Below are 72,089 nucleotides of genomic sequence, written 5' to 3'. Positions count from 1 at the left end.
TGCTGTCATGGGCTAGTGGGGGGGACACTGATTTAATAAAAGAAGCTCACAAACAAGTGTATAAACAGAAGTGAGCCAAATGTTATGGAGGGGAAAAGCCTGATCCTGTGAGAGCACGTGTCAGGGGAGTGCTATGTAGCCTCAGCGCTGGGAAATCTGGGCTGAGGACTGATGGGTGGATAGGAGATAACTGGTAAAGAGAAGTGTAGAAATAAACTTAGGGGCAGCACTGTTGCTGACACAGGGAATCCCATGTGCAGATATCCTTCCATGGGAGGGAATGCAGCGTCCTTGAGCTTATCCCACAGTTCAGGAATAAATCATAAGCTAATTTACCCTTGCCTGGTTTGACTCTGAGCAGATGGCCTGTCCTTTTATTTCCCCCTCCCATTTCCTCAAATACAAACCAGGAAGTGTTTTTTTAACTCACGTTCTTACTGAAAACCTCCCACTGGAATCCCATGACGTGGCTAAACGGCTTGAACGGTGACAGGGAGACCACATAATGGACCTCAGAGGGGCAAAAGGCTGGTGAGCAAAGGGGACAGGAAGGAGGGAGGAAGAACAGCCTCCCTGGCCAGGTCGTGCCCATTATCGGACTAAACGAGCATCTAACCCAACGTTCTTGACCAGTATCTTCCCAGGAGTTTGAGGGAAGGGTCCTGAAGCACATTCTTCCAGAGACTAATGCTAAGATGGGCCCTTGATCCTAGGTCCTGAGAAATATTGAGAACTAAGGAGCCAAGAAGGAATGACTTTACAAGGAGAGCAAACAGGAAATCTGGTTTCTAATTAAAGTAAAGCCAAGTTTTCTTTGTTAGAGACTCAGTGAGGAGAAGGGAGAACAGGATGAAAGGAAAATCAATAGAGCAGCTACAGGCATTGCCTCCCTGTCAGACACCCCAAACTGATCCATCGCAGTCATGCCCTATGGAGCCAGGCTACTGAGTGTGCTGACTCCAGAGAGCATAGCTAATTTCTGTGCCAAGCAGAGAATGGAATTTACCCAGTAGAAATACTGTAATTCAAGGGCAATAGCATTTTACTGCAAAACAAAATAAAAGTCCATAGAAAGCTTTGAAAGCACCATTTACAAAATTGAAATTAAGGCTTGTGGATTCAGCCTTTATAGGATTACTCCCACCGCCGTGGTCACTCTACGTGCTGTGCTTCTAGGCTTTCGTCCCCTGAGTTCTCCTGCCTTTCCCCAATGTTTATCCCCTGGGGAGGGATCGGCTCTCGAGCCAGACAGATCTGCAGGCAAATCTTGGGGACTCCTTGATCACCCTGTGCCTCGGTTTCTTGGTGAAGTGAAATAACCTGATAGCTCACCTCAAAAGGCTGGGGGGAGGATTAACTAGTTAATATCTCTAAAGTACTTAGTGTCTGGCAGTCAAATCTCAAAGTAAGCTCCATGACTACAGGCATTTTTGTGCATTTTTGTTCACTGCTGCCTTTTCAGCACCTAGAACAGTGCCAGGTGCAAAGAAGGTGCTCAGTAAATATGTGCAGATGAACGAATGGCACACGGTTCTCAGTGTTACCTATTGTCATATCCCCTCTTTAGAATTTAAGTCCATTGAGAAGAAACGTGTCTTCTCTTCTACTTGAGACTTTGTAAAATATCTAAGGCAGACCATGGCTTCTTGCATCCACTCTTGCCCTCCTCCAAGCATAAATCTCATCTTCCCCTAAACTCTTTAGGTGTTTCCCCTGTTCTTAACACAAAGTCCAATCTTCTTCAGGTGGTTAACATACACATCATAATTTGGCCCTCGTCTGCCTCTCACTCTTCATCTGTGGACCCCGGATGAGCAATCCTCCTCTTCCTTAAAACTGCCTGTAATAGAACAGTTCTGTGCTCGTGTCTTGTTGGGCCACATGTTTCCTCCAGTGAGCCACATCATCTTGCTTCCAGGCTTTCATACGTGCTATTACTTCTGCCCTCAATACTCCTTTATTCTCTTTTATCTAGCTGTCTCCTACTCTTCCTTCAAGCTTCAAATTAAATGTTGCTTTCACAGTACAGTTTTCATCGACTCTCTAAACTAGGTTAGATAGCCCTGTTATAAGTTTCCATAACATCCTGTATCCCCATCTTGTATCATATAGAAGTATTTGTCATACTGGTATTCCTACCTCATTGAAGAACCCACAAGGGCCAGGATTCTACTGTTCTTGTTCAGTATGGTGTCCCCGATGCCTGGCCAAATGTGCAGCACTCAATAGGCGCTCACAAATATATCTGTAAATAAATGTCTAATGAGGAACACGCAAAGAGCAAAGACTGTAGGCAGGCATACTGGGCTCAGATTCTACCTCCACTATCTGCCAGTCCTGTAATCTCGGCCAAGATATTTACCTTTATAGAGTCTTAATTTTTATCTATGTAGAATAGAGGTAGTACCACTAATCTCATAGGATTTTTTTAAAAAGGTTAAATGCATACAGCATGTAAAATATCTCATAATATATGCTTAATGAAAAGAATTTTGTTATAATTATTATCATTAATAATCTGACTAAACCTGGCCTAGAAGATAAGATACTTAATCTACCCATTCAAAACAAGAAACAGCCAACAAACAACTAAGAATACCTGTTTCCTTTATTGTATTCCTTAATTAATCTGTGGCATAAAGGTGGTATAAATATATTTTTGGCTTAAGGATGGAAAAATCAACAGATGAGCAGTTATTCCCTTTACCAACCCAAGTGACCACCTTATTTTCAATCCTGTTACAGCATTTGGGGGTTGATGTTTCTCTTCTTACACCTGGCTCACACATATTATAGTTATTATATGATTCAGGTGAACAGAAGGTGGAAATATTTACAGGCCATGCATTGCACTAGGTCCTTCGTGTACATTATCCCATGTACTAATTACTAGCAAGTAAATGGATAAAGCATGTGGTGGGTAAGAGCATGGTCTTCAGAGTCAAAGAAATCTAGGTTCAAATCCCAGCTCCACCATTAACTAACTGGGCCACCATGGACAAGCTTGGAGGACTGGATGTGGCATATAGTTCAATAAATGGTTGAACACTTTATTGATTGTATTGATTATAATGATTATATTGTAAAATTGTAACGGGTAGACATGTGCAAGGCTAATGAATAACATTTTTTTTGAGAAGAATTATCTGAGTCTTCATAGAAAGACCTAGGATTGAGCAGAGATGGTAAATTATTCCAGGAAAATTCTTGTCACTTTGTTGCTGGAACATCAACACCATTTGTTATTGATCATCACTGTCACTAACATTGTCAAATAGACATGTTTCTTGGAGCAGAGACAAAACCTGAACAGGAGAGCCTGAGCAGGCAACTGGAGTTTGAAACTATGGCAACTTTCATTTTAAGATAATTTGAATGGCGCTTGTAAAGGAGAAGTTGTTCAGGTAGATCAAGGGAAGCAAAATGGATCCTGGTGGTCACATGAGCAACAGGCAGGAAATGGAGAATAATTCAGTAGAGTTTTTGAAATGTGGCTCTAGTTGTTATATTGCTGGCATATGGCAAGTCAGTAACAACTTTACTGCTTTTTAAGGAGTCTGTACTCCAGAAACTTGATTGTATTGATTGCAATTTGATCGTATCCTTTAGTGATTCAGCCAAGAAATGCTCAACTGGCTCATTGTGCTAAGGCAAAGTAGGCGAGAGGAGAATCAAATGCCATGAGTCTTACAAAAAGCAAAACATGGGGGCGTGGTCCAAGAAGAAGATATAATCTCCAGAGGTAAATAAAGGGGTTTTCTAGCCTTTTGGGTAGAGAACTCTGCTCAATTCATTCCTTGGGCTGTATTTTGTTGACAAAGGAATTGATTGATTTTTCTTCCACATTTCAGAGAAAATGGGGAAAAGAAGAAAAAATATGGGGGAAAATTATGTAGAGAAACCATGCTGTTGTAGGTGAAATGGTGGTTGGAGGCAGGAAAATGTTCCATGGTTGTTTGTAGACATTCCTAATTGGGCTTGCAGAAAGAAAGCCTTAGAAAGACCTAAAGCTCCATCTTCCTTGCTAACCTTCTTCTTCCTTGAGTATAGGTGGTTCTAAAATATCCTTGCTATTTCCTTTTGTAAGGAGGACTTAGTCTTTGCCTACTGCTATTTTCATGCTGGGTGTCTGGTATAATGCAGAGCAATAAATGACGGAGTACGTCTGTACACCTGTGATCAGAGTACGTCTTCACATCGGCTGCGATCACACATCAAAACCCAAAGTCTATTTTTATTGATCAGCTTTTAGAAAGCACAAAACATGAGCAAACACCCTAAACTGGATTATAAGCACTCAATATTTAATCAGCTTTTGGTTATTACTAGCAACTTGACATTTAACTGAAGAATTTTTTTTAGAGATGTGATTCAGATAAATTTTTCTTTCATGAATGAGGGTGAGTGAATGAGTCTGTTGTTAAAAGTTCTCAATATTGGCCTCTGCTGCCACCATATATGCTGGTGATGACTGTGGTTTTAAGTTACTGGGATTTTAAAATTCTGTTTTATATGCGTACAATTAATGTGCTACTGTCACATGCTGAGATGATTAACACCTTACACTGATGGGGGCATTTCTGGTTTTGGACTTTTTAAAAATTGAATCCTTTAAGATTGGTAAATTCTGGCCATTTTGCAGATGAAGCAAACTGAGTCTCAGCAATATTAAGTCACTTTCCTTTGCACTATGAGATCTGTGAAATTTGATAGGGAAAGTAAGAAATAGATTGGCATAGCTTCAGTGAATGGCAAGCTTGCTGAAGGCCTGTATGTTTCTACACGATTTATTGTTAATCAATATGACATATATACATAGCACAGGTAGACTCTGGCTAATTTCACACAACACCACTATAACTGACTGAACGGCAGAAAAGTCAACAGAGCTTAGTTCATGGAATGGCAAGAACATCGTATGGCCCAGCAACGCTACTCCAAGACGTACATCCCAGAGAGAATTCTGCATTTATCCCCTAGGAGATGTGCAAAATAATTTTCATAGTAGCATTGTTGTAAAAACAAAGACTTGGGAACAATGAAAATATCCCTTATTAGAGAGTGGCTAAATAATTTGTGGTGTAGGTCTGTGCTGGAGTGATATTTATCAGTAAAATGTGAATGATCTGCAGTGACTGACAGAACGTATGAATCGTACACACGTAACGCTGGATGAAATAAGCAAATTGCAAAATAGAAATAGGAATACAGAGCACTTACTCTGTGTAGGGCACTATTCTAATTACTTCAGATATGCTAATTCATTAACCTCCACCGAGACCCTAAGAGGCAGATATTATTAGAATCACCCTATTTGATAGAAGTGGGAACCAAGTCCTATAGAGGTTAAGTAAATTGCCTCAGGCCACACAGACATTAAGTGGGAGAGCTAGAATCTGTGCACAGGCACAAATGCCAAATACACTGTGCGTGAATGTGTATACACACACACACACACAAGCACACACATACATGCACACGTATTTATACACACTACATAGTGTATATATAAAATGTGTATATATGTATCTATGCACAGAACTGATGAAGTCCCAGCTCAGTGTGTTACCTCTCACGGGGGAGACAATGGTATGGGTCAGGGAAGGACAGTACAGATAGGTACCATGGTGTTGATAATTTCTGGCTCTTAAGATGGTAGTGGATTTGTGGTCGTCTATTATTCGGCGTCACAACCTCATATAATACATAAATGCGGCATGTAGTTATACCTCAACTATTACATTAAAAAAGAGCCATCTGGGGAACCTTCTGAAATTCTGAATTCCTGGGTCCATTGCTAGAATTTTCAGGGTTTAGAGAAACTTGAGAGAGAGAGAGATCTGGCCAAATCCTTAGCACTTGAATCAGTTGTCTATTGCTACTTGACAAACAACCCCAAACTCAGTGGCTTAAATAGCCACCATTTTCTTGTTACGATTCTGTGGGTCTTCAGTGGGAGGGTAGAACCTGGCTGCCTGACTGGCCTGGATGGTCGAAGGTGGCCTTGTGCACATCTGGGTTCTGCTGTCAGGTGATCTTTTTTTTTTTTTTTTTAAAGGTTTATTCGTTTATTTTAATGGAGGTACTGGGGATTGAACCCAGGATCTTGTGCGTGCCAAGCACACACTCTACCACTGAGCTATGCCCTCCCCCTGCTGTCAGGTGATCTTCAGGAGGTCCTTCACCTTCACCTGGCTTCTCTGCACGGTGTCAGGCCACCTTTTAAGAGGGTAAGAGGACAAGCTGCAAGGCTTCAGCAGTGTGACTGCCTGACATTAAGTGTTTTGATTGTAATGTAATTGCCTGGCATTAAGCTTTTCGATTGCTGAGATCCATTTCAAAGACATCCATCTCAAAACAAACCGCCAGCCTATGACACAGCTGCAAGCAAAACAATTAGATAAGGAGGTGGGTTGCCCCCAAAACCCACGAACTGTCAAGTGTGCCTTTCAGAAAGCCCTGAGTAACCTAGACAACTGAAGGTTTCTCCCTTCCCACCATGTCCTAATTCCCATTCTCGTGTTTTAAATTCACCAGTAAAGAGGGAACCCGTGAAACTCCACCCCACCTTGGATGCTAATAAAGGCAGAGCCCCAGCTCCACATTCTTCCCTCTCTCTCTCTCCCAAGACCTTGCTGCATGGTTTCCACATGTTATATATTGTTTTTGCCTTTCTCAGAGTTTTTAATTTGCTTAGCAGTGGTTTTCAAACCAAGTTCCTACAGGGAATATCCCATGTTCCATGACTGAGATGTTCAGTGCTGAAATGTTCTGTCACTAAAATAGAATGATGGCAGTTACATCCCAATTCACAGAGAGAACAAAATTACAGAACAGATACCCGATTTTAGCTGTTTTGAGACCTTTCAACCCCTGAATGAACAGGTAGCTCATGAAACTCAAAAAGGAAAAGACATATTTTTTAAGATGACTGAAAACATGTCTCTAGGAATCCTCATGCTGCCACTAATGTAGGCAAGTTCATCCACTGCTCTAAAGCTTCAGATTTATCATCAGTAAAATGGGGATGTGAAACTGAGCTCACTGCGCCGTTAGTTAATTGGATAATACATGTTAGATAGTATCTGTGAAGACCTCAGTATAGTTATCTTGCACCTGTTACAGACTCAAAAATGTTCATTTCTTAAAAGATGTGGATATTTGAGGATGTGAAATGTAATCCTGTAGTAAAATATTTTTTTCTTAATTTGTGTGATAGAATTACAATCTGAGTATTTCGTTGTGTTTGGTTCCACTGAATTTCCTACTCAGCCTTGCACTGCACTTCACTGAATATGTTTTCTTATACATTTGCCAACATTTCCGCCTTTTTCTAGGGAGATAGGAATCCTGTGCTAAGATCTAAATTTTGGATTCCATCTTTCTGTCTCTCTTGAATTACTTTGTCATTCCTTTATGGTGAGAAAAACAAGACAACAAGCCAAAAGTGGAGTTGTTTACGCCAAATCCCATATCACCAAACGGAGACTTAATTACAGTTTCAGCTCTCCCAGAAATGAAATCTTAAACCAGTTGATCAGAAATCACGTGATCAGCACTAGTTAGGTAAACTGTCAGACAGACCCCTGTCATTCCCTAAGGGAGAGTGAGTTTGCAATAACTAACTTGTTTTTTCCCCTAGTATAAATTCTTTGTTTCCTTCTGTCTAATCTTTTATTTTGAACAGCTCCTCAGAGCGTCTTTCTATCTGCTAGGTTGAATACTGCCCAGTTCGAATCAATTTTTGCTCCATGAACCCTTGAACATTATTAATATGCCTCAGTTTATCTTTGAACACTGGTCTCAGCTCAGGAGTGGCTTGATTAAGGGAAGAGCTTCCCCTTAGCTTAATCTCTCCAGATGCTCACATCTTCACCCAACTCATGTCCCTCTTTCACAAAGCTTGGCACTGCCTACCCTTTACGTCTGTTATGCATGAATCCATCCATTAGGTCTCATTTAATTGACCTTAAATCTACACCCTGATTTTCTCAGTATTTGGGTTTTTTTTTTTTTTTTGGTATCCATATTTTCTCCATGACTAGAGTATGAAGTCCCTAATGTTAGGATTGCCATATATTTGTTTCTTTATTTGTTGTTAATCCTTGTAGCTCCTAGCAGAGCATGGGACTCACACTTGGTACTCAATGAATACTTGCTTACAAACTCGTTCCTACTCGAAGCTGAAAGCATTTAGGGTCTTTTAAAAAGAAGGATTTACTCGGGCAACGTAGAATGGCAGAGTGTAAAATCAGTACTGAAATGAAATCAGTGTATGGTGCTTAGAGTGTGTTTATCATGTCCAAGTTGATCTTCAGAACAAGTCAGTGAGGCAGGGAGGAAGTATTATAGTCATCCTCACCCTTCAGAGAAAGACTCGTGGGGACTGAGTTACTTGCCCAAAGTTGTGCAGACTGAACACTGTAGAGACTGAATGAGAACCAGGTAACTTGACTCCATACCCCACACTCTTCCAAGAGTGCTACGCTGCTGCCTTCACAACTCAGTTGACACAGTGGCCCTTGAAGACGGAGATAAATTTGCTAACCAACCAACACGTGCAATGCTGTGAATGCTGTGTATTGTTAATTTTGAAACTGCATATTAAATTCTTTTTGCTTTATAAAATTCATTGCATTTTATAAGAATTATTGGCACTTTTATTTTCTACTTATCTTTTAGATATGATCACATTTCAATTTGTACCACAGATTATAGTCTGCAGTTGAAAACCTTTGGTGAGAAATACAAGTAACCTAGCATCCTGGGATGTATTAAATTTTAAACTCTCCTGGAAGGCCTGACCTTTATCCAAAAGTTTGCTTTCCTTTGCAGTACTTTTCCTGCCAACTAACTACTGTGTCTATTGTCAGATACTATTAATTTAATATTCATTGAGGAACACCTGCTATAGGTCAGAAACGGTTGTAGCCACCAGGGATTCAGAGACAAATATGACACAATCCCTGTCCTCAAGAAATTTATTGTCTGGAAATGAAAACATCATTTAAAATGGTTCGCATAAAGCACTGTGGCAAAGGCGGTCATGGTGTTCTGCACATAGTATTGTGGGATCCCCCACGAAGGCCACCTGGGATCAAGGAAGGCAAGGAATGGGGAGACAAGAAGCAGAGGACAGTCCCATGGAAAACAGTGATGCTTTATCAAGAAGTGGAACTCAAACCCATGCACTATAGACAGCATGGAAAGTAAGAGCACGTGTAAGTGGGATTTGAAGGCGACAAGTCTGGGTGGAGGTAAGGAAACGAGATAGAGAAATCTTTCAGTGGTTTGGCAAAGAGATGATGGGTTCTACTTGCAGCTATTTTTCATGGAACTGTAGACTATCAGGTGTTGGAAGGTACTTCTTATTGTTTAAATATTTATATAGTTAATAGTTAATAAACGCCTACTGTATGTGGGGCAGTGGATACAGAGGGACAAAGAGAACATTTGGTCTTTGTCAAAACAGGAAAATGCTGCAGTGTGACAAGTGCTATACAGTAGGTATAATTAGGTATTATGTGAGCACCAGTGAGGAACTTCTAACTCAGCCTGGGGAGCCAGGGAGTCAGCACTGCAAGTCAGCCAGGGAACAAGGTGCAGGTACAGAGACACCCAAGGGTAGGGAACAGTCTTTAAAGTCACATGGCATGGTCTCTCCAGGGAAATGTGAACAATTCTGCATGACTGGAGCAGATTACACCGGCAGGGGTGCAGACTGTGAAGGAATATATGTCATTGGAAGGAATGTGTTTAGGAATCATGTGACGATTTTGAGCAAGGACTCAACATGTTAGATTTATGTTTGGAAAAAAGTCTTCCAGCAGATGGATGGATTTCCTGAAGGAAAGACTGTCGCTAAGGAGACTGAGAAGCAATAACAAGGGTTTGGATAAAAGTGGTAATAGGAGATTAAATTCAGTGGGTCAAATCCAAGAATTGCTTAGGAGGTGAAAATTATAAATGATGAATCCATAGTACTGGGAGCATTGTGAATGCATGCCACCCCCCCACCCCCCAAGAGGAGTGCAGGGAAAGCCAGGATTCACTTAAAACAAGGAGGTGAGGCATGAGTTTATGAAAAGATAAAAGATGCATGATTATTTTTTTTTCTTCTTTTTTGAGCCATGGGATACAATTTCCAAGAGCCTAAGTATTGTAAATGTTTGGGGACGTGAGAATGAAAGCAATAGTGAAAGAACATGATTGGTAGAATATGAATAAAGGGAATGGGAGAGAAGGGACAAATAAAGGGGCTGCCACTCAGAGCATTCACCAAGAATAATCAACCAGGTAAGTCATTCATTCAGCCAACAAACATGTTTTGATCTCCAACAATGTACTAGGTACTCCACTACATGTTGGGAATGCAGTAATGAACCATGTGTACCAGGGGAGGACTGACTGGCTTCATGGCTTCCGATGTTGACTTGATTTGGTGCTCATGCTGGCTGAGGCCTCAGGCAGGGAGAGGAAGATCAGATTGGCAGTCCATGGCATTGCCTACAGAAGGCAGCACAGCACAGTCTGTATCAGAATATTCATGCATGGGATTCAGCCAGGTCTGAGTCAGCTCTAATGTGTAGGGTGTGTGACCTTGAAAAAGGAACTCAATTTCTCTGAGTCATTTTTCCACACTTGTAAAATGAAGATAATGATAACTACCTTGCAAGTCTATTATGAGTATTCAAATGAGGTGCATTTAAGGGCCAAGTCCCTGGCTCAGAGCATATATAAAAATAATTGTTATCATCATCATGATTTGGTACCTATATTTAGAGTCATAGGTAAATCAAAGATCTGGTTACCTGAGGAGGTGGAGTCCAGCTCTGAATTCACTGAGGCCGGTGTGGGCTGAAGCTACACATAAGGTCAAAGGCAGCTTCCTTAATGACGGCTGACTTCATGTGGAAGACCCTCAAAATTGCCACTCCTATAAATTTGCATATTTTTCTTCTTTTCGTTTGGCAAATAAGATCTTCACAATGTCTGTTAGAGCTGGGATGCATTATTCTGCTTAGGTTAGGTGTCCATATTCCTTTCCAGGGAATAAAATCTAATAAAAATTTATATGTCTATTGAATCAGGTAACTACCAAATTCCAGTGGTAAGTTTGGTTTATAATGCAGGTAACCTTCATCCTTTAAGATAACGTTGGAAAAGAGACTTGTGAGATGAGGTAGGCTGGAGCTTTGATATCAGCCCAACACACATTTCTGCTAACAGACTGGGTATCCTGGGGTTTAATCAACTGGAAAGAACAGTGGTGCTTATTAAGCGTGCTGATTCTCTAGGCAGAAATCTTCCCAGGGCACACGCAGCAAAGAGAAATGAGGCTGTGACTCTGTGTGGAGCTGAAACAGTTGTGGAGGCTGGGAGACCAAGCGAAGATAATTATTGTCTCGGTTGTCGGGGTAATTTTGCTTACTTGGGTTAGACTGGGTTTATCAAATTGAGGGTTTGTTATGCAGGGATCATTTTAGAAGGCAGACAACACAGAGTTATTGTTAACTACAGGATATATTGAATCTGTTCCTGATTTTACTGTGACAGGCAAGGTCTACAATAATATGAAAAAGTAGAGTGGTAATGTTATGATTTTCAGACCACTCATTTGGTTTTTTCCAGACCTCCAACAACGTTCTTACAGTGTATCTCTCTCTCCATGGTAATATGTAAAATATTGGAATAAATTGGTAAATCTTTTCTTTATAGTTAGCCATGGAACAATAACAAGCAGAGTCTAAAAACTTTGTCTTTCCTTACTCTCAATGGAAACTCTTGACTCCAGCTTGACATCGCAACGAGAAACTGGGCTTTGTGAATAGCCAGACTTGGGTTCAAAGTCCACTTCCACTAACTGCGCAACTTTGGTCCAGTTACCTTCTATTTCAGAAACCTCTGAACCCGTCCATAAAATGGCAGTAAGCAATCCTACCCAGAATGGCCACAAGTACGAAATGTGTTAGAACACAGAGTTCAAAGGCCTGAATTTCCCGCTCCGTTGTCTCACTAAACCACTGGACAGGCACCTGGGAGAGTCCATTGCCAAACTAAGATCCCAGAGCCTTAAGTTCTAGATCCAGCTCTGCCACTTACCCATGGGGTGTCCTTGGGCAAGTGGTTTACCTCAGTGGGCTCCAGCCTTCCACTGGCAAGATCTAAGAGTTGGACTCATGGGCCCCAAGGTTTTAGCTCCTTGAGGAGCACTCACTTCCATAGGTTTGCTCAGGCAACTTCTCGAATGTCTTCTATTTCATCAGCCCATTGTGATCCTCCTACCTCTGCAATAACATAAGATTTCCTGTGTGTTTGACTTGTTGTGTCCTTGATTGTCACTCACTGGGCACTTGATTGTAAACAGCCTTCTTTTAATCAACTTTTCTAGATTTTAATTCTTGTTTCTCTATCTAGAACAGAAATCTCTCTGAGGAAAGAAGTATGTTTTATGCTTCTTGGCTTCCTTCAGTTTGCTCCAGAAACAAAGTGGGTGATTAATGATAACTTGTTAAGTAACAGTCAACCTTACGTGCACAAAAGCACAGATGTGTGAGGTTACAGATTTAGAACAAGCATTGGTGCCATTCTGGGGAGGGCTGAGTCTGACCACTCTGCCCCAGTAATCCACTCATCCACATCTATTTTTTTCCTCTCTCTCTGTAAAGACAGGCGAATTTGATCAAAGCTTACCTATACATGGAGAGAACTAAGCCTGCCTTCTCTCTGAATTTCTGTGAAGTCCTTCTCCAACCTGAGCTATTTTACACTGAGAGAGATTCTCAGTTCCTTTCTCCTGGAAGCCTATGGGCAGAACCAATCTGCATGACATTGTACCGTCTCGGTAGGGGACAGGCAGGAGTGACTCAGAGCATGTCTGATTTCCAAGAACGCCTTTCCAAGGAGTAATGGCTAATGAGCCTCACCTTTGGGTCTGCCAACAAAAGCAGCCCAGGGAGATACCTGAATCAGCTGAAATGTACCAGTCACAGAGAGGGAAGATGTGGCACACCAGCGAGGTCGCTAAACTCCTGCCAGGCAACCATGTAAAAAGGAAACCCTGACTCTGAGAAACTGGTTTCACTACTTCAGTCCCGCTTATCACCAGCTAATCCCACAAATTAACTCTTAGTGGGAGTAATAAGCAAAAGCAAAGGTCATAGGTCTATAGTCGTGAAATTATAATCTGTGTTAGAGTTTGTTTTAGGGCTCTGCTTTTATTTTTTCATCAAATATTTGTTGTCAGGGGATATATCAAACAAAAATCACTGTCCTTTCACCCCCCTGGAACTCATATGTTGCTATAAGACTTAAAAATGCATGCAAATTCATACAGTTACACCAGTTTTCCAACTTCAGCCTCTTTGCCCCTGAGTCCCCAGTCTCTTCAGGGGTTAGTTAACAAGGTTCTATGTCATACTCATCAAGTGCCTAGCCCTGTACTTGCCACTCAGATTTTGATTTCAATACAGTTTAAAGGTCATAAAAACACCAAAATTCACATTCAGTTGCCTAGTATGGTGGGTGACATTTTCTGAGAGACACTTGTGACTCACTGGTGTGTTTTCCAACACACTCATCATTAATGGGTAACACTTAAAAGGATGGAATTAATGATTACCTAATGATGCTGGAGAAAGAGAGCAGAAGATGGCATTCATCGCCCCCCCCCCCAAAACACAGCATCATCATAATTCCATGCCTTTTAATAGAACTTCATAATTTTCAAAGTGCCTTTACACATATTTTCAATTCTTGATTGCTTAGAGCTTTGACAGGTCTTCCCCCAAAAAACTGAAAACCAACTAGAAATCCAGATTAATTTTAAAACATATGTCTTGGATGCCCATTATGTGTAAAACACCTTGCCAGGCACTAGAAACCTACCAACGAACAAGAGAGACAGGACCCCTCTCCTCAGGGGAGTGAAAACAAAGACACAGAGAACTGAGGGAGTCAGGGAGGGACCCTGAACCAGTGTTGGAAGTTTTCCAGGGGAGCTGAATCTATGCTTGCCCTGAAGGACAAGTAGGACCCTGGTTAGTGGAGGATTTTTAAATGTTAGTTTCTCATTGACCATGTGACAGAATGAACATCTGTTCCATTGTCTCTGGGGACGGTGAGAGATGTTGGAAAGAGCAGGTAATTCTGAATGTTAAACTATAACCCGCTAGGCAGTCGGTTAGATGAAAGAGTCTGGTTTTATAATCTTTCGCTTTCCGTGAAGTCGCCATACGCTCGCATTTCAGCTGGGACACGGACCTAGGGCTGAACTGCCTGGCAGCTGGTGACTGCTTTTGTTCCATTAGATTAAAATTACTTCTCTTTTTTGATTATATACACACAGTCAATGGAAACTGTTTTTTTAAAGTTGGGGAAGGCAGAAAAGTATAAAAAAGAACAAAGAAATAAACAGTAAAGCTACAATTCAGAGAGCATCATAATTTGCATTTTTAGAAGTGATTTCTAGTCAACACTTTTTCACTGACACAGATATTTATTCATTCATATTGATAACTGGGCTCCTTCTGGGTATTTCGGAAGGAGAAGAAGGAGCTCATGAATGGAAGGCACAGCAGAATCAAATGAATAAGTTTTAAAATACTCAGGTAGTCTGGTTTTTAGTTTTTAGGAGATAATGGTTACTCCATCCTATGAAAAGTTGTAAGTCCCATGAAAATCCGAGCTTTGCATGATTATATTATTATCATTATTATTATTTAAAATGACTTTTGAGGTAGCTATGTTTTCTTATCCTTGCTTTACAAAGGAGTAAGTTGATAAATTCAACAAGTGAATGGTAATGGATAACACACCATTTTGCAAAGAGTTTCACTTACCTCAATGACTCTGGATCCCAGAATGGAATGAGGCTCAGGTATTACTTCTGAAGAGAGTGGTTTAATTTAAGAGGGCTAAACAGAAGTGGTTTGATTAACACTGAAGCTTTGTAAGGAGAGCAGATACTGTTGACTACATGGCCTTCGTTTGTGTTGGCCACGTTGCTGCACACCTATTTGGGCGTGGGCTGCACTGAGAAACATTTTCCCTCATGAATGGGGAGAAGAACTGGAAAGAGTAAGAAGAGAACCAAGTAGTCTGGAAGCTAGATAAGGGACCAACTACAGACAGGGAAAATCTCTGACTACATGGTGAACAATAAAAAACACGGAAGAAGGAAATGTCTAAATTTTTAAGTTTTTTTTTTTCCTTTAGTTTGAGTTTATGCATTCACTAATGCTTTTGTGAGAATACACTGCTCTGAAGGAACTTAAAAAAAAAAATGGAGTTTCATGTCTGGGTCAGAGCAGCTGACTGTAAAGATAATTTATGTGGATGAAGACCGAGGATGGAGAAAGAACTTGGTATTTGCATATGGGGGTGCCGGGGGAGTGGAGACAGGAGTTGATAAGTTCCCTCTCCCTAGATTTGTAGGAAGCCCCAGCTGAGATCTGAGTTCCAGATAGATACAAAAATTGCAAGCAATATGCACAAATAGTGGAATGTCTTATGGTGCTAATGTGAGCTACTGATCCATCCTTAGGGCATTATGACTAGACACCTTAATGACATCAGTGTTCCCTGGGGAAACTTTTTAAGGCTATACATCCTTTTGTGCCTTCCATCACATTGTTTCCATTGTCTGAAAGGCCACTCTCCCTTTTCTCACCTCAACCCTTCACCACTCTCTATGGAAATGCTACCTATTCTTGACTTAGCAACCTGGACTCAGTTTCTTTGCTTGTCTGACTCCCTCAGTTTATAATCCTCTGGAATGCAGGAACTGTGCGTAGTACAGGGGTGGACATATGCTAAGCACTTAATGATTTATTGATCCAGTGACCAAATCATGAATAAATGAGTAAATGAATGACAGCAAAACTTGAGTTCCACCTCTGTTATGAATTTTCCTGTTATGTACCTATACTAAAATCCAGCTTACATGAGGAATACTATTTTAATATATACTAACAATATTCCATTCCCCTCACCACATTTATTGGGTACTTACTATGTGCAGGACACTACAAGATCTCATTTAATCCTTACAACCACCTCACGATTCTTTGCTGCTAAGGAAATGAGAGTCTCAGGGAAGGTAGGTGACTGAGCCAAGGTCATGCAGCTGATAAGTGACAGACCAGGATTTATACCCAGAGCACTGGGATCCAGAGCCCACTCTCTTTTCTACTTACCTTACAAGTTCTGCTCATCCTTCAGGGCCAACCACAGACTCAGCTTCCTCAGGAAACCCTCCTGTACTTGCGTCTTCATTTTCTCATCTCTCCCTACTCGACTGTACGTCCTGTGAAGCAGGAATCTTGTCTCTTTTCTTCCCATTTTATGTGACCACCATCTTGTGAAGTTATTGGAAAAAGAAATTTCTGTTGGTTAGGGTTAGCCTGGCGATGATGAAGAAACGATAGCTCGGGGATTTGTCTAATATTACACAGCCACCCACTGTCAAGGTCAGGGGGAGGACCCAGGTTGGGGCTATATGGTGAACAATTAAAAAAAAAAAACATGGAAGAAGGAAATGTCTAAATTTTTTAGTTTTTTTTTTTTTTCTAGTTTAAGTTTGTGTATTCACAGATGCTTTTGTGAGAATTGAGAGTTGAACTCTCACCCCAGGCTTCTTCTCTGGAAAAAAAGAAATGCCTTAGCAAAGCCTTCTGCAAACAATCTGGAGCAGCTGTTAGTGCTCAGTACCTAGATAAGTGTCCTGCTAGAGTGAGGAGGTGGCTCACCCAAGGCTGTGAGCAAGTCAGTGGAAAGATGGAGTAATGAGAGCGGGGAGAGAGCGCCCGCGGTCAGAAGAGCTGGGGTCTGGCCCCGGTCTGGCCCTTAGTTCTTCCTGACGGACAGATGGCAGAAGGTGTAAATTATCCAGATCTGAACCAAGTTGATAATGTCTTTACTGTCACTGTCCTTGGCCTACATGCAGAAATAGCTTTTCTCTTAGTTTTTCTCCCCATTTATTCTACTTGGCACAGACACTGATTGGATTGCTTTATCATTTTTTTTTTCTCGACTTGTGCTCTCTTGAGGTCTCCTGGCTGCTCCTCCAAGCTGCATCTCTCCACCCCCAGCCATCCGCTGCCCAGTGCCCCCCATGCCGTCCCCAGCCTTTTGTTTTCATCGTGGCTGCCAACCTGTGTTGCTTGCCTCCCTCTCAGTTGGGCTTCTCACACACCCAAAGAAGGTCATTCCCTGGCTGCCATCCTGACCCAGTGCTGCAGTTGCTAAAATATTAATGGTGCCCTTTGTGAAAAGTACCACTGCATAGCTTGTTTTCAGTTAAAATTGCCAGGGAGATGGAAACAATGAAATGGAGGAAATAAAGCAAAACCATAGTTGGAAAAAAAGCTTCAGCATTAAGGCAAAGGAGGGCATCCTAAGCTCTGCCTTCCTCTTCCCCTCTGCCTTGCTAGGGTCTCACTGTGGGAAACGCAGCACCGCTGGCCACTGCCTTAGCCACCTAGATGGGGTGCATAACAAGGTGTATGACCCCTGTGGTTTTGCCTGGCTGCCTGGTCTCCTGGGTCCCCTGGGAGGGAAGAGAAGAGAAGGACAGCATAGATCTGAAAAGAAAAGGTAAACTGTGTGGATAAAGGAAAGAAGGGCTTCCTGTGGTTAAAAACCATGGGACGTATTGGTGGGAGGAAGTCTGTAGGATGCTCAGGACGAATCAGGCTAGATGCAAAGGCAAAGAAATGTGGTTGCACCCTTTGTCCAACTCTTAATGAATGCACTTAGCACTTCGTTTTATTTATTGGAGCCCTCAACTGTACTGTCTTTGTCACTATTGTACCCTGGTGCCATGCATGGTGCTTGGCCCAAATCACAACGCTAAGCTATATTTTCTGAATGGATGGATGAATAATTGGAAAGGGGTGAGGGGGAGAGCAAAAACTGACCCTTAACATTTGCAGCATAATAAGTGTTCATATCTTTATTCCTTTTATGATGAAGAGAGTACAGAGGGCTGGGGACAGAGTCATTACAGGAGGATGAAAGATAGCGCTGTCTGTGCAAAAGACCCCCCTAAACTACACAGAGAAGAGAAGCAGACCCCCAGGGCAGCCTTTCCATCCAGGAAACTGAGACTAATCCGAGTGAGTTGGCCAGCAGCTCTACTGGCTACAGGGCATAAGCCAGCCTTCCCAGGTACCAGGGAGTCAGACCCCTTGTCCGATTTCCCGAAGCAACCTGGCCACTCTCCTTCCCCCACCAAGTTCCTAATTTGAGTCCCATTCTCTGACTCTCTCTCTCCCTCCTTGTTTTTGTCTTATTTGAGACCAGCTTTCACAGGTTCCTCTGGTTCCTGTGCTCACCTTCATCACTGGGTATGCTAACAGTCTTCTTCTCATTTAGGAAATTCTTCCCATCCTCAGCCTTTCAGCACCCCCAACCTTTCTATAGCCACATTTTGCCTCTGAGTCTCTTTCCTCCTGCACTTGACCTTCCAGGCAAGCATGCTTATGTGGAGGAGGGGAGTGGAAACATGTGCCCTTAAGGCAGAAGGTCTGCCTGCGGTGAGGACCCTGGGTTCTGTTCAACCAGACATAACTGCAGAGAACCTTCATTGCCAGCTTCCTAATTTTCACCCCTTCACTCCACTCCACTGGACCTCTTCTCGGATACTGCTCAGCACCAGGCAGCTCATTTGGTAGTAAAAGAAGCATCAAGGCTGTGACAGGTGCTCCAGGAATAAGGCTTTTTTTTTTTTTTTTTTTCAGGCTGTGAGCATGCACACTGTATGCACGTGTGCAAGAGAGCCATTGTCACTTACATAGAGTGGCTGCTACGGAACACGTTGCAAATGAGAAATTGTGGATTTCATTAGAAGTGTGATACTAGTCAGAAAGGCCCAGAGAGCTGGCATTGCAGCCAACAACCAGCTTGAAGAGAAGAAGAGAGAGCAGCAGAAACCGCTTAGGAGTCCCAGCTGATGTGAGCATAGGTGGACATCCTCCGGTCTCCCGGCCCTCCTTCCCCTCACCCAGACTGGTAGGTGGCCGATCTAAACACTGGCAAATTCACAGTCGTAGTCCGTCATCCGGCACATTATGAACTTCCACTGGCGATCCCTGTGGGGAGAGAGTTAGAAAGCTAATGTCTGTGAGAAAAGACACCTTAGGAAGACTCACCACTGAGGGAAAAAAAATGAGCGATCTTTGGAGAATTTAGGGACACCCACCCTAACCTCACTTTCCTCCCGGAAGACATCTCTGTGAAGTCTCTAGAGAACCTCCAGGTAATCGTCTGGGAGGTCAGGCGTCCTGGACACCTCCTCACACAGTTCCGGTTGCACGTAGGAGGGGACTAGCTAAGTTACTGGCGTGTGGAGGCCCTGTTCATCACTGGTGCTCAGCTCCCCACTGCTCTGGCCCGAAGGTACCTCTTGGACGTACAGGTTAACCATCTGCTCATCTATTCTTTCTTTTCCTGAACACTTCCCATGTGGTAGGCTTCATGCTATAGCCTATGTATTTCCCGTCAGAAAACACTATTACAGGGAAATGAAGAGGGGGGAGACAACTCTAAAACACCTGTCATTCTTGCATAACAGAAATTGAATTGTGTATTTGTTTAAATGGCCTGGCATGGGTATGAAAGGACATAGAATTGCTCTATTTTAGATGGGGGAGGGTATAGCTCAGTGGTAGAGCACATGCTTAGCATGCATGAGGTTCTGGGTTCAATTCCCAGTACCTCCATTTTTTTTTTTTTTTTTTTAAGAATTGCTCAACTTTGAAAAACATGCTGTGGATATATTTCAAGGATTGTTCTTTGCTAAGGGCTAGCCTAAGTTGTTTGTTCACCCATTTAACAAAAATTTATTGAGAGCCTACTCTGCAGGGCACTCTTCTGGTCTAACATCGTTTAACAATGATAATGGCGATGGTAATGACCACTGTAACTGCTATTTGCTGAGTCCTCCAGTATATCCAGCATCGCACTAGATGCTTTACATATTTTCTCATTTAATCTTCATGAGAAGTCATTGTTTAGGTGAAGAAACAGACTCAGAGAAATGTGTCTTTCATTGAGATAATTAGGTGACAACTTCAGGTTCCAAGTTTGTTGAACTCATATCATGCACTTTCCCTTGTCCCACAGTGCCTCCGTAACTAGGTGCCATAACCCCATCGAGGACATGGCTGTCACATCCTTTGCAAAGTCTTGACAGAGGGCAAAAAAGAAAGAGCCATTCCGTATATGATGATGCAAATCCTTCCCAAACCGAGTGGGGTCATTTAACCTTCGAGAATCCTTCCTTTTCAATCTGTAGGGGCTCTTCCCAGATCAGTTTCTCTTAAACACCAACACTGATAAGACCTCCATTCAGCCCTGAATCTGGAAGGTGGGACTGACTACTCTCAGTTCTGGGAGATAACTCTTGCCAGCAGCCTCGTACATGCTGCTCAGACAGCCTAAGGCAGGTTTTAGAATTTGAGTCTGTTGCTCCAGGTTGTTTACTTAGAAGAAGTGGGCACAGGGTCCCCAGTACAAATCTCCTACTATTTATTAGTATTTATTCCTGCAATTGTCAATAGAGGGCATGGCTTGTTTTAGATGGAGGTAAGAAAATTGGTGGCATGCGTGTTTATCAAACACATTTCATTATTGTAGACAAGTCTTACTTATCTGTGTGCCAACAGACACAGGTAAATAAGAGCTTAAGCCAGGCATTCACACTATTCCTTCAAGAGGCTGTCAGTTGATGCTAAGAAAAATTTAGACTTGACCCTACAAGGACCAAGGGACTCAGTCAGGCTCAGTTTCTGATCTCCCTCCTAGACAGTGGTTCTCAAGCAGAGGCAATTTTGCTCTCTAGAGTTTTTCAGTTCTCACAACTGTGGAAGAGGGGAGTTGCTACTGCCATCTCATGTGTGGGGGCCAGGATGCTGCTAACATCTAGAATTATCTGGCCCCAGATGTCAACAGTGCCCAAGCTGAGCAACTCCATTGCAGGAGGAAGCCACTATGATTTGCATATGGAGGAAAAGCTCCTGCCTGGTGTGTCCTGCACTAACAATATTTCTCCAAGGCAACGGCCTCCGCGTCTTTCAGTAGAGTGAAGGGAATCCAAGTTGTGGATCTTTAAGCCACTGATTGCTAGTGACAGCAGCAAAACTGCACGGGTATATTCATTCTAAACAAATGCATGACATAATATTTCAGTTTTCCAAGATTCTGGATTAAGCCACATAACTGAAAATTTCCAAGCCGATAGCAACTGGACATTTTAACTGCCAATATATATTTTGTAATAACTGTGGGTGACATTCTTTCTTTACTGTACTCCTTCCTGTCTCCTTAAGCAGAAAAGGCAGCACTAATTTTCCTGTTGACTTAGAGACATCATTAGGAATACTGAGCACCCTGCTGTACTGTAATCCTGTGATGCCTTTTAGGGCTACACACCCCTGCGAGATGTCACCGGGCTTCCATAGACTTTGAGTTCTTAAGTCTTTCCTTTCCTTTCTTTCTTTTTCTTAAATACGTTATTGTGTGTGTCACGTCATTCAGCTATTTCTTCTCACTGCTGAAGCGAGGCTCATGTTAAGCAGTATCGCTCCCGTTCATTTTAAAATTTGCCACCTCTAGAAAATGGTAAGTAAGCTAGTTAAAAACGTATCTAAAATACAAGGAATGAATGTGTGAGAACTGAGGGGTCCTTCTTTGTGTAAACATAAGGGTTTTCATTCATGGAGCCTGTCCCATATACTGTGCCTTCTCAGAGCTACTTCATGTTTGTTTTTTTGTTTTGTTTTTTAAATTATGGGTCTTATTAAATAAGTTAACTTTAGTTAGGTGAGAGGTCATTTCCCTTAAAAGCATAAATATACACAAAAGATAAGTCATGCTCAAATTGGTCAGTCCATTCTTTAATGAGTTAATTTTACGAGTTAAGTTTTGTTCTGTTTGCAGAACGTTTATCAGTAACTTTTCAGGAGTTCATTTGCCGTGTGGTGTGATGATCACCTGATTAAACAGGTCAAATCAACCTCTTAATACCTGAATTTATTCAAATCTCTGTATTAGCAGGGAGAATTTTTGTTTCTTTCTTATTGTTTTATTTTGATGTATTTGTGATAAGATTGTGACTGTGAGGGAAAGAGGATAAAAAATTAGTGCCTTTTTTATTTTATGTTTTTTAAATTCTCCTTTTTTAATGTCTAAAAATGGTTGATAGGTTTGGCATGTTTCTCCTCTCCAGCCCCCTCTCCTTGTCTTCTCTCTTCCTCCCCACAGCCCAAAGTGGGGGCCACCGTGGAGAAACGGCTTTGGATAGGGGCTTCTTTGAGAGTGGGTACTCATGTTTGTTCTCTCTTCCTAAGGTTTGGTAAGAAAACACGCTCTTTGAAATTGAGTAGAGAGAAGAGCTTAGAACATCATGGAACACCAAGTTGAGGATTTCCTGCTCTGAGCAGGCGGGAACCCATCCACCTCTCCGAGGGTGGGCTGTTCCATGGGCTGGTCCAGGTCCCACTGCATTCCACTGTCCCGCCAATCTCTCAGTTAGTCCTAGACCAAGTAGGAAACTAAAATAGGGAAAACCCCAGATCAAAATTCCTGCAGACATGATCCTGGCATGGAGAGAGTCCCTGACCTCTCTGACCCGAGCCCAGGGGGAAGACTCACCTTTCCACTGCAGAGAAAGTAGTTGTTGCTCCTCGCATATAGTGATCATAGTTGTAGGAGATCATGTCCATTTCCTCACCATAGTGGCCTGGATATTCTGTTGTCAGCCTTTGTGGGAAGAACAAAAGGTTCGAAGACAGGGATAAAACTATTACTGTTGGGGAGAAGACAGGAGACATGCTACAAGGAGAGACGGAGTTTGAACATCGTGGGAGACCCAAACCAGAGTTGGATGGCCTCCATCAAACCATTCCAGGCTGCAGAAAGATGGACAGCTTCCTCCCACTTCTGATCTTCCTTCTTGCCATTGAACTACACACTAAAAAAGGTGCAGAAAACTCCTCAGGCCTTGAGGAAATATTAGTATCAATATTAGCCCATTCCATTCAAGTCAACCAGAACCATGTTTTCAAACTATGGGTTGTGACTCTTTAGTAGATCACGAAATCAATTTAATTGGTTATTACCAAATAAGCTTTAAAAAAGAAAATGAAATAGAATAGAAAACCTCAGAGACTTCATTGTACATATTAATGATAAATTCTTGTGTATGTGTGTAAAAACTTTGCTTCAAATACATATGTATGTATGTATTTATATGATGTTTGTATTGTGTGATAGCTTGATACGTATTTTTTTTTTTTACTGTGAGTCATGATCAAAAAAGTATTTGAAAAATATTAAAGTAAAATGTAAGCTATACAAGGATAGTGTTTACCTTGCCTGCCACTGTTTCTCTGGCACTTAAAACAACTCCTGGTACATAGTAAGTATTCGCTGAATAAATAAATGGCCTTGGGAGAGTCACGTAATCTCAGTTCCCTGGTCTATAGAAGAATGAGTTACTGTATGGGTTTATCATTGGGACGAATACACCCATGTGTGACATACTAGTACAAGATAGGAGTTGAATCAGGAGAAATTCTGTTTCTCCTCTTTCTCCTTTCCTTCTTTCTCCTCCAAGATTAAGTCAATCCTGGTCCTTTCTGAGTAGGTTCGCTGTGGTCTACCCTGGAATAAATCTAGAATTTCCTGTTTCTCATAAGTCTTCACCATTGGGGATCTTCAGAACCAAAACAGTCCTTTCAGTATGATGTGAGTTCCCCAAAGCCTTTATCTGCACCCCCAAGGCTGCCTGGCAAACAAACTGAGTGTCAGTAATTTAATACGATCTGGGGTCACCAGGTCATTTTATGATGATGATAGAATGATCTTCCCCTACTGTAGATTTACTATTGCAAGGATTGTCATGAAACCTTGGAAAGACTGATTTATCAGATGGAAGGTCTCCTAGGAGGATCTCAGTGCTTAGGTGCAACAAGATCAAAGGTTAGCTCAAGACAACCCGGGTTAGCTCAAGACAACCCGGGTTAGCCAGACTCCACTAAGACAACACTCCCTTGTTCATAACCATTCCTCTCCCCACATTATGCGGTTGTCCTTGTTTGCTGATTTTTCTCTTCTCAAGACATAATTATGCTCTATCAGGATGCCAAGCCCAACCTGGAGTGGGTTACGTGTATTTCTGCTTAACGTTTATGACAGGAAATGAAGCTCTGCTAATGTAGAAGTCTCTTTTGTGCTTCTAAAGAGACCTAGAACAAAGACTTCCTCATCTTAGTGAAAATGTTAAATGACTCATAAATGAACCTTATAGGGCCTCACTTGTAATCCACTGGTTAGTGATCCCTGAGGAGTCTAGCAAGGGCTAGATTCAAGTTTACTCAAAGAAAGTGGAGTTTGTAGAGAATGTGGATAATGAAAATTAGGGTTAAAAGAGATGAAGTAGGATGTGTTTTTCTTATATCAGAGAACACAAAATCCAGAACTTTAAAGACACTCTCCAGATACAATGTATAAAGCTTCACTGCTGGGGGAAAGGGTACAGCTCAAGTGGTAGAGTACATGATTACCATGCATGAGGTCCCTGGTTCAATCCCCAGTACCTTCTCTAAAATAAATAAATGAACAAATAAACATAACTACCTCCTTCCCCCACCAAAAAAAATAAATTTTTGAAAAAAGTTTAACTGTGAAACATTTTAATATGTGCTGAGGCAGAATCCACATAAGGCAATACTACATTAGGCTAAATCCAATTGCGAAAACTACTTGGAAATTATTAGACTAGATTATTAGTTTTTAAGTTTTTGCTGATCTACCTCCAGATTATTTGGATAGTTAAATACATTGGGAATAAGGTGAGAAAGAGAGGCTTGCATTTTTTTTTAAATCATAAAGTTTTAAGTTTCAAAGGGGGACAAAAGTCAACCAACACTTTCTTTAATTAGCATTCTCTACTGCTTCATTTTTGGTCGTAACCAGACCAAAGGCCTCCTGTTCAAGTGAACAGCTTGTCTGCAAAGCATCTCTTTTGAGAAGACTGCTGTTCAATCAATTTCTGGAATGCCCTGGGGTAGTAGTTAGTAATAGATATATATTATCACACTCATTTTAAAAAAGGGAGTAGATAATGGATAATGAAGATGTGGTACACACGTACGTACACACACACACACACACACACTCTATAGAAAATTACTCAGCCATAAAAAAGAATGAAATAATGCTATTTGCAGCAACATGGATGGACCTAGAGATTATCATATTAAATGAAGTAACTCATACAGAGAAAGACAAATATCATATGGTATCACTTACATGTGGAATCTGAAAAAAGATAAAAATTTTATTTACGAAGGAGAAATAGACTCACAGACATAGAAAACAAACCATGGTTACAAAAGGGAAAGAGGGGAGGAGGGATAAATTAGGAGTTTGGGGTTAACAGACACACATTACTATATATAAAACAGATAAATAACAAAGGACCTACTTCTATAGCACAGGGAACTGTATTCAATTTCTTGTAATAAGCTACAAGAGAAAAGAATCTAAAAAAACCATATATATATAATTGAAATGCTTTGCTGTACACCTGAAACTAACATTGCAAATCAACTATACTTCAACAAAAAATAAAATTCTAAAAAAGGGAGTAGATAAAAAAATTAACAAATAATAAATAAATAAAAAGAATATATATATGTGTGTAACTGAATCACTATGCTGTACACCAGAAACTAACACAACATTGTTAATCAATTGTACTTCCATTAAAAATAATAATAATAAAAAGAAAAGGGGGTTCAGATTGAATTTAGTTAAAGAGGCCAATTTTACTCATCGTCAGGGGGTTGCTTAAGAACTTTATCAATTTTTAATAGTTAAAGGAAAGGCCTTTGAATCTCTTCCTCAACAGAAAGTGACTCAGTATAAGATTTTATCAAACCCCACCTTTATTACTGATTACTGAGACTTGAATACAAAGTCAGACTTCATAGGTCTAACATTTATTTTTTGTGTGTCTGACCTGCCAGCACGTGGGACAACTGGATTACCTGGGGTCATCCTAGAGGCTCCACTTGCAGGCTGTGTGCCCCACTGCTGTGCACATGAACTAACGGGGCCGTGTCAGCTAGTGTCGCATCCTTGACCTTATTCCACTCTGCGTGATACCAGCGAAGCGCACACCACAGACTTCCTACCATAAAAACTGGAAGAAAAACTCAGCATTGACAAGTTACCAGAAGGCATAACTGAGGAAGCCATACTTCAGATTTCTTCAAAACAAGAATAACCAATGTTTTCCAACCCATTCTTTTAGAGCTCAGCTCATGCTCAACATTTTAGAGAAACTTCTGGTTAATCCAATCCCTGATTCTGTTTTGCTCCTATTTCCTACACTTCCCAATTAGCACCTTATTTTAAATATCCTATTCTAATGTCCTATTATTTGTCAGCACCACATATTTAGCAATTAATTAAAAAACAGGATACTGTCTAGCATCTTGCTTCATGATAATGACCAATACAGTGACTCCTTAAGGGGTCACTGGTACGTGGCAGGTGTATACACCTTTATGACCTAGTTCAGCAGTGGGCATGGAGGAGAAATTCAACATTGGTAGCCTTGATGTGTTAAGGTTGGCCTACGTTGTACATCCAGCTAAAAGAGGATTCCCCTTTCTGACAGGCAAATCATTGAGAAGTGTCTTAATAAACAGAATCTGTTCATGATCAATCCTCTTGCAGAATAAATACTTTTCCAGGTAAGATACAAAGAATGAGAATATTTTAGGTTAGACTAATTTGCCAATAGGCTGGCAACCCCCCTAGGTGCTGCATCAGAACCTGTCTGAATTATCTTTGCAAGGATGAGAAAAAGAAAACACAGTTATACATAAAGGAAAGCAACCTTGAAGGAACAGCTGCCCACAAAGAGCTTCTCTTGCAAAAAGCTGGGGAAATTGATCAAGTGGGACTAAATGGCTCTGTAGTCATCAGAGTGCCCTTCTCTGCAGAGAGACCCTGAACCCTGGGGGTATGAAAAAGGATGTAGTATGTTCATGTCTATCCTCTTGGGGCATTTTGAAGATTTATATTTCAAATGGTTCAAATACGTGTCACAACATGAGAAACAGCTCCAGCAACATCTGCGGCTTAAATTAGAAGAGGAAAGTCCCTAAGTATTTTCCAAATTGCTCTCTTGGAAATGAGTTTCCAGCTCCCTGTCCAAGCCCAGAGCTGGTCAGCAAGCACATTTGTTCTGACTCATGTTGGCTTTCACTGGCCACGTTACATCAGGGTTGCCCTAGTCCTGTAATTGACGGGGACAGCTCCACCGGCAACGTCTCCCCTCCAGCTAAAATAACCACTTGCTTCTGTTTTCAGTACTGGATGCCTACTGTATTGTTCCTAATGCTTCACCTGTCCAGGTTTTATTTCCTCATTGAGACGGGGAGAGCTCAGAAATGAGCGAACAGCATGGGATGTGGAGGCACACAGATCTGCTGGGATTGAGTTTGGAACGTTGAACAAGTCACAACTTTACACCTCAATTCCCTCATGTACGTATCACAATTTCTGTGCATAAGAAGTAAGTGAGCTAACGTGATAGGTGCTCAATAAATAAAAGTTATCATCATCATCATCATCAGGAACTGAATCAAAGTCTTTGAATTGCACTTATTTTACGTCCATTTATATTCAGTCCAATTAAATGAATTAATGAATGGAGGAATGAATGATTATTGCAAGAATACAGCAAAGGGGAGCAGACTAGAGAGAACGAAGCAACAAACTTGGTCTTGAATTGCGAGGTTTACTTTGTTCTAAGTAGCAAGTAGGTCCTGGCCCTGGGTTAGCCAATACTTACTAGACAACCAGACACAGCTCTAAAATTTCTGCTCTTGAAGTTTGAGCACAGGGAGGGAGGCATCGCTGATATGCAGGCACCAAATACATTTCTAAATTATAATTATGGCACAGTAATTGCAAAAGCCACCTCACTGATGAAAGGCATGATTCATTTCACTCAAGCTCAGAGGGGCTCTTGTCCCACAAAATGAGTGCTTTGTGCATCATGCAGTGCCAGGCAATGGTTGTTCCAGGGCACCTCAACTCAATGCAAGCGGCTTTAAAATGTAACATCCAGTCCCATTTTCTCAAAGTACGGATGTCTCCACCTCTGTAACAAAGCTTCCAACCCACTCAGAGGAACCAGTGTAGAAGCTGCCCTTCCCACCAGGCCTCTCAGACCAGTGATGCAGCAGGTGTCTGGGCAGGGATGGGGGTGACAGATGCCACAGTTGAGGGCCTTATGAGGTCATTTTTGTTCTACCACGATTTCATGGGGATCGGCTGTGCAAACACTATCCGTCTTGTATTAAAATCTGAAGAGTGAGAGTGAGAGTGGGAGTTAAAGATCAGCTTTGCTGGAGTGCTTTGGGGGTGAAGAGAGAAGAATTTTCGGGATTAACTGATTTTGTGGGTTCTGTTGTTAGCTAGAGCTATCTAGGAATTAAGAAAAAAACCTTCTCTAAAGGGAACCTTGCTACACTGCTGGTGGGAATGTAGTCTGGTGCAGCCATTATGGAAAATAGTATGAAGATTCCTCCAAAAACTACATAAAGACTTACCAAATGATCCAGCAATCCCACTCCTGGGCATGTACCTGGAGGGAACTCTAATTCGAAAAGATACATGCCCCCCAATGTTCACAACAGCACTATTTACAATAGCCAAGATATGGAAACAGCCTAAATGTCCATCGACAGATGACTGGATAAAGAAGTTGTGGTATATTTATACAGTGGAATACTACTCAGGGATAAAAAAGAATAAAATAATGCCATTTTGCAGCAACATGGATGGACATGGAGATTGTTATTCTAAGTGAAGTAAGACAGAAAGAGAAAGAAAATACTATATGATAGCACTCATATATGGAATCTGAAAGAAAGAAAGAAAGAAAAGAAAGAAAGAAAGAAAGAAAGAAAGAAAGAAAGAAAGAAAGAAAGAAAGAAAGAGAAAGAAAGAGAAAGAAAGAAAAAGAAAGAAGGAAAGAAAGAAAGAGGACACTAATGAACTCATCTACAAAACAGAAACAGACTCACAGACATAGTAAATAATCTTATGGTTACTGGGGGAAAGGGGGTGGGAAGGGATAAATGTGAGAGTTTGAGATTTGCAAAAATTAACCACTATATATAAAAATAGATTAAAAAAACAAATTTCTTTTGTGTAGCACAGGGAACTATATTCTACATCTTGAAATAACTTTTCATGAAAAAGAATATGAAAATGAATATATATATATGCAGGACAGGGACACTGTGCTGTGCACCAGAAATGGACACACTGTAACTGGCTATGATTCAATTAAAAAAAAAAAAGAAAATGTCATTTACACAGAAAAGAAAAACTAAAAAATAAAAAGCACCTTAATTCCAAATCTCTTTAAAACAAAACAAAACAAAACAAAACCCTTCTCTGGCATATAACCTGAGCATCGGAGGGGGGGGGGGCCAGGCAGTGGAGAATGCAACATCTGAGACTCATAGTGTCTCAAGGCTGGAGGAAAGCTAAAAGGTCATCTATGTTGATTTTTTTCGGTCAAAACACATTATTCAATGAGCCTGATGAAAGGCCATGAATCTGGAGAAGAACCACTTAGGAAAGGAAATTCATACTCAGTTCAAACCCATGAGTGGCTGGGACACGGTCTATGCCCAGACAGCCTCAGCACACTGATGGGGGACAGACTGGTGCACGGCCGTGCAGCCACTGGAGAGAAGGGAGTTATTTCAAACAGTATCTGAAAGGTTGTGGCTTCCTCAGTGACATGTGCTTGTGGTTTGCAGATGGATGGACTAAGAATTCAAGCTTTCATATATAAATAAATATGTGTAAAATTTACATATGTATCCAATCCCAGGGGGGACTGGTTAGTGACGGCATGTCTGCATCTATCAGGAATTCGTTTTCTTGCCAGAGTTCAGTGATGCTGTAATATCTCACGAGAAAATACAGAGACTGAAATGGGAGCAGCACCTTGGTTCCCACCAAACAAATAAATCCTGCACTCATGTGGGAGCCAGTTGGATGACTTTTTTTTTTTTTCCTGCACAGAGTGGTGCTAGTCCTGAATCCCTGAACGCCTGCAAGCCCAGAGGACAGCTGCTCACTTCGCTTGTTCAGAATGGGGTTGGCTCCGTGCTGCAGAATGGCCTTTGGAGCGAGAAGAGAAAAATGCCCCCACCCACACGTGTCCAGTGCCCTGGGAGGTGATTCAAGAGAATTAAAGTGATGTGAGTGAAGGTTTCAGATAACAGGGTTATCAGGAGTTCTCTCCGTGGGAAAACAGTTCCCACTCTGAAGGGCTATTAAAAGAATCAAATTAAATAATGCCTGTGAACGAAGCTTTTGTCCCACTATAAAACATCAGTATATCAAAGTCAAGTTTCACCACTCTTAACTGTTCATAGGGAGCCTGCAAATTTCGATTATTCATTCGATACATTTATTAAGGGCCTACTTTGTGCCAGGCAATATGCTGAGATGCTGAAGAAATAAGAACTCATTCATGCCCTAGAGGCTTCATTCAGTTTGGAAAAACATACAACGTCATGACTCAGGAAATTTAAAGATGCCACTAAAACGTCTAGACACACCAGTGGGACAGTGAGTCATGCACTGCATGCCACGGTGCGCATAGCAGTCTCTCTCTGCTGTGGCTCCAAGTGTCCCTTGGAAAAAGTACTGTTTCCTTTGACAACTGCGGTAGCTCTCAGCTGTGACACTACACAACCAGAAAGAGGTGCAGCCAGGCGAAGACTTCCTTAGAGGGACCACTTCCAAGTTGACTTGCTGTGTCTTTCCAAATTGTTATCCTCTCTCCCCCTACCCCTTTGGGTCTACCAGCCATCAGTGACGTGGGGGGTGGGGTGGGGTGGGGGGTGGGGAAGGGCGAGGATGCGGTGGTGAGGGAAGGTGGACAGACCATTGTAGACTAAGGCCAAGGTTAAATTTTGCTACCAGAAAAAATTGCTCATCTCTATTTATCAGTATTTAACTTGAAGACTTTGGCTCTACATACACAGCTCATACATATTCACTAAAGTCGTAGCATCTTAGCAGGGTGGGCTGCATCTAAGGGAACTTGAAAAGCCCGCTGTAAAGTGCACGAAAGGAAGGACATCTCACACTCGTGAGGAGCAGGAGCAGCCTGGAACCAGCCCTCAGGTGACCACGGCAAGCCTGGGGCATCATCAGAAAACTAGCGGAATTTTGAGACAGAAGACCTGGGGTGGGGGATTGGGGGGCTTTCAGGTCTCAGTATCCAAATAAACAGGATACGCTTTAAGCCGCAATGACTAGGGTGGTGACACAGATCACTGAACTCCACAGAATCACAGGACTCTGGGAAGACTTAGAAGCTCTCACCTTCATTCCATCTTCACTTCTGTTCACCTCCTACCTCTGCTCTTTGACAACTTTTTTTAAAACCAAGTGAGCCTCAGTTTCTTGCCTGCCTTGTCACCGAAAGCCTTGCACCCTGAGTCCACTCTGTATTGTTGTTCTGTATGGTGAGAAAGCCAACTGGCCAGCGAGTGACTGTGTGACCGCCAGGCGAGGCAGGGGTGTCTCGCTCATCTTGGCAGAGACCTTGGGCCTCGCTGTGATGAGACGTGCAGCTGCCCCAGCTCCCTCCTCATCTGCCTGGGGAGGAGTGAGTCAGTACACCCCCAGCAGACTGGCCAAGTGGGCAGTTCCTTGTTCCTCCGCATAACCACCTCCTGTCACAGGTTCTGCTTTCTGCGTGGCGATCTGACCCCTGACCGCGATGACCTCGGGCAGAGTCTGCTTTTGAAAGGTCTGTTAGTTGACGAGGGGGCTGGGTCTCTGTTGCAGCTGAGGGGGTGAAGGGGGCTCTGTGTGGGAATAGCCAGTGGCAATACCAGGCATATATCATCTCATCTAATCCTCACCAAATTAGGAAGTAGGCTGAAGTCATTCATTCATTCATTCATTCATTCATTCAACAGACGTTACTGAGTGCCTACTATGTGCCGGGCATTGTTACAGGGCTCGGGATGTACCAACACAAAGATTTCTGTCTGTGCAGAGCTTACATTCTAGGGCGAAGGTGCAAGAGTGGACACAGATTAAACAAACAAAAAAAAGTCCTTTTAGAGTAAGTAAGTGAATTCTGCTTTCTGGCCTTCTCACCTTATTTGCATGGCCTCCAGGATCATTTATTTGAACGTTTATGCAATAATTATTAAGCAGACACTACAAGCCCTACAGGGATACAAGGACAAAGTTGTTCCTTACATCTTCCAGCTGCTCCCCGCCTAGGTGGAGAGAGGGAACTGTACATACATAGTTAAAATGCAGCGTATTAAGCGCTGTAACAGAGGCATCCATGCAGGGCAGGAAAACAGGGCCCCTGCTCCTAGCCCTCCTGCTGCCCCTGGGCTGTCCATCCTCCCCCTTGCAGCCCTGCTCTGGGCTGACTTCTCTTCCACCCCTTCCTCTTGCACCTGCTCTCTGGGCCATCTGGTGTCCCTCATCCCTGACACATTCCTCTGGAGCCTGACCAAGGGGAAGTCTTGCTGAAATGGTAATGGATTTCTTGACCGAGGACTAGTTTGTTATTTATTTCCTCAGATAATTGATTTGTATTTTAACTTGCTTTTAATGCCTAGCAACAAAGGGAGGCTGGTGTCATTGTGGGAGGGCCATTCGCAGACTGGGGAAGGGAAGACTGGGGAAGGCCCAGTTTCTCAGGTCACAGCTGGCAGGCTCCTACCGACTCCTGACTACCGCCACGGCTCAGTCATCTTTAGAAACTTCCTCCTCTCTTTGCAAACAGTCTGGGCATCTGGATCATCCTTTACAAAAGCACCTTTGGAGTCAAAGGTGTTTAGGGCTCTACATAACCCCAAAGATTTTTCAGTCCCGTGGGTTTCAGCTTAGGATCCAGGATATCCACTAGTGGCCTTCAGGGAGCTTGAGGGCTCCTGAAATTCTCTGTAAACTTCTGTGTAAGTATGCTTAAATGCATTTTCTTTTTCTTGAATATGAGACCTCTAGCTTTCATCAGGTTTTTAAACATCTCACAGATCCAGAAAAGGTGGTCCTCATTGTAAGTGATGGACTTGAGACTCTACAGAGAAATAAAGAGACTTTCTAGAGATGGCACAGTTACAGTGGGAAGAAGAGGAAGGAAGAGGGGAAAGAGAGAGGGAGAGAGGGCAGGGGTACAGTACAGAGCTCTGAACTCAGGTTTCTGTTGCCCACATCAGGGCTCCTTCCACTCTACCCCAGAAGGTGAGAGCTTCAGGTATTTGATTCAGGACCTGTCAGAGTTGGATCCTACACCTCAGCCATGCCTGTTCACCTGCCAGTGGTGGAGTGGGAACAGCCTTATGGAGGCTGTTTGGAGAGCTGGACGATGTCCCTGCCTCATCTACTTATATCCACTGACTCTTGAGCTCTGATTTTACGATTTATCACTGCTTCAAACAGAAGCAAAGCCGCCAGTCCCCAAGAGACACGGTGCCTCCCTTGGGCATCTGTGGAGTAATGGTGTCTGGTTGCAGAGAGTAAGTATAACCCACAAGGTTGCCCTTCCAAGCGTCACACTGCAGAGAATAAGCTACGTCACTTGAGTGAGCCAACCTTCAAATGTTGGCACTTTCAGGATCCCTTTGTCCAAAGTAGAAATGCTTGGCTTGTGTGCAGACTGAAGAGTTTGGGACCAGTTGTACTGCCAACATCCAGTGTCAGTTATCAGGGTAAATAACCATATATACATTCTCCCATTCAACTCAAAGGCCAGTTCAGGGGATATCTGGCATCAGCCCAGTGGGCAGGAAAGGAACAAAATTCCACAGCATGGAATTACAAAGTGATCTAGAAAACACAGATATCTTTCCAGTCTATAACTATGTGCTATGTTTGCCACTGTGACCTGGAACAGAGTTGGCTTCTGCCAAAGAAGGCCTGCAGGAAAACATAGGTTCCCAAATAGGTCCAGTAGCCTTGGATGTAACGAGAAGTTAGTGTGAGAGATGGGAAAGAGCACTGGAACGGGAGTCAGCAGACCTCAGCTTAGAGGAGAAGCCCCATGAAACTGCTGGGTGGTTCTGGACAAGCCACTTCCTTGCTCTGTTGTTGTTTGTTTCCTCTTCTGTCAAAAGAGGGGTGTAGGAGCACTGGGTTGATGATCTATAAGGTTCCTCCCAGAGTGACTATTATTCTAGCCTTTCATTCATTCATTCCCTTTTATATGCTAGCTGCTGCATTTCAAAATTGTGACAGCCCAGACTTATCTGTAGCCAGAGACATGCACCAGAGCACCCCCCAAGCTCTCCTCCAGCCCCAGGAGCTCTGAGGGGTTGCGTGTGACTGCCAAGCTCACCAGCAGGAATACGGGCATCTCTTGCTGTAGCGACAGCAGTAAAATTGCCACTCCCGATCCAGCACTGACTCGAAGTAGCGGCTCTGGAACCCTGCCACCAGCCCGTTGTTGGAGCACGTCTGGTACCTGAAGAGAAGAGAGCAATGCCAAGTAAACTAGGGACAGTGTTTACTGGTACCCCAGACGCCCTTCCCAAGATCACAGCTCTCACGTTTACTGAGTCAGGTTCCTCTTTCACTGACCTAGATTCCTAACAATTTATTCCATTTTTATGCAAATGATAAAGGACTTTGTTTTATTTGTAGAAATGGCATGCACTCGCCATTAAAATTCAAATGATCCAGGATCTTTCAAGGGAAGGAAATGTGGGTAACTCTGCTCTTGAATATCTTGTTAGACGGAAGAATGCATAAATGGATGGATATAGAGGCACTGAGAATTTTACAAATGCCAAGACTGTATTATTCATGCTGTTTAAAATAAAAGATAATATAATTCACTTTACTTGAATTCAAAATAAAAAGAAGACAAACACAATGGATCGGTGAATTTCAAATAAACATTTCTTCGGCTGAAAAGAAGAGCTCTGGCAACTGAACACAAGGATGCTCATTCATCCTACCCCTAAAAAGGATGTAAAGCCCAGCTGGGCACAGTGGTTTGCACAGGGTGACCCAGAGGGGTAGCTGGGACCACAACCGCAGATCCAGCAATCTTTCTACTGCCCACCAGACTGTAAGTTCCGCAGGGTCAGGGAGTGTGTTGGTCAAAATTCTATCCCCAGTGCCCACTGCGGCTCCTGGCATATAAAGACACTCCTTGCAGAGTGGTGACTCGCTCCCTGAACTCCCTAAACACCACTAAGGGCCCCTTTCCTGCCCTAGCTACTCAGTTCTAATTCTTCCAGTCCACAGACCCTCCCTGCAGTCGCATGAATTTTCACTCTTTCATTCTGTCTGGGCTGCTGTTGGTCTAGGAATCAGCTCCAAAGCACCTCCCTCAGTATTGCCTTAGAACAGTATTTTCATCTTCTCCTTTGTTTCACCCTCTGTACTATGGTCTCCCAATGCTGCCCTACATCCCACCAGTGCCTTAAGGCTTAACTACCTTGTGCTGTGATGAAGAGGAGGCTGTTCTCCACCTGGCAGCAGTGGGCTCACACCTTACGTGGAGGAGTGATAGCTTTCACAAGCCCTTCCAAAATAGGTCTTTTGCGACCTCCATTTCTTGGTGTCTTTTACCCACCTGGCCACTGATCATGTTCACTCTTATGAGCGAGCAGAGCAGACAGTTGTCTCTGTGTCATGGCCTGACAGCTGCTGGAATACAGCCCTGCTTTCCACGTAAAGATAAGTTGCCACAAAATATAACAGACAAAATTAGAATAAGTATGCTGGGCTGATGTAGGTGAGAGAGACCTTGCAGACACACAACTATAAAACTATCAGTGACTGGATTTCATTTTATTCTTTTTAATTACTGGAAATGATCTTCTGGATCTGCCAAAACTAGATACTAAATATATTTCATGTTTGTACTTTTCATTCATTTATTATTCACTTATTCATTCCTGCAAATATATATATATATTCAAATATGTGTTTATTTATTCATTCATCCACTCGGCATTGTACTCCACTACCATTCTGTATCAATCACTGTGCTTCTGTGTTGAGAAAGAATTCAGAGATGGGCTTGGTACCTGGTCATCATGCAAATTAGCCTGAATTCCCTGCTCCCAGGACCTGTAGGAAGCTCTGACAGACCTTAGAGAGCTCAGCTATAGGAGACTGATAATGCAAATTAAGATGTAAATTGAGATCCAGACGCTTTGATGACCTAGCCTTTGCTCTACCATTCTCCATCTCATCAGGAGTTTTACCACTTTGGAAAACACCTGGTGCATTTCAGGAAGCCACCTGGTTGGAATGGATGACTAGGGTCGGAAGGGTAACACCGGGGGCTGATCTTCCAGCGTGGTTTATCCTGTCCTGATTCTGGCAATGTTAGTGAGAGCCAGCTTCAACAGAAAGCTCTAAGTGTTGTAAACGAAGCTCACATGTGTGCAAAGAGAGATGGTGCAGCAGATGGTGCTCTTTGTCATCTTCCTCCTTATCATCACTAACATTCTGCCTTCCTCCAAAACAGCCCTTTCAGAACTGAGCCAGCCTGTGGTTTCCCTGGAGCTGTTGTTCCATTGTTTTGGTTTATCCTGTGCACTTAGAACAGGGGCAGCATTCCCGTGGTGGTAAGTTCCCATAAGCAAAAATAAATGCAGCAAGATAAGGCGACCTGTTTCATGGGGTACCGGTTCTGAAGGCCATCCAAGTTCCATGAATTCTCTGCCGGCTATCAGCCAGGCAGCTGGCCCCACAGTCTTGTATGGGAAGTGTGTGTGTCACTCTCTCACACACCACCTCAGATAACATTGCCCGGTGAAGATTATTTGGACACTGCAGGTCCAGGGCCTGAAAACATATGATGAAAATTAGATAACCATGCAGAACTCACTTCCCTGAGCTTTCTGTCCCATTGCCTTCACATTTTGGTAGAATGAGCATGCACTGGAGTTTGGTAGTGTATGTGGCTAACACAATGAGATTATTCCTTTTAGAACTGGATTTTTTTAAAGGCATGTTTTCACACTCACATGGGTGCAGTATAGCAGGGTGGCTAAGAGCATAGGCTATGCTGCTGGATTGGTGCTCCAACCACTCCTGACTGAGTCACCTTTGACAAGCTTCACACCCTCAAATGGTCTCTTTCCTCATCTGTAAAATGGGCATAACAACAGTATGAACTTATTTAAGTTATTGTGAAGATCGAATACGGCAATGTACATACAACTCTGGGAATAGTGTCTTTTAATGCTTAATAAATTACTTATTCTTGTCATCATACTTTCATTTAGTCCACATGGTGCTTGTGAGTATACTCTGCCCTTGGCTTCCTAGTCTCCATCAGCGGAAAGCTGGTGGACTCATATGCATTCCTTGAGGGGTTGGTTTCCTAAAACAAAGCTCATGGAGGTTGGCTGTCTTACTTGCTGATGCACCCACTTTGCAGCATAGATACCTGAGTATGACTTACTGCCCCCAATAGATGGCAAAGTCCTTGAGGGAAAAGATCACTATATCTTGAATTTAAATTATCCACAATGCCTGTTACTGGGGTCCAGCAAATGTTTAATGGAAGAATGAATAAATGAATGAATGATCACAGCATTTTCCATCATCAGAGGCAGAACTGACTTTTAAGAGCCCATCAGTCAAATCCAGGAAGGGCTTGGAAACTCTCTCCAAGTATTTCCCAAGTGGGAACTAAGGTGAGAGACCCATCTTCCCACTTCCACCTTCTCCTTCAGGAAAAAGCCTCCTCTAGGACGAGGGTGCAAAAGGTATATAGCTTTGGGCATTTCTCTCCTTCACTCCTTTCCCTGTCAATCACCTTTTTCTAAAAGCAACTTATTAATAAAACTCATCTAAACATTTGGCCACAAGCTGCGGGATTGCAAACACAGGTCCCAGGCAGGTGAGAAGGGCCGTGAGGCAGGGGGAGGGGACTGGGGGCACTGGAGAGGGCTTGCCTTACTAAAGTGATTCAAGTCCAATTTAAAAAAAATTACATCCCTGAGGTTCCGCTTCACTTCCCACCACCTGGATGTTGCCCCTGAAGGCGGTCCGTAGAAAGAGTTACTGGCACAAGACTGCAGCTTTCCTGGTGAATGGAGGTGGGACCTGGGCCAAGACCTCAACACAGTCGTGGGAACACTCTCTCAGAGGCTGAGGGCATGGGGGAGGCTCTGTTTCAAGGCTCTCTCCTCTCCACCTAAAGAGACATATTTTCTTCCTCACTATTCCTTTGAAGGCTGAAGGCTCAGTTTCACAGACTGGAGCACTGTGAGCCCTGCTCCACCTGACATTAGAACTTTCTAGAAGCAAAATCGCCAGGCAGTTAGTTACTCCTCTTCTGACAACAACGCTCCTGGACCTTTTCGGATTAAGTGGCCTTTCTGCATGCAAGTGGTTTCTCTCAGGGCCATGACTCTGAAAACAAAGACAGAAAACCTTCTCCTGTATCCACGATAGTAAAACATGGAAGAGACAGGATGCAGGGGACAGAGCCCTTGTTGAGGGATGAGCAGAGGGATGAGCTCTGGTCCTAGCCCTGGCCTTCACATGCTGTGCAGAGCCTCACTTAGGTCTCTGTGAGGATGAAATGAAGTAGCGCCTGCAAAAATCTTGGCCAAGACAGAAACCGGAAGAGCCAGGATCTGAACTCAGATTTTTCTGAGGCCAAAGCTCCCGTTCATGAACTGTCACGGAGCACAAAAAGTTGCTCCAGGATTGTCCTTCTGTTTCGGATCCCTTCTCCAGCCAGGCTTTCTCCCTGTTCTCTGTGTTCTTCATTGGATCCAGGGCTGTCAGTTGGGTTGAATCATGGAGACCAGGACTGGAAAGTGTGCACATGTCTGGTTTTGCTGGTGAACTCCTCTGTGAAGCTTTCATCTCCCCTCCTGGTCTCTGCTAGTCTCAGCCCAAACTTACAGAAAGTCCAAACTCCTAGCAAGTTGGAGGAGGCACTGGGTTGCGTGGAGAACAGGGTAAAGGAAAGCAGCACTGCCTTGGTTAAGAGCTTTCACAGTCCCGGCAAACGGATGGACTGGTTGTGCTGGTCTCGTCTCTTTCAGCTCCACAAACATACAGACGTGTTTCCAGGGCTGCCAGCCAGTCTCCAACTCCACGGCAAAGACGGAATAAGAGCAGCTTTGCCTGTCCTCCAGGCCAGTGGCGAACTCCCTGCGCCTGGGAGACCACGTGGCACAGGCTCTCACTCACCACTTCTCTCCCAACCCAGCCTGATGAGGGTTTAAATTCCACCAAGAAAGATTCATTCCTCTAGAGTAAAGCTTTGACTCCTGTTAACTCTATTTTCCCCAGAATAATCCTTTGAGTTGCTACCAGGCATTTATAACGTAGTCCACAGAATTTCAGAATGTTAGTTAAGTTTTTCAACAAATATTCACAGAACCTGCTCTATGTCCGGTACTGTATTTGGTCCAGAATTCTTTCCAGAATTCTGGGAAGAGGCATCACAACGATGCAGATAGTTGGAGAGAAGAAGCAGATTCGTACTAAAGACAGAGAAGAGAAACAAGAGACTGGGTGGGGATGGTGGGGCAGAGACAAATCAGCTTGGGGACAAGTTTACCTGGACAGAGGATCTTTATAAGTTCTAGATTTCTCTCTTCAGTTCTGCAGAATGACTCAATGCCCCATCTTTTCTGTTCTGCTGATACTAATGCCTGCGTTTGCAAAATGGGAACGACAATTTCTAGCCTGACAGAATTCAATGAAAATTAAAGAGATGCTATATGTCAAGGATCCACCCCAGAGCCTGGCACAAGGTGTGTTACTGAAAGGCAGGAAAGGTGTAGCTGTTATTATTACTATTATCATTGAAATTCGCAATTAACTAGAAAGAGAAGCTACATTCTAGTCTCTACAAACCACCTTCTGTTGGGACCTAAATTAGGAACTGTCACTGTCAAACTCTTCCAGTGGGGCAGTGAGATGATCCTCAGAAAAAAAAAAAAAAAGAGAGAGAATAAAACGTACTTTCAAGCCTCACTTGCTCCAAGAGGTCTTCCTTTCTTGACAATTCCAATTTATACTGACTTTTCTTCCTCATGACATGTTGATGTCGCCATCACATAGTTCCTCTAACACGGGCTATCTCTGAACCATCCTATGGTGTGCTGGTGCGGGGGTTCTGAACCACTGGCCACCGGTCCCCAGGCAACAGTGGTGGGGATATGAATGATCTTTTTAAATACTGCTGAGTCGCATCCAGTCTGCTCTCTTCCTGCCCTCATCTAGATAAGAGTTCTGCTATCTTCTCCATGTCAAGTTGTAAGTTTGCGAGGGTCTACCAGGCTTCAAGATGGTGAAGCAGAAATGACCTGCTGTACAGCTTCTCTGGATAGAAAGACACAGAACAGGATAGAGGAAGAAACAGAAATTCCCTAAAATACAAACACCTGCCCCGTTTTGGAAAAATACAAGCAGTAGAGGCTACTCCAAAGCCTCTGAGAAGATCCAGGTTATCTTATGAGATGTATTTAGGTCTTGAGATCAGTTATGGCTTGAGATCTAGCCTAGGTCGTGCAGAGATTTCAGGCGTAACCACAGGAGCTCACGAACGCCAATTATTGCAATATTTGATAACCAAGAGATCTAACGCTATGTCAATGTCTATCTGAAAACGTGACAAATATTTAAGACTCTCATAATGTACAGTTAATATTTATAAACGGTACCTGAATTATATGTTCCCAAAACAAAATGGTACAGGGGTCTTTGTAATCCTGTGATTCGTATTTCAACTCCAGCTTTATAGTTTATCAATTTATCTCTTTGAGTTTCAGTTTCCAGAGAGTAGCCATAATAGTAAGGATAAGGAACCTTTATTAAGGACTTAACCGTGTGCCAGGCATTGCATTAAGCATTATACCTGCATTAATTATTTTAATCATCAAAACAATCCTATGAAATGGGCTTGGATAATTAGTTTCCTCCCCCCACCCCCCATCACCATTAGATGGATAAGGAAACTCAGGTTTAGAGAGGTTGAGTAATTTCCCAAAGGACACACAGCCAGTGAAACGTATATATTATCTCATTTAATTTTCACAACAATTTTAGGGAGTTGTCTTTGTGGAAGTAGAAACTGAGACTTAGAAAGTTGACATGACTTGCCTAAAGGTACTAGGGGGGCTGCATTTTAAGAATTGTTCTGTTTGACTCAGAAGTTCATAATATTCCCATTTCTTCAAGATACCTCAAAGTAACACACTTGCACACGTACACACACACACACACACACACACACACACACAGGAAGGTATCCTAACTGTGGAAATCTCTTATTCATCAGGAATATTATCTCTGACAAGCACCTAGACAGAAGCAAATCCGCTACTAGAAGGAGTGAACCTTGGCCATCTTTATGAGCACAGCCAAGAGCCATTTTTACAAAGCTCAAGTTCCCCTAGACAACTGATTCTTGATTCTTAGGAGCATGACCTAGATGGAAGGTTGGCAAGAATCCTAGATCTGCCATAACTCTGTTCGCCCACACTCAGCTTTCTTGCCCTCAGAAGTCCCTCCTACATGGATGTGGTATCTTCTTCAGCCCAGCACTCACTACAGCTTTATTCGAGAACAAATATACATCAACTTTTAATATCCACCTGCAGCTCTGTGACATCAGCATTGTGGCTTGGGTTGCACCTCTGCTGCTCACTGACTGAGAGTGCAAGTCTCCCAGTGCTTCTGAGACACTATCCCTTGTGTATAAAATGGAGAAAACAGTAATGCCTGCTTCTCAGTATTGTTGTGCAGATCAGATAAGATTAAACCATGAGCAACTCAACGGCATAGACCATAGGTTATTCATCTTCATATTCCTGGAGTTTGGCAAAGTTAGTGCTAATAAGCATTTGGTAGTGAATGAATAAGCAAATGAATGTATGAATAAAGCACCATGTCAATTAGGATTAGGGTAACAGCACTTGTAATGTACCTGCTTCATGGCTTTTCCAATTGCTTCACTCTCTTGGCTTTAATTCCTAATCTATGATGAAGGGAGGTTGTTGTAAATTATACATGAAATTCCCCTCAGTGCTGAGAGTCTTTGATTCTGTTACGTTCTGCTTGCCTTTTAAACTCCCCAAATGCACCAGCCTGCATCTTTTTTTTTTAATTTTTAAATTTTGAAATAATTTTTGAGATGTCGAAGAGTTGTAAAGATAATACACAGGATCCATGTTATGCCCTCCACCTAGCTGCCCCTAAAGTTGTCTTTCATAACAATGGTGCCTTTATGAACACAAAGAAATTCACATTGGTATAACACTAAACTCCAGACGTTATTTAGATTTTACTAGTTTTTTCCATTAATGCCCCTTTTCTGTTATAGAGTTCAAACCAGGATAGTATGTAGCATTTAGCCCTTATAGCTTTTGCAATGAAGAGTTTTACTATTGTATTTTTTTAAAAAGCATATTGGGACACTAAAATTTGGGGATAATGGAAACCTAATAAAGAATTTATCCTGAGGTAACAAATGTGTCAGCCATCCTCTGTGCATGGCTTAGAGAACTTAAGGAAATTGAAAAAGACCATCTTGTATGGTGGTAAATGCTACAGGCCAAAATGAAATGTGAACAATAAACTTGAGCCTCATATTATAGATCTGGCATATTGAAAATCAAAAGTGTAAACCAAAAAAAAAAAAAAAAGTAAGCAAAATGGTTTCCCTTGCAGGAAGGTACACAGGCTTCTTTGTTGAGGGTGCTGGGGACACTGGCTGGGATTTGGGCTGCTGGAAGCATAAACTAGTTTTCTTTGTTCTTTCATTACATATTTAGTGGACCTCCTATGTGCCAGCACTGTTTGAGTGCTGGGCAATATTCTATACAGTGGTGAATCAGACAAAGTCCCTACATTCACGAAGCTTGTATTTTGAAGGAGGCAAACAATATACAAATATGAATCAGGTAATGACAAGTGCACCACCGGAAACATAGAGCAATTTTGGGAGTAGGGAGTGAGAGACGCTGGTTTAGAGGAGGTGGTTTGGGAAGACTTCTCTGAGGAGATGGGCACTGTGTGTACTGAATGGTCAGAATGACGAGTCAGGACTGATTGCTCTGTACTATACAGAACCTTCGTCTCAATTAGAATCAGATTATGGAAAACTGAGTTGCTTCTATATAAAATTAATAAACAGAAACCTCAATTAAGCAGAGTCAGGAGAACAGAAGGGGGAGCTCTCACACCCTGGGATGATAGCGGAGCCCAACAGGAAGAAGAAAGATTTCCTCTTCTCGCCTGCAAGAGCTCAGCCAATGAGAGGTTGTCAAACTCGGCCAATGAAAAGCCATGGACTCTTCGTTTGCGATAGCCCTTCTAACTTCCTTTTCCCTCTATAGAAGAGTTCTTTCCATTTTGTGAAGGACTTGAATGTGGCTTGCCATGGTTGTAGATCCTAAATTGTAATTCTTTGCTCATCCCAAATAAACTCATTTTTTTTTCTAGGAATATAACTGGCAGTATATTTGCTCTAGGTCAACATTTTGGTATTCTATATGGGGATCCAGTAAAGACCCCAATGACCGTGAGCCTGGTGAGCAAATAGGTGCAAACACTGAACCACTGTTGCTCAGTGGTTTTCTAACTGACCCTGGGGTTTAAGGGTAAGTCTTTCTCCTAGATCTGAGCTTTGCCCTCTTTGAGTTTTGAAGCTCTCCAAGTTTCATTCAGGATCTATTTTGAAGTTTCACATTTTTGGTTAAGACCTTGCTCTGTACACGAGGACATTTGGCCCTTCAGTTTGATTTTGAAATCAGACTGTTCTAACTGGACCTGGCTAGCCATCAGCCCATTCCTTCAGGAGCAGGGGCTGTTTCATTGGAACTGTGCTGAGCAGCTTTCTGCCTGGCTCTTCCAGGACTAGACTGTTTCCTTAGAACTGGCTGGTGGTATGCCTGCATACTGTTGGAGCTGTTTGAGCTGTTTAAGTTATTTGAAAATTACTCTTGTACTCTAGTGAAAAAGCTCTAAGCAATGAGATCCCAGTTGTGTAAATATTTTGAGGGCACCCCCTACCTATGGGGATCCTGGCCTATTTTATGTTTGAAAACCAAGGTCCTTTTTCATGTGCACTTCTAACTAAATGGACTGACCTAACCAAAGGCAATTTAGAATATCAATGGCCATTATGGGGAATTTTTGAAATCCCCAAACTTACTTTTCTTAAAATTGAATTGGACAACCATAGCTTTTAAATTTCTACAACTAACTGCCTCCTTCAATTGCTATTTTGAGGCCCCCAAACATTATCAGGAGGCTAAAACTGCATCTCTGAAATTTTCTGCAAGTTTCTAAGATGAACTGAGGTAAACAATTAAAGAAAGAGAAGATGACTCCTGAAGCCTCAGGCTCTTCTTCCTTGGATTTCTCGTCTCAGGCTCCACCCTCGCTACCCCACCTTGTCTCTCTTCCTCAGCTCCTCCTGCTCAGACCCTGCCTCCACTGCCATCTTTCTCCTTCCCTTCTTTGCCACCTACACCTTCTCTATCCCCCTTACCAATTCTCTTGCCAAACTCCCCTTTTTCTCTGAAACTCTCCCCACTCTCTTTCCCTCTGAACTTACCCAAAACTGTCCCTTTAAAATTAAGCCCTTTGGGGATCCAGAGGCTACACCCTCAATGTCTTATATTTCCTGGACTGAAGCTGAACTGTGAGCCACAGTCGAAGATCTCCCCAAAGTAACTGGAGATCGTCACAGATCTGCTGAACAACGAATAGTCATTGAAACTTGCCAGCTTGGTCTCCTCAACTAAGTTCAGCTAGTTCAGACACTTGTTGACGAAGGCCAGGCCCAGCATTGGGTGAAAACCACTAATAGGGAAAATCCTGAGCGGTCTCTAGAATTACAACCATGAGGCCAGCCTGCTAACAGATCACATGATCAGGCGCAGGCAATCACCAGGCGGCTTCGTTGAGAAATTCCTAAGGCTCTTCCAAATCCTGCTGATTGGAGCAAAATGCAGGCTTGTACACAAGAATCTGATGAACCTGTTTATGACTATTACAATCAACTTCAGTTTATTTTTGAAGCAAATTCTGGTCTTTCTTCAGATGTTGATTCCACCAGAGTGGCTTTTAATTCTATGTTTATTAATGGGCTGAACCGGGACCTTTCCCTTCTAGTAAAAAGGACCAGGATGGGAAACTATGTCCACTCCAGATTTAGTTAATCAGATAAACCAACTCTCTCATACTCTAGATAGTCACTTAAAAGAAAGACTGCCATAATTCTTAACCTTCAACTCCAGCAAATGAAGTCCCAAATGAAACTCCCCTCCCCAAGTTTCTGCTATTATTGCAAAAATCCAGGACATTGGAAAAGAAACTTTCAAATTTAAGTGCCTTCAGCCCTCTAATTGGCATTTCCAACATCCTCTCAGTTCTCAATGACTAGGCTCCAAGGAACTACAGGATCTCTTCCCAATCCTCCCTCTTAATTGACTTGAAGAAACGTTTTCTCCTGACTGCGACGAATCTCTTCCAGTCCTAACTGACAAAGGAGCTACACTCTCTGTGCTCAGCTTCACTACAACAAAGCAGCCCCTGCCTCAGAGTACTGAAACAATTCCAGTGGTGGGGTCTCCTACGGACCTCAAGAGATTTCTGCCTCTGAACCTAGTCCCTTTTGTTTAGGCCCTTTGAGAAACACATACCCCTTTCTTCTTGATTTCTCTGACCATCTACTTATCAGGTCAAGACTTCTTAGAGAAGTATCATACAGGAATTTGTTTCTCCCCAAAGGGGAAAGTGATTCTAGAATTTGACAGTAGTCATCAAAGCAGCCAACCGAGTGAATGAATTAAATGACTCTTGGCATCTTTTATTTGCTTTATTTTTGATGGTACTAGAGCTGATTCTGAAAACACTGATCATCGGCCCCTATTCAATCAACTACCACCCTCCTCATGGGCAAAATTTCCAGCTGATATTGACAAAATTCACAGCCTACCTTCCGTCAAGATTTAAATAGATCTCTTAAAACCCCTTCCCAGAATTAATCAATATCGTATAAGTAAAAAAGCCCTTCAAGGCATAAAGACCGTATTACACAATTACAAGGCTCATGGCCTCATTGTCCTTTATACTAGTCCCTGTAATGCTCCTATTTTAGGGTGAGAAAACCTAAGGGCTGAGAGTGGAGGTCTGTCTAGGACCTCTGAGCAATAAACAACATTGTTATCCTTTAACACCATTGTTCCTGACCCTCATCCGTTACTAACATCCATTTCCACTGGAAACAATTTTTTTTTTTACTATAATTGATTTATGCAGTGAATTCTTTAGTGTTCTAGGTGATGAAGCTAGCTAACACCTTTTTGCTTTGCTTAGGAAGAAAAAAAGCTGGACAGTAATGACTCAGAGTTTTAATGATGGATGATTTGCTTCTTCGTTGTCCTCCTCAAGCCTTTTCACAGGAAGACAGCACGCACTTGCTAACGCTTCTAACTTTAAAGAGACATACGGTTGCCAAGGAAATCTTACCATTTGCTTAAACCCAGGTTTAATGCTTAGGGCATCTGACATCAAAACAAGGGCTACATCCAGATCCAGATGGGCTTCATAGTTTCCTAAGTTTCCCCAAACCCAAAACTAAATGCCAACAGCAAGGTTTTCTCAGGGTAGTTAGTTATTGCCAAAATCAGATCCCAAATTTTTCTCTATGACCGAAACTCTATATACTTTACTAAAGAACAACCTCTATGCAGTTTTATGGGAGAAACTGGATGACACAGCCTTCAAGGCCTTAAAAGAGAGTTTGATGAACCCACCTGCCCTTAGGCACCCCCATGATCAGATTCCTTTTTCCCTTTTCATATGTGAAAGAGAAAGGAATGCCCTTGGGGCACTCACCCCAAAACGCGGGGACCACGCTACCACCATAGGGTCTTACAGCCCGCAACTGGACTCTATGGCTCAGGGATACACCCCCCTCCCCTTACCTTAGAACCATTACAATCACTGCCCTTTTGGTTGAGGCCACGGTGAAAATCACTGTGGGCTCCCCTTTGGCCATTTTTGTACCGTATGCAGTAGAAGCTCTCCTGAACTCATCACAGTCAGCATCTCTCAGCCAGCTGCCTCACCTCCTTAGAAGTCCTTGTGTTAACTGTTCCTCACATCACGCTTTTACATTGTTGTAATCTTAATCCCGCTACTCTTCTCGCCTGCATCACTGATAAAGTTCCTCACGACTGCTTAACACAGATAGGTGTTGATCTGTGGGAAATTCTTTGGGTAACACTGACTACTCATGATTCACTGATGGTGCTTATTTAAAAGGTGACAAAGGCAAAAACTGTGGTGGATATGCTATTGTAACTTCTTCTGATATGGATGAAGCTGGTATCTTTATCTATGGCTACTTGGCCCTAACAAGCTGAATTCTATGCTTTAATGCAGGCTTGTACTTTAGCCAAGTACAAAACTGCCCCAATTTATACTAACAGTAGATATGCTTTCAGAGTATCTCATGATTTTGGAATGTTGTAGAAGCAACATGGTTTCTTTTTCTCTATTACGTGGCTTATCTTTGGTGAATTCATAAATTCAAACAGTCAGCTCGAATACAAGCTGTCATTTTAAGACGTCTTCTTGAGAATTCTTTGAAACCCAGGGGAAGAAGCAGGTAATAGACTCAATGTCCTTCCTCTGAATTCAGACTCCACATAATGCTGGCTTGCCCCAGATCAGCCTCAGCAAGTTCCAGATGCCACAAAATCTTCATTGACTGCCCGTGACGTGCCAGGGATTTGTCTTAGATTTAGATTTGTTTTAGAGTTCTCCCACAGTTTCTCCTATAAGCATCACAGTAACACCTCCTAACAACTTGTGAGGTGGGTGTCACACTTTTTTTTTTTTTTTTTTTTTGCCAGAATGAGCAACTGAAATGCCCAAGACCACAGAGTTCAGAGATGATAGAAACAGGAGCTGTGAATCAATGTTTCCTGATTCTAAGACCCGAGCTCCTGCCACCACACTCCAGCTCAGCCTGCCTAGAAAGTCCCACCTTCATCTTGTTCCACCCAAGACCCACATGTCCTCCAGCCTGTACCGACCCAAGTCAGAGAAGATCCTCTCGGAACAACTGAGGTCCACTCTGAGATGGCAAAATGCCACTCATGGGACCCAGGTGAAGCCTCCAGGTAGTTGTCAGTGGAGGGGAGGAGGGTGGGGTGGAGGGAGGAGGGTGGGGTGGAGGGGAGGAGGGTGGGGTGGGTGGGCAGCATGCACACCTAAGAATCTGGCACCTGAAGGAGTGATTTTTCAACAGAGAAACCCTAGCGAATAGCAGTGTTACAAGCCACTCAGCCACGATGGAAGCCCTTTTTAAGGACTGTGTTCTAATTAGCAAGTGTCTTTAGCAGATCCTCTGCGCTGTGGTCAACTCTGTGTTCGAGATTCCTCTCCCCACTTAAAATAAACCTGCAAGCTAATGTAGTTATACAAGGCAGCCAAATTGCACAAAACCATCAACTCTTCCCCCAGAACAGACTAAGAGCCTGAAGCCAATGGGAAGATACAATTGCTCCCCAGTTTATGAGCAACTTCTTTCCTTCCAGATTTTTCACTGTATCTGGAGTCTAAACTCAAAGCAATAATCATCTAAGAAAATGTCTCTAGGGCAATTGGTATCGGTCCTGGGGCATCCGAGTTCTCCTGTAAAAGAAGCTGCTTTTCATGCTTGTACATTTTTTACTCTGTGATTAATGGAGGTGGAGAAGGAGGCAACAGAGGGTGGAAAGAGAAAAGAAGAAAGTTCTTTGACTCTGCATACTCAAAAATGTGGAGATAGAGGAGACGGAAGAGAGATTTTGCCTCTCAGCTTCTCATGTGGCTCCCACTTGCTTTAAATAGTTTGGGAGTTAATGACAAACCAGTCACACGCTGGCAAGTTTAAAACTAAACATAATTTGCCTTCTCCCCTAGCAGGAATAAACACAAAGATCAACAGAATGCAAGAAAAATCCAGCTGTATTTTCAGGGCCAAGTAGAGCACAGCGTATTGGAGCTGTGGAGACTTCCCAGATCATGCCGTCTGACCGCTCATTATCCAAATGAGGTGGGAGCCTAGAGAGCCGAACCCGTGGTTCAAGGTCATTGGCAAGTTGTCTTTAAAAACCAGGATCTAAATTCAGGCCTCCTGACTCAGAGCCCATGGCTCTTCCTTTGGGACTTAAGAAATCTTCTGAGTGCTGTTTTGTTCCAGCTCTGAAAGGGGGCATTAGAAAGGGGCCCCACCCATATAATGGTCCCCTAAATGGGAGGACTAGATGGATAGTTGTAATTAGGTCCTTCCCATGCTCTGTGTCAGGCAATGGGCCTGGCTACGGGGAGCCACTGGAGATGGTCAGTCATTGAGGTGAGGCTAGACTGTGGGTCAGCCATCTGTCAGAAGGGGTTTTGGATAATTAAATCTGCTCACGAGAAGCAGTGGAGGTGAATGAGAAAGGCCCAGTAAAGGGGCCTCTCCCTGCTGCTGCCTGTGTGAGCCTCTCCCATCCCTTCCACAGGTTGGCTAAGCCCCTCCTCAGTCACGGAAGTAATCAAGCTGGTCCCATCCCTCCAGGACCGACTTCCTCTGTGACCTTTTAGATACTCACCCTCCCCAGGATGAAGAACGGCCCTGACTCCAGTCCTGTGGCCCTGGCTGTGCTGACCGAGCCCACACTGAGCAGGGGCAGCCGACTCTCAGCTAGCCCATCACCATGGCTAAGCACATAAGCTTTGGAGTTAAGACTCGCTGGCTCCAAATTCTGGCTCTCCCACTTTCCAGGAACCTCCGATCTCTGTGCTGCAGTCTGTCTACTTATGAAATGACTTATAGATTTGTTTCGAGCTTTAAATGAGATAATCCATATAAATCACTCAGCATGGTGCTTGCTCAGGGTAAGGACTCGATCAATGGCAGCTATTTTTATTACTCAGGGGTCCTCTCTGTTGCCTGGCTCCTCTCCACATCAGTCTTTTTCTCCTGATCTCCCCGTCATTGTCCTATGTGCTTCCTGAGTGACCCTCAGAGTTTTATGCTTGGCCACTCCCTCCCCCACTTGGCCACATGCTGGCTGGAGCTGCTCACAGAGCCTTCTCTCTGCAGTAACCACAGCAGCAGCCTGGGCTTCCATCTCCCCAGGCTGGCTCCCTCAGGGTTTGTCTTCACCCCTTCTCCTCCCTCAGTCACCCAGCGGTCCTGCCTCCATTCAGGCAGCCATGAGCTCAGAGTCCATAGCTTCTGGGATGGGCTCTGACCAAGTCCTAGGGAGATACAGTCACATCCCACAGTGAAGAAACAGACTCAGGCCATTTCCATGTCATCAGCCAAGGCAGAGCCCAGTCAGGTAAGAACAGCACTGCTCCCCAGAAGACTTTAGTAAACTCTTTCCCAGCAACGAACCCCATTTTAAATTCAAAGAAAAGACCCTTGGCACTTATATCTAATTGGGGCAGTTGAGAGCAATGTAATGCCACTTCTCTTTGTCTAAATTTCTCTGAGCCCTCTTCCCCATTCATGTGCTCTAAATCAATACTTCTCAAACTGTCCGTGGTGAGGGTCCTGTCGTTTACTTCCCCCAGACTGTCGGGTACCAATCCTTTTGTAAAACAGCAAAAGTAAATGACTACTTAACTAAAATAGGACTTGGACGTCACAACGCTGTTAAATTGCTACAACGTTGCTTAAACACTTTCCAATTCTGAACTAATTTTTTGGCAGGCTGGTAAACATTTCACAGCGCCACACTCGTTCCTGGACCAAACTGAGAAGGGCTGCTTCTGGAAGGAACAGAACCTCAGAGGAGTCCGTCTGCCACGGACACCCCTCATCCTGGGTTTGTGTCCCATAGCATCTGCCCTGCCCCACCCAGAGCGTGCAGTGGTAAGGTTCCTGGTAGGACTCTGCAGTCTTCAGTGAGTGCTGTTCCCCAAAGGTCAAGCATCCCCCAGGGGGAGGGTTCTGCTGGGATATTCCCAGCCGAGTGCAGCCGGCCGGCTCTTACCATTCCATTCCAGCCCTGTTGATCTCCTCCCACCAGCACTCCGTAGGCTCCCCGAGGCTCTGGGGCGTGGGCATGCAGGCGTAGTTCCACTGTCTGTCAGAACCTTCCTTCTTGTTGAAGGTGCTCCTCACAGCCACCACCACCTGCCCGTGGGGACACTGGTAGCTGAAGCCCTGCCGGTGCAGATTCACCCACCCATCATCGCTGTAGTCATGGTACTGCTGGTACGAGTACCCATAGTCGCCGTACTGGCCCCAGGCCACAGTGACCAGGGGCAGAAGCACCCACAGAAGAGTGAGGTCCATGCTGCCTGGGCTTCTGGCAAAAAATGTCACCCTAGGTCTGCTGGGCTGCCCGTTTTATGCAGCTGCTGCTGACATGTGGCTTCCAGATGTGGGTGAGCAGGCTCCAACTGCAGTGTGTCATCGTTTAAGCAAAACTTTTCGGCGCGGAGCTATTGGCCATAAGTACATTCAGCTTGTTTTAAGGTGGAATTCTAGGAAAATGTAAGGAACATGCAAATGGAAGAAACTCCCCAGAGAAGGAACAAGCTAGCAGACAGATTACAAAGGCAAACAGCTTCACTCTTCTTAGAAACATTCCCTTGAAAAAAGGAGCGTATTTTCCCCTCATCTCTGAGCACCTCACCTCTCTCTGCCCTGCCCCACCCACTGCTAGCAAACCCCTGTATCTGTTCTCCAAACTAGACTTCCAGGACCACACAGATATGCAGAGAGTGATTTCAAAACACCAAAATAAGAGGATGAAGGGACAGCATCATTTAGATTTCTGCAAGGCTGGGACGCCTGGTTTCTTTCAAGTTCTCAGCCCAACATCTTTTAACCCTGAGTGTAAGCAGGGAATACCAGTCTGCAGGCTACTCAGAGAATTTTTAAGTCACATACGGAAGTACAGTGGGCCCCGGGAGAGATAAGTGGGGCATCTCTACACTTAACGCATCCTTCCGAGCTGCTGAAAGTAGACCAAGTACTCCTAGGAACTGTCCTAGGCTCTCAAATGTGTAATAGGTTTAATCTGAATAAAGCTCCTTTATACCCTTTGGTGTTTTTTTTCCCTTCCATGTTGAGTTTTCTTTTTTTTTTTAATTGAAGTATAGTCAGTTTACAATGTGTCAATTTCTGGTGTACAGCATAATGTTTTAGTCATATCTGTACATACATATATTCCTTTTCGTATACTTTTTCACTACAGGTTACTATAAGATATTGAATATAGTTCCTTAAGCTATACAGTATAAACTTGTTGTTTATCTATCCTACATATAGTAGTTAGCATCTGCACATTTCGAACTCCCAATTTATCCCTTCCTACCTCCTTTCCCCACTGGTAACCATAAGTTTGTTTTCTATGCCCGTGAGTCTGTTTCTGTTTTGTAAATAAGTTCATTTGTGCCTTTTTTTTTTCCCCAGATTCCACCTATAAGTGATATCATATGGTATTTTTCTTTCTCCTTCTGGCTTACTTCACTTTTTAATGAGGTTTAATTTATATGTAATAAAATTCACCTTTTCTAATGTTGGGCATACAGTCATTTAGCCAGCACCATAACCGAGGCATAGAACAGATCCACTGACCCCCAAGTCACACCCTCCCCAATACTAAGCCCCCGGTAACTCCTGATCTACTTTCTGTATAGTTTTGCCTTTTCCAGGATGTCAAATGGATGGAATCATAAAATACGCAATCTTCTGTGTCCGCCCCCTTTCACTAGGAATAATGCTTGTGACACTCATCCATGTCTCTGTGTGTTGGTGGTTCGCTCCTTCGCGCTGCTGAGCGGGATTCTATGCTATGGTTGTACCACAGACTGTTTATACGTTTACCACCTGAAAGACATGGGGTGTTTTCCAGTTTTGGGTAATTATAAATAAAACTGCTATAAACATCCATGTACAGGTTTTTGTGTGAGCAAATTTTTTTTTTCCATTAGGGCAAATACCTGAGAATAAGAGTGCTGAACATGAGGTAAGTGTGCATTTAGCTGTGTAAGAAACTATCTGATTTGTAAAGCGCTGAACCACTGTGCACCCCTCCCAGAAAACTGCCATTTCTTTTATTTCAGCCATTTTAATAGGTTAATAGGTTTCCAGGGGTAGTTCAATGAGGTTTCTATTTGCATTCCCCTAATGACTAATAATTTTAAGCATCTTCTCATGTGTTTATTGGCCATCCGTCTGTTTCTTTGGTGATTCAGCTGTTCAGATCTCTTGAGCCTTTTGGGCATCTCCTAAGTGGGTAGTAGTTCTCATTTTTCATCAGGGCTGTTCTTAAGGACGTTTCTTAAAATTGTTGTTGTTGACCAATAATCTCTTTAGCCCCTGTGAAAACTGCTAACATGCCGATTCCTGGGTTCCACTCCAGATCTAGTAAAGCATAACCTCACCGGTGGTGCCCACATATCTATATTAAAAAAAAATGGTCCACCAGGTGATTCTTACTTACATCAAAGCTGAAGAACCATTTTCCTAAAAGAATGTGAGCCAGGGGGGAAAAATCACTATAAATCCCACCCCTTGCCCAACGGATAAAATACTTATCAGATGGCATTTAGGCTAGATTAAGATAAACTTGATGGAGAAAGTCACACATGGGAGGAAAGCAAACATGTATGTGCGTGTGTGTGTGGTGTGTGTGTGTGTGTGTGTGTGTGTATGTGTGTGTGTGTGTGTTGGGCATGTAATTTGCTCTGATGATGCAGTTATCAAAGGGAGGGAAACAGGCTTTGGGCTGGACAGGCCTATGAGTCCCAGTTTTGTTTTAGTACCATCTTCTCTTATCACTTCTATCCCTAAGTTAACTCCCCAGTGCTGGCAACTGGAGTCCTCCAACCACTCTGATTTATGATATGCTGGAGCAATTATTCTCAATCCTGTCAGCACTTAAGAATAACCTGGGGAACTTTTGAAAAACACCAATGTCTGAGCCTCACCCTAGACCCATCAGATCAAGAGCTCCTGAGCCAGGCCCAGACAAGAGGATCCTTGAAAACCTTCCTGTATGACTCACACGTACAGCCAAGGTTGAGACCCGCTACTACAGAGGTTTTAAAATACATCATCCTGCTGCTCGTAAATTATAGCCTGCATTCTGGATATGACTCACGAGCAATCTTGAACCTCAAAGAACTCCAAGAGACAATACAAATCATTGTAAGCACTCATCTTTAGCACACATTCGTTTCCCAACAACTTCTAGGCCCTCCCTGTTGCTGTTCCCAGCAGACCTCTCTTATCTTACGTCTTGGAGCTTCCCTGGCCAAACATCCAGTGACGTGAAAAAGTAAATATCTTGACAGTTTAGGCTAGTTTGGATGTAGGCTCTTGCTACTCATTGTTGAAAGCATCCTAACTCCTGCAATTCCTCCAGAGACTGCTGAGGACTTGGAGCCAATTGCTGGAGGCCTCACCTGGAATCGTTCCCCTGAGCATAAGTTTATCACATAGAAAACAAACCGTGGTTACCCAAGAGGAAAGCAGGGGTGGAGGGGAGGGATAAGTTAGGAATTTGGGATTAACATACACACACTACTAAACATAAAGGAGATAAACAACAAGGGCCTACTGTATAGCACAGGGAACTTAGTCAATATCTTGTAATAATCTACAATGGAAAAGAATCTGAAAAAAATATGCATATAACTGAATCACTTTGCTGTGCAACTGAAACTAATACAACATTGTAAATTAACTATACTTCAATAAAAGAAAAATAAGAAATAAAAAGAGTATAAGTTTAATGCACGTACAGTTTACCATGCATCTTTAAACTAGGTTATCATGTTATCTTTCTCACAGCCTTATATATTAGTGAGGCATTACTGGGATTTGTTTTTCACAGACGAGGAGATTGTAGTCAGGAAGCTTTCTGGTTCAAATTCCTAGAGCTAGAAGGGCAAGACCCCCAGGTCTTTTGATTCCTACTCTGTGATTCCTTTCATTGTTTCATCAAAACTACAGTCCACTAATTACACATCAACATTTAGAAACAATTGCCAAATCCAGTATTTATAAGGTTAATAACACACACATACTAATTTGCACTATGAATTTCTGCTGTTGTTGGCAAAGTGTGCTCAATAGTCCCTGAGGAACTTCAAGAACTAAATATTAAATCGGTAATTTTCAAAGTGTGGTTCTAGGAACCCACAGCATCAGCATCCCTAGGAATTTGCTAGAAATGCAAGGTCTCTGACCCTCCTCCAGACCTACTGAATCAGACACTCTGGGGTAGAGCCCAGCAATACTCATTTTCACAGAGCCCTCCAGGTGATCCGATGCATGCTGTAGAACCACCATACACAAGGTATCTCAGAAAACTCTACCCAAATTCTGGGGGTCACTCGGTAAGGAGTAATATAGTGATACTAAAGCCTGTCTAACCTCGACTCATTCGTATTTATTCCAGAGCTCACAGCGTAATCCCTGGGCCCTCTCACTTCCTAGTAGTAATGGACTTGAGATGTTTTGGAGAGACTCTGCCAATAAGCATTCCAAAAGCCTGGATGATTCTTCTTGTTTTTCTTCTTCTCCTCTTCCTCCTTCTAACAGCTTTATTGCAATATAATTTATACACCATACAATTCATCATTTAAGGTATATAATTCAATGGCTTTTAGTATTTTCACAGAGTTGTACCACCATCAGCACAATCAATTTTAGAACAGTTTTTTAAATCATCTAACAAGAAATCTTGTACCCATTAGTAATCACTCTCCATTTCCCCTCAACCCTTTAGCCCTAGGTAACCACTAATTTACTTTCTGTCTCTATGGATTTGTCTAACTTGACATATCATATATATGGAATCATTCAATATTTGGTCTTTTGTGACTGGCCCTTCACTTAGCATAATGTTTTCAAGGTTCTTCCACATTATAACATGTGTCAGTACTTCATTTCTTTTTAATGCCAAGCAATGTTCCACTGTATGGACATACCACAGGCTATCCAACCATCATAAGTTGGTGGACATTTGGGTTGTTTCCACCTTTTGGCTATGAACATTCATATACAAGTTTTTGTGTGGCTCTATGCTTTTATTTCCCTTGGATGCATAACTAAGAGTGGAGTTGCTGGGCTGTATAGTAATTCTGTGTTTAACTTTTTGAGGAACTGCCTGGCTGCTTTCCAAAGCAGATGCACCATTTTACATTCCTACCAGCAGTGTATGAGTGTTTCAATTTCTCTACATCCTCACCAATACTTTTAACTAGGTCTGAGTTCTTCTGAAAGCTATGGAAAGCCACAGCCATTGTGGTGATACTTTTTGGAGACTGGATTCACTCCTACCTGGCAGCTTCCTCAGAGATATAGTTCCTTCTTGAGAAATTCTAAATATACTGCTTTGGCCTGATCTCAACAGGGAGCCCTGGAACGGGTTTCAAATCAACACAGCCCTCTGTGTGAGTTACTTTTAGACTTTCAGGATTGGAGACGATCCTGTTGTATGTTGCCAGTTAAAACAACATACATTCACGGTGTCACTCTAGAGTAGACATAAGTCCACTGGAGTAACCTGGGCATGCCTGTTGGCTCTGTGTCCAAGCTATTGGGAAGGTGGAGGGCATGGCTTATCCTAGTGCCTGGATGAAGGTGACAGCCCCAGCTAAACAGATGCTTAAACTAAAATATTAACTGGAAATTATTGGAGGATTCTATTTTGCACACCTTCTTTTTTTTTTTCCCCTTTTAACTTCTATGTATCATTAGGATTTGCAGCTCTCTGTGGCCAAAGTACAGGGTTTTCATATATATGCTGTCAGGAAAGATGACAAGTGTCCGCTGAACCATTCATAGCTTCCCTCCAAAAAGAATATCCATCATCTTCATACTTTGCTGAGGAAGGTCTTAAATAATCTTGGCAAACCAGGCTGTCCTCTTCTTCCTCAAGCTTGCCACTTTCTGCATGATCTTTTGCCTTCTTAAGATACAACCTACCTTTGTGCCATTTGAAGTTAGCCTTGAGAGCTACCAGTGAAGTTAAAAATGCTCATATTAGAGGCAGTAGAGAAAGAGTAAGAGCCCAAGTTATGGAGATAGAGGAGAGGAGATTGGGAGGGGTAGAATAAAGTGCACCTACTGTGTGCTAGACACCCTACTATGTGCTTTACATGTGATAGACCGGGTACTCTTCCAACAGTTCTAGGATAAACATTTTGTGGAAATGAGAAAATGAGGTTCAGAGGGAATTAGTAACTTGCCCTAATTTCACAGCTAGCACAAGGCACAAAAGGGACTTCACTGAATTCATCAGTCTGTTTCTCTTAATGAGGAGTGTATATTATCCCAGATAGTGACAGGACCTCAGAGCAGTGGCCCACGATCCTGAAAAGAGCAGGGGCTCCTGGAATCCAAATATCTGGGTTAGAATTCTGGTTCTACAAGCAAATCAAATGACATTAGACCAGAGTTTTTTGACCTCGGCACTACTGATACTTTGAGCCAGATAATTCTTTGTGATGGAAACTGTCTTGTATATTATAGAATGCTGAGCAGCAACCCTGGCCTCTGTCCACTAGTTGCTAGTAGCATCTCCCCTCCCGACAATGTGACAACCAAAAATGCCTCCAGACATTGCCACACGTTCCCTGGTGGCGGCAAAATCATCTCTGGTTGAGAATCACTGAGTTAGACAAATCTGTTCTATTATCTGTAAAACAAGAGATAATAACCACCATGAGATTTTGGGGAGAATCAAAGCAAATCCCTATCTTGCAAAGCCTTTGTAAATTTTAACACTTGACATAAATGTAGGCTGTCATTATCACTTCAGAGAAACACTAGACACTGGATGGAGGGTCTCATCATACAAATCAGTGTGATAAACATCCCAGGGCCCTACAGGCAGCTGAATACCCTCGTGCAGATATGTGACAGGTGGGATTAGCTGGGAATGAGCAAAACTGGGAGGGTGCTGTGTCACCACTCTCAGGAGCTCCATTAATTCACGTAGATGAATGTGGACGGCAGAGGTCAGTGAGAGTGAGTTTTCAGGAAGAGACGTCAGGAGGACAGGGCTGGACAATGAAGGCGCAGAGTGAGGGAGGAGGATTCGGGAGGTTCAGAAGCAACAGGCAGAAGGAGGAGCCTCCAAGGTGGAGAGGGAGGTCTTCACATGCACTGGAACCAAGGATGTGTCTGGGGAGTTAAGCCAGGTTAGCTCTGAGGCACTCACGGAAGGAAGCTCGCAGGGCTAAGTGCCTAATTAGCATTCGGGGGATCTGTGAGGATGAATGAAGCCCAGAGACATGTAGGCTGCTGGAAATATTGCTTCAGTGAATACACTGTGTACTTGTAAGTGAAACAACAGACATCCGAATACATGTAATCAGGAGATCGTGACCTGCTAGAGAACACCCTGAAGGAATGTCCATCCCAGTGGGGGAATGTGGATGCAGATGAGAAACAAAGAAAACAATTCAATCAGAAGGCACTTAAGGGATGTCATTCCAAGCCAACTTTCCTAATTTGAGATCCGCCTTACAAATACTTTTCGCCTCTGTACACAAACCACACGATCTAGCAGGGAGCAGACTCTCAGTGCATATTTACATCCTTCCATTTGCAGGGCTTGACATGATCCGGTTCATCCTTGCATTGGTAGAGGTGGTAAAGCTGGCTTTACTATTTCCATTTTACCAATCTGGAAATGGAGGCTTTGAGAGGCAATGTCTAAAGTTATAGACGTTTTGAGTGACGGGGTGCTGATACAAACCTGTGTCTCCCAGTTCCAAATCGGGGATCCTGAAGCACCCCACATTGTTCTGACTGGTCAGTCTCAGCTTTCTCAGGGGTCTGGAGGACTTGGCATCATGAGACTTGGTGTGTCCCAGTAGGGAAGCAAGGTGACACATCCTGAGTGCCTTGGAAGATCCAGTTCATGAACGTTTACCAACCCCTTCCCTCTGACCATTTAGCAGGAGAAGGAGCCTCCTTAAAGGGGACTTTCCACTCCAGGGGAGAGTATTTCCACTGTCTCTGCCAGTTGCCCCCCCAGCATGGTCTGTCCGCTGCTTCCTCTGGTCATGCTGGTCCCTTAACTACGATTCATGCTCCTGCTCGCTTTCCCGTGCTGCACACTTGGACGTCCTTTGACGTTGTACAAGCACTTAACGTCTGTGGGCTTCAGAAGCTGGACTTGGCCACCTAGGAAGCTTGTCATCTCTCCCAGCTCTAAAAACACATGCCGGCTCCAAACCAGTGTTTCTCAAAGTGAGGTCCTCAGACCACCTGCGTCAAGGAATAATGTGCTAGAGGCAGATTCCTGGGGTTCCATCAGCCCTACTGAAGTGGAACTCCTGGAGATGGGGCCCCAGAATCTGTGTTTTCAATGAGCTCCCCCTCTCCCCAGCAGGCTTTCATGCACAACCAAGTTTACAACTATAGGCTAGGATGCGTATTCATTTCCTGTGAATGTGTCTGACTTCATGCATTTCCCTGAGTGAGGCAGAACCAGGCAAGGCTCCTCTGCCAACTCCCCAGCTGCTGGCCCAGGTCCAGGTGTGCCCCCGGCACCACGGCCCATGGGCTGCGGTGAGGGCTTTATCATCCTGCTTTCATGGCGCGCACCGGCGGCCTCCGGCTCACACACCGGCCACGAGGACAGCAACAGAGCAGAACTGAGAACCACAGCAAAGGCAGCAGCCCAGCCTCCCCTCCGGTCCCCGTCAGCATCTTGGAGCTGAGCATGCTGCGTGTTAATGACTTCTATTTTCTATCCCAGCTTCTTAAAACGCTGCAATATTAACATCTACCAAAATAATTCAACACTCTCTGGCAGGGCGATTGCTTCATCTGAACAGCAGCACTGATAGAGGCCGCAGCATTTCTGCTATGTTGCCAGAGCCATGCAGGGTGTGTGTGCGTGAGTGTGTGCGTGTGCACACGTCTGTGCGCATTCATGCACTCATACCTACGTGCACATACTTTACTTGTAATCTACATGAAATTAAATAACACAGTATGTGGAAAGTGCCTGAAGAGGGCCTCGTACTAAAAAAAAAGGGGGGGGGGGTCACGGTTTTGTGAGTGATGCACTGGACAATCTCCATTTCACTTTCCTTTCCCACATGCATCAGGACAAGTCAAAGGGATTCCTGATCTGTTTCCTGGACAAGATTTGCCTTTGACTTCCTGAAGGGAACAGTTTGCAAAGATGTGCATTTGGATGGAGCAATATGAGTGGAAGGTAGACGATTGGTGGGCAGAAGTGGGACTGGCTTCACAGTGAAGAAGGAACCACTAGGATGCCCCCCATCATCGTGTAAGTGAGGAGCACATTCTTCTCCCATGGGGTAGCTGTCAGCCACAAGCAGTCACTTCTCCTTCCTACAAGGTGCCCTGGGAAGTTTTATGCACTGCATTAATGTGCTCTCCTGCCCTTGGGTCCTGGCTGGGCTTGGCCAATGGGAGGCACCAGGAGAATATTAAAGGATGAGAGGAAAGGGTCAAAATATTCATTTCCCTGCCTGCCAAGCCCTGGTAGGCAGTGGCTGGGTTTCTCACCATGAAGCCTCAGCTTCTGTTGGCTGATCCCTCTTCCAAGGCTAGATTCCAGTAACATCACCCTTTATCCTGCCACTTCCAGCCTGGGGGCACTGTTTCAGCTGTTTCTAGTGTAGCTGGCCCAGGTGTGGGTGTTCACCCTTAATCCTGCTCACATCTTTGTACATGGTTCTTTCATTTATTCTCTCCAGTCATTCCTCCTGAGTATGTACCTACTTCCTGCCGGGATCTGACTGATACAAGAGATAACTGGCTGGATTCAATACAAGGCCAATTTTGAAACATGATGACAGTCCCCAGCTCTGGCCATTGGTCTCCAGCTGCTTGTGGCTGTTAGAGACCATGCAGACTCTATCCTTGGAGATATTCCTGAGCAAAGGAAAATGACAATTCACTGACCTGTATTCCCACATCAGTGTGTCTCACCGTGGCACACACTTTCACACGCATGATATTGAATGTCATCTCTGTATGCTCTGAAGGATATCTTATCCCTATTCTTCGAAGTAGATGATTGATGCTAAAAGAGAAACTTGCCCCAGGTCACCTAGCTGGTGAAGATAATCTGTTTTAAAGTCTGGTAGAACACAAAGCTTTTCCTTTCAAAATGAGGGCTCTCTCAGGGTTGTATCAGAATCACATAGATGGCTTGCAAAAAAAAAAAAAAAAAAAAAAAAAGGGAGATTCTTGGTCCCCATTCAGAGCCGTGCTGCAGGTCTGGAGAAGGACCTGGAATGGGAATCCACAATGAACCTGCCAGTTCCCTCTTCTCTGCCCCTGCAAAGCTCCTCTTTTAGATCTCAGCTTAAGTCTAATTCCTGGGGAAGCCTTTTTGACTTTCTTGACTCAGACAAATTCCCAATCTCACTGTCACGATCCTGCATAAACGTTCTTCATAGCCTTTATCACAATCACAATTTTATATTTACTTGTGTAATTATTTGATAACATCTGATTTCCCCAACTAGACTACACGTTCCATCAGGGCAAGTTCTGTGTCTGATTTTACTCACTGGTGTGTTTTCAGGTACTGTGCCTGGTACATTCTTGGCGTTTAATAGATGTTTATCAGATGTCTGTTGACTGGATCACATGATCCAAGAGGTCAATTTCAGCCTTTTGATTCTATAAATACTTGTTTGTCTGCTGCCTCTTAAGACATTGAATTTAGATCAAGAAGTAGCTTAGAAAGGATGGTTTTCTCTGACTTACATTGCTTGCCATGACCCCAGTATATCCAAGCAGCTGCTGTCTGCTGAGCTGGGTGATCAGCCATCTGAAAGCAGGGGACTTGCCTGTGGGTTCACCGCTGTATCCCCAGAGTCCATCACAGGGACTGGTGCATTGATCTCAGGTGCTGAATCAGCCTTTCCCTGCATGGATGAGTTGAAACAGGACAGCATCAATGAAGTAAAGGTACGCTCCAATCCTCCTTCCTCAGTTCAGATTTTTCCCCCTCAAAAAAATGCTTCCAGGAGCCACTGAAGCAAGGCTTGAACTAATGTGGTCCCCTGGCTTGTGACCTTACAGAGAGAATAATCAACAATCAACAGCACACCACGTGGCAATATCCAAAATGAGATGGCTCTAGGAAAAAAAATATAATTCATGGAGAGAAGACGCAAATCTGCAAAAAGTGTCATGCTGTGTAATCCAAAGTAACCAATGGCATTGACTAAAGAGAAGCCTCCAATTGCATAAAAAATGCAAAGAAGTTCTGGTCTTTTTAGCTACATGTATATGATAATACAATAAGCAGTGTCATGTAAAACCTTCTCTCTCTTTCTCTCTCTCCACGTATACATGTGTGTATGTGTGTGTATGGATGTGTGGCTGAAGCAGATAGCTCATTTCAATTGGACGTCCCAAAGAGAATGCACTTTATTTCAAAAGGCACCAAATGATTTTATTCTGATAAGCTCAGTAAACTAGATTATCAGTACATTCTGAGGTATTTTGATTTTATTTGACCTCACGCCCCACAGTGCACCCAATGGTCCTTGTTCTCTCTCAGGCAGGGGCATGCTTACCCTGTTCAATTTACTACAACAGATAGTGATGGTTTTGTAAGGCCTGCTGGAGTAGGTTAAATCATGTCCCCCCAAATTCGTGTCCATCCAGAACCTCAAAATGGACTTTCTCTGGAATAATGGTCTTCGCAGATGTAATTAGTTAAGAATCTCAAGATGAAATCATCTTGGATTTAGGGTGGCCAATGACTGGTATCCTCATAAGAAGAGCAAGAATGCAGAGACACAGAGAAGGGGGTGACGTGAAGATGGGGCAGAGACTGGAGCGATGATCTACCAGCCAAGGAACTCCAAGAGTTGCCGGAAGCTGCACAAGCTGGGACGAGGCAAGGAAGGATTCTCGCCTAGAGCATTCAGAGGGAGCATGGTCCTCTTGACGCCTTGATTTCAGACGTCTAGCCTCCAGAATGGTGAGAGAATACTGTTTCTGTTGTTTTATGCCACCAGGTTTGAGGTTATTTCTTGTGGCAGTCCTAGGAAATGAATACACTTGGGTTCTAGGCGGTTCTACCCATCCCTGGAGCGATACAGTCATCTTCCAGTCACACACTTGCCAGGCTTCTCAGTCTCCTTCAAGCACCTTCTTCTTTCTCTGTCTCTGACAGCACTCTACCTGCTCTGGGTGGCCGCTCCACATCACGGCATTGGCTCCTGAGCAACGGCGGAGCTGAGGGACTGCATGACGTACTCATGCAGTACGGTGAGAGGCAGGGCGCTCTCAGGGAAGAGGAGAGGGGCACCTCCATCAAAGGGGATGAGAAAATGGCAGGAAACGGGTGGATAAATGTTCCTTCCACCGACTGCTCCAAGGGACACTTTCTCCTTTCAAACATTCCAGAGAAGCCCTGACTCTCCAGGGAACATGCCTGCCTGTGCTTCACCTCTTTCCTCATCTCACTCGCACCCAGATCTGCATCTCCCAAATAGAGACTTAATGCTTTAGTCCTTGCCTCAGGCTCTGACTTTCAGAGGACCCTGGGAAGACAGGATGGCATAAATTGAGTAAATTAGTGAATGTCTCTGGGCCTCAGTTTCTTCCTCTGTAAATTGGGAAAATTGACATTTTCTACCTCATACAATTTTGTGAGAATTAAATAAGTCAACATATATAAAATACTTAAAAGGTACCAGTGACGTAATAAGTGATAAAATAATGTTAATAGTTACAAGGTGTGAGATTTTGGTTTTAATACCAAATGCTAATGAGAATTCTCCCTTAAGCCCTAATCCTTTAAGAACCATCTGATAACTACATAAATATCTTACTTTAAAGTGATCAGAAAAAAGAAAGAAAGGAGGGGAAAAAAAACAAACCAGCATGTGGAGAGAGTAATTGGTGGAAAAGGGCCTGAGAGTAAACATTGTTTTTGCCAGTTCTCAGTTCATAAATCCTTCTTTAAAAAGAAAAAAAAAAAACTGATTACCATAACAGAGAAAAAAATTTCCAGTTCCTTTTGACAAAGGCAGAGGGTACATGGCTTAGCTCTGTGAGCAAGTTTATCAGCAGAAACCACTTCACAGATAGAACAAAAGCTGCCATCCCCACGGTTCTGTGCTGGGCATCAGGCTGAACTCTATATGCTCGTCAACACATTTGATCCCCACATTTGATTTAATCCCTTTGAGATGGGATTATACACATTTTAGAAATGAGAAAACTGTTCGGGGAAGGACATAAGTAATTGCCCAAGGCCACACAGCCACATGGTAGAGCACCTGGGATTTGAACCCAAGAATTCTGACTTCAAAGTCCATTGTCTAATGTTTCCCTATAGTGTGTGTTTAGCTTCAAAGCCAGACGCTTATGACAATGATGGAAAAGTACCGAAGGAGCAGAGGGTAGCATACAAGTTTCCCCATAGGAGTAACCTGTTTCCTCAAACTGCTTGGATTGGATACCCTTACAAGTGAGATTGCATAGTTCTGAAAGGAGTGCTCCACGCCCGGCAACCCTTGTCCTGTTAATTAGGAGCTACACACACACACACACAACACACACACACACACACTTCTTAACATTTGAAACAGACCCAGGAAACATTAAAAAAAAAAAGTGGCTTACAGGAAGCGCATGGTTCCAAACCACAGTACTAACGCACACTGCAGAAAGCCAAGGTCAACAGCATGGAGGGTGAGTCTCCTTAAACAAAACTTCCCCAGCACTGCTCACGTGGGGGAGTCGGAGCTCTGTGTGAACACCACCCCCGGGCAATAGCGCCCGACTCCCTGACGCAAGTCCCTCCCTTGTTCCAGTCTCAGCTTGCCCTTCGGGTGCGGGGACTCTGCTCGCCTGGCCCAAGAACGATGAATTCGGCTGTGCGGGGGGTACTGGGAAGAGCAGTAACTTTCCTGAGCCACAAGAACTGACATTTTCCCATGGCTAATCAGGAAGGACCTAAGCACTGTAATGTTAGTAAATCCCTTAGAGCTCCTGGGATAAAAGACATTACATAAGCATTAATTACTATTGCAGTTGGAAGGAAGAAGAGCTACTACAGTAAGTATTTTGAAAGGCTGGCATGGAAGGCTTTGAGCCAGGGCTGACTTACAATGCCTTTTGCTGCTCCTTTCACTGAAGGCATCATCACACAGCTTCCCTGCAAATCAGCTTGCTGGCTGTCTGTCCACTTGATGGACGGTAGGAAGGATAAGAACATTTCCCCTGGAAAATGTGTTCTTAAAATGTACTCGGACTCATTAAAAGCAGGATGAAACATATGGAAGTACGGACAAAAGGGTTTTTTGCATTTCTTCCATTCTTCTCTTCTATGGGGACTGTACTATGGAAAAGACAATTACTCTGAATGACTTGGACACTTAAGTGTCACTCATTTCTAGAATGATTTTGTTGGATTGTTTATAAACAATCCTTTTGCCACTTTAATTGGAGTTGTATAAATGCTACATCTGAGTTTGGAAAAGGTATTCGCTTTGGAAAAAGTACTTTCTTCCCATCCTGGAATGTAAAGTACTTGTGCATATTAAAGCAAAAGCATCCATGAAAGCTTGCTGGGAGCTCGGATAAGTCATCAAACCTCTCTGAGCCTCGGTTTCATTTGTTAAACAAGGTGATGGTATTAAATGAGAAGCCCTTTCCAACTGGAACACTTAGTAATTCTATATTTAAAATATATTGTTGGGGGAGAAATACTCTTTTTTAGTGTAGTCAAAGCTTCTGTCTCTGAAACCTCAAAGTCACTACTAAATTGCTAGTTGTGGGGGAAAAAAAAATCAATTCTTGAGAAAGACTTGGAGCTGTCCTCTCATAGTCTGCCCCTGCTTCTTCCCCAGAGCTGCATGAGTCAGCAACAAGAATTACTCTTAACTATCCAAAAGTATCATGACTTTCCTTACTTTCTGGCCTTTGCACAGTCTTCCAAGGGCACAGCACACTTCCCATGCCTTCTTCCCCATTCGCTGCGCTCACACCGATCCACCCTGCAGACTTCAGCTTCGATGGCACCTCTCTTGGGAAGTCTTCCCTGAGGCTCCCATCAGGTTAGTGTCCCACCTGTGCCTTCCTGTTTAAGTGCCCCTATTATACCACTGCCCAAAACTCAGTGCACTTGCCTGTTATTTTATAGAAACTTCCTCTAGACTGTAAGATCCCTGAAGGGAGAAATTTTGTGTTATTTACCCCTACATCCTATTTCTAACAGAGTATCTGGCCCCATAGTAGCTGTTCAATACATATTTATTGTTGCTATGATAAAATTGTAAACTCTGAGCAGTCTTCGATCAACAGTTCAGCAACAATTTAGTACCTCTGAGTAACATTTTCACATTTGCTGTCAGTTGGTTCTTCTAGGTGCCCATTACCACGGTGAGCGGCTCCATGAATCACCAGCATGGTTAGGCTACCCAAGGGCATTTGGGCATTTACCCTACGACCAGCTGAGAAACATGCTGTTTTTACTTTTCTGGGACAGAGAAGGAAGGACAATCTGCAGAGTCTCTCTAGGATGCTGGAATCGGGCATCTCCCTTGCCCTCTTTCAAGAGATGACCCAGATCTGTGAAGGTGCACTCGGACGAGGTTTGCCCCCAAGACTTCCTGAGAGAATGACAGAGGAGGACTTGTTACTATTTATGGCGAGTCCAATGCAAAGTTCCCCAAACCCCACAAGGACTAGAACACCCCAAATCCAAACTTTGAGGAAGGAGACCCATCTACAAATTTTGACTTTGAGTCCTTTAAAAGAGTAGTCCAGAGAAAGCCAAGGATCAGCATCTGAATACAAAGTGTTTTACATCATAATCGTCTTCATAAATATCATCCAGTGATGCACTCATCCCTCTGCCTCTTAATTGCTATCTGATTTTGACCCAAGTGTCTTTACTTTCTGAGGACACATTCTTTCCTTTGTAAAATAAGGGAAGCAGTACTCATCTGGGGAGGTTATGGTGAGAATTACTCTGCTCCCTTTTCTTTCTCATTGCCAGTTTATAATCCAACAGATAATATTCCAACTGACAAAAGGAAGTTGATTTGATGAAAGGAGTCTAGGATATTTGTTTTTGAATTTGCCTTTTGGTCCTGGGTTGGAGAAAGGAAGGAAGTAAAGGTATAGTTATGGTTCAAAGCCCAGAAGTCTTTGATCAGGTTCATGGAGACTCCTCTTCTCCTAGCAGATTAGAGATGTTGGAAGAAAGGAATTATTGGGACTTGAGATCAAACCCCTGCTCTTCAACATTCCTTGACATCTCAAGTAAGTAAACTTAATTCGCTGAGTCTCCTCCATTGTAAAAATTGGGATAATGAGATCCAGTTCTCAAGAGTATTATGACGATGAAATGATAATTGTGTCTTTGAGGCGCTCAGTTAACACCTGACTCAGAGAAACTGCTCAGGAGTTAAGAACGACTCCTGCACTCTTTTCTAGGCTGCCACAGTCCTGCCCTCTGAGACTCAGTTTCCACTGCTCATCCGGGAAGCACAGCAGTGCAGCCTGGGATGCTTTCACCTGCTTCGGCTTAGAGAACTCACTCAGATAAGCAGGTGCATGGGGGAGTGGTGAGGGCAGGGGTTCTGCAGTCAGCAAGAACCGCCTTTGGCACTTGGAGTTATTTGAACTCTAAGCCTGTGAGCGCCCAGTTGTAAAGTAGGGGATAATAGTATCTACCTCATAGGATTGTTGTGAGTATGAAATGAGAAAATCGCACTGCTTTGTAGTAAGCACTCAATAAATGCTATCTGTTCACTATTTTAGGAAATAAGAGTTCAACTCAAATGCTTCCCTTTCTCTGCAGAGTTTCCTGATCACACATCTAAGATGTAATTGCTGTGAGCTGCCATGACACATTGCCTGTATTTCTTTCCAGCATGAAATTGTCATGCTGCCATGTGTTAAAATTAGCAGCTTACACGAGACGCCCACACAGAGCTGTGTGCTTCTTGAGGACCAAGCCTGCTTGTTTCAGCAGTGAGCTCCTCACAACCAGTGAGGGTACAGAGGAAAGGTTCAAAAGCCATTGTTCAACTGAACTGAAATGACGAGTTAAAACAGAAAACTCCTTCTGCCAAACATGAGAACTGGGAGGAGAGACGCTATGTCTCCTCAACAACAACAAAAGCAGCAAGAAACAGATTTAACAGTCACCCTGAAAGGGTTGGTTGGGAAATTGGTTGAGAGTGAGAAGAAGTAATAATTCCATTTTATAAGAAAAAAAAAATCATTGAGAAAAATATTTATGTGTTAGAAGGAAAGGACTTAACTCTTAAAGTTAATGATATCAAACAAGTTGTTTGGAGAGCACTGAGATGCATGAATTGGGCAATTTTCCCCAGGTTTGCCAGGAAAGGGAATGAAGGTCACTCAACACCTGGCAGTTCAACCTCTCAGATTCAACTTTATTTACTGTCACTCGGCTACAGACAAAGCCGTTTACACAAGTGTACGTAGAATAGACATTCATTGGTGGACCACTCATAACGACCATTTGTGAACTCTACAGCTTGTCACCCATGTGCAGACAGCATTTTACGGACAGACTCTGAGACGGGTGGGGGGATGAAGTGAGGAGAGGGAGGAATGGCAATTATAAACCTCTTCGGGTTTCCACCCACCCCGCTTCCTCCTTATCTGGGAAATTTTACCTTCTCCGTTATTGTCCAAGAGTCTGTTGTGCAAACGCCTGACACCTGACAGACCTGCTGGATGAGAACTGCGGTATGAGGTTTCAGATATGAGGGCTAGATACGGCAGTAATTTTCCATGAAACAAAAGCAAACAGCATCCTCCGACTCCAGGGCTTCATCAGAGGAGACCAAAACACTTGCCACCAGTACCAAACGTGTGAGCAGGATGCGGTGCAGGAGAAAGAGATGGAGGGGGTGTTTATTCATGCACGTATGCAGCCCCTGTCCTAAATCAGAGCCAAACTGGAGGCCAGTACACCTAAGAAATGCAGTGTTTCACCAATACAATTCTAGCTCCTCATCAATGTTAACGAGCCATTTATAATTATGGTGAAAAATGGTATTTTTCAAAACTAAATTTAACATCTATCATTTGCCTGAAAAGCCCAGAGGATATTGGTGTTAGTGGGGATGATTCTAATTCTATTCTCCTAGAAGTCCACAGACTTTTGTCCATGTCTGGGATCTGCCTTGCTCTCATACAGAATGTCAGGTAAGTTGCTTAACCATACAGGTTTGGGACGGGGTGCGCAGTTTCCCAACTGGTAAAATGAGATGGCTGGTGTAGCTTATCTCCAAGACTGTGATTCTCAGCATTCTGAAGATCACAGACAACTTTGAGCATCTGATGAAAACTCTAAACTCTAAACTTTCCGGAAGAAAGTGCATACATTAGACTATCAACATACATTTTCAGGGTGTTATGGATGCCTTGAATCCATCCACAGACCATGGATCCCTGCTCTAAAGGATTCTTTCCTAATATTTTTTGATTACGAATTCCTACCAAGAGAGGATAAACCACAAGGGTACTGCTCCTGCCTTCAAAGATACCAATTTTAAATACAATATTCCAGAGAATGTCAGGATAAAAATGAAAAAATATCTGGTATTTCCTAACTTTTAACCCATATAGTATTACAATGTTTTAATCAGACAACTTCAAATTATAAGTCTTAGTTTCCTTTCTGTATATTTATAAATAAAATTAAAATTGCCTAACGAACCAAATTTTCTACTTGCATTATATTTCAAAGATATTTCCCCAGGAAAAAAAAAATTGAAGCTAGACTGTAAATATAAACTAACAATCACACTTTAATAAAAACTAATATGTACCTGTGAAGCCTCATTGGCCTGATTTAAGGAACCACCCCCATGTGACCACCGTTTTAGAACATCAGGAAAACAAACTTGAGGGGTGACCACTTAGCAGAAGCACTGTGTCCATACAATCAGTTTCCCTTTAAAAAATCTTCTTTGTGAACTGAAGGATTTTAAAGATTGATCCAGGAGACAAGTCAGGAGGATGGCGAGAGGTGACAAGCACAGGAGATTTCAACAAAGGAGGAAAATGTCAAGCAAATATCTCCATTTGGAGGAAGAAGGATTAAGTATCCTAGTACCTTCCAAATCACATCCTTTTTTCCTACTTAAAAAATTGTTTGGACTGTCTTATTCATCGACAAATTTCCAAAGCCCCTGTCAGCCTCTGGCCCATTGTTCTTTTTGTAAATTCTCTTCTTCCTTCCTCCCATCTTTTAACAAAAAATTAAAAAATGATCAGAGTAGGAAGCAAAAATATCTGTATGTACCTCATCCTCCTGTTGCAGTGTCTCAAATTCTATTAGATTCAGTTCCTTGGGCCAGTGTGTTAAGTGCCCAACCTGTCCCTGTTTATGCTGTAAATATTTCTGGAGTGGTTAAGATTTTAATGGGATTGTAATAATTAATACGATGTGAAATGTGGTCTCCCAGTTTAATTCCTCACAGTTAGCTGAGACTGGGCATCGAGGAAACCCAATGCTGAACAAGGACAGGTAAGTTCTGATGTACATCGGGAAGACAGGAAGACCAGAAGGGACACCTGAAGACTAAGGACACGGCTGAGAGGGGATGTGGTGGGAGGAGAGGGCACCTGGAGCAACGAAAACGCCAAAAGAACTCATGAAAAACACACAGGGCAAGCTGCCTCCTTTTCCATTTCACCCCAAATAATTCCAATCGGTTCACCAGAAATTGTATGTACCACTTTTATCCTGAACGTGGCAGTTGTTTTCTTTGGAAAACTTTGCACATGGTAGGCAGTAAAAATATTTGTGGCATGAATGAAATTATCACCAACACCCCTGAGCCATATGATTAAGTTAAAAATCCTTCTCATTAAAATGTGGTTCTAAAGCTGAGGCCCCCTTAGTGCTGACTGACTTTAATCAGGGACAGTATGGCCATCTGTCTGAATTAAATGCCTGGAAGGTCACTCTCCATAATTCTGCATCCTATGTTTTCTTTCTAGTTATGGGATCTGTGCATTTCATTCTATTATTTTTTGCATGGCTTTCACTGTGACCACATTGAGACTATGAATACTCTATTACTCATGATATCAGTGACATTTATGGGATATCTAACAAGTGCCAAGCATTAGAGAGAATGTCTGACAAGGCATCGGTCAATTTGCATCAGGTGTATCTTAACACTATTCCCATTTTACAGATGGGGCAGTTGAGTTTGGGAGTTCAAAGTCCTTCAGTTAGTAAGCTATGGCACAGGCCTCCATCCCCCATGATGTGTGCTTCCAAGTCAGGACTCTCAGGCAATCTGTGCAGCTCTGCTGGGCAGCGAGCAGGCACTCAGTCAAGGCTGCTGACAAGTGAGAAACAGTTTACCGTATTAACTGCAAATTACAGGAGAGCTCAAGACTCCCAAGGAATAATAAACGCTGGGGCCCTGGTGCCCTGTCGGCTCCATTTAGTCTGGACTTGGAAAGCTCTCACTCTTCTAAAGCTGCGTCCCTGAGAGCCCGCGGCTGAGCAGGCAAAACAAGGAGGGGATCTGGCAGGTCTGGGTGCTGCTTTCACGCTCTGCCCAAAGGCGTGGGTGACGCAAGGAAAAGCCGAGCCTGCAAGGGGCCTTGAGAAGTACGTGATTTCTCTCCCGCCCCGTTCCAGTACCGGTGGGGCTCTGTAAACCCAACCTGCAGGTTGCCGCTTTCTGGGCAGAGCAGGGCTGCCAGATGCCATTTCCCTGGGGAGGTAATCTCGCCTGGAGCAGTTCCCATAATCACCGCCTCATTCCTTCTAAGCTAGCCTGGTGGAAACTGCCTTGCACCAGCTAGTGAAGCAGAACCATGTCCCTGTTCTTTCCTGTAGCGCAGTAAAGGTTGGGTCTGGTTTATGCTGGTAACACCAAACTAGCCTGGGCTACCCTGGGTCACACTGCATCCCCCTGTGAAGCAGCTTGGCTTCCTGAGACCCAGCCATCTCAGACCAGGAAGGTCAAACTACCTGCTCTGGCATCTTAACCGTGAGTTCTCATTTAATCAT

The 72,089-nt window shown here is 43.3% G+C and overlaps 1 protein-coding gene and 1 non-coding gene across 2 annotated transcripts; both read right to left on the bottom strand.

The window, feature by feature from the left end:
* Nucleotides 1-6,077: 6,077 nt before the first annotated feature.
* TRNAA-GGC lies at nucleotides 6,078-6,149 on the bottom strand. The gene has a single exon. It is a non-coding gene; the product is annotated as a tRNA-Ala (tRNA).
* Nucleotides 6,150-17,926: 11,777 nt separating this feature from the next.
* DPT (dermatopontin) lies at nucleotides 17,927-51,424 on the bottom strand. Its single transcript, XM_006193979.3, has 4 exons — nucleotides 51,072-51,424; nucleotides 34,424-34,549; nucleotides 22,654-22,761; nucleotides 17,927-19,091 (listed from the first exon to the last, which is right to left on the bottom strand). Exons 1-4 carry the CDS (start codon nucleotides 51,374-51,376, stop codon nucleotides 19,025-19,027), a joined length of 606 nt encoding a protein of 201 aa, XP_006194041.1. The 5' UTR covers nucleotides 51,377-51,424; the 3' UTR covers nucleotides 17,927-19,024.
* Between the last annotated feature and the right edge of the window lie 20,665 nt (nucleotides 51,425-72,089).

Source organism: Camelus ferus, chromosome 21 (genome assembly GCF_009834535.1).
Source record: "Camelus ferus isolate YT-003-E chromosome 21, BCGSAC_Cfer_1.0, whole genome shotgun sequence".
NCBI classification, from domain to species: domain Eukaryota; kingdom Metazoa; phylum Chordata; class Mammalia; order Artiodactyla; family Camelidae; genus Camelus; species Camelus ferus.
Note: the sequence above shows the minus strand (reverse complement) of the source record. Positions and strands in the feature narration are given on the sequence as shown.

Excerpts from the sequence above, each read along its gene's own strand:
- DPT (XM_006193979.3), bottom strand. The coding sequence starts at position 51,376 with ATGGACCTCACTCTTCTGTGGGTGCTTCTGCCCCTGGTCACTGTGGCC. Across the intron at positions 22,762-34,423 it reads AGATGCCCGTATTCCTGCTG|GCTGACAACAGAATATCCAG; the intron begins GTGAGCTTGGCA and ends CTTCCCACAAAG. Across the intron at positions 19,092-22,653 it reads ACTTTCTCTGCAGTGGAAAG|GGATCGCCAGTGGAAGTTCA; the intron begins GTGAGTCTTCCC and ends CTCTCCCCACAG.